The sequence below is a fragment of the Sciurus carolinensis genome, chromosome 13 (assembly GCF_902686445.1).
Source record: "Sciurus carolinensis chromosome 13, mSciCar1.2, whole genome shotgun sequence".
NCBI classification, from domain to species: domain Eukaryota; kingdom Metazoa; phylum Chordata; class Mammalia; order Rodentia; family Sciuridae; genus Sciurus; species Sciurus carolinensis.
In genome coordinates, this window is record NC_062225.1 from 88064281 (window position 1) to 88133553 (window position 69273).

General features: G+C 40.8%; 2 protein-coding genes, 1 non-coding gene and 2 pseudogenes across 3 annotated transcripts; 2 read left to right on the forward strand and 3 right to left on the reverse strand.

Annotated features, from left to right (window-relative positions):
- The first annotated feature begins 12788 nt into the window (after positions 1-12788).
- On the forward strand, positions 12789-12995 carry LOC124963749 (60S ribosomal protein L38-like). Its single transcript, XM_047523626.1, is given in 1 exon segment — positions 12789-12995. A coding segment is annotated over 1 exon segment (207 nt).
- A 5197-nt stretch (positions 12996-18192) lies between these two features.
- Positions 18193-60638, forward strand: Ywhaq (tyrosine 3-monooxygenase/tryptophan 5-monooxygenase activation protein theta). Its single transcript, XM_047523258.1, has 6 exons — positions 18193-18329; positions 18721-19091; positions 54790-54913; positions 57465-57628; positions 58336-58431; positions 59559-60638. Exons 2-6 carry the CDS (start codon positions 18798-18800, stop codon positions 59616-59618), a joined length of 738 nt encoding a protein of 245 aa, XP_047379214.1. The 5' UTR covers positions 18193-18329; positions 18721-18797; the 3' UTR covers positions 59619-60638.
- On the reverse strand, positions 27129-28003 carry LOC124963505 (purine nucleoside phosphorylase-like; annotated as a pseudogene).
- Positions 36513-38555, reverse strand: LOC124963506 (40S ribosomal protein S7-like; annotated as a pseudogene).
- On the reverse strand, positions 46514-46588 carry Trnaa-cgc (transfer RNA alanine (anticodon CGC)). The gene has a single exon. It is a non-coding gene; the product is annotated as a tRNA-Ala (tRNA).
- Positions 60639-69273: the final 8635 nt, after the last annotated feature.

Sequence of the window (69273 nt, forward strand, 5' to 3'; positions counted from 1 at the left end):
GAGAGAGATTAGAAGGTGCCAGGAACTGAGGGGAAGAGCACTGTAGAATGATTGCCAGAGGTACAGGGTTTGTTCTTGAGGTTATAAAAATGTTCTAGAATTGATTGTACAGTGGTCACACAGTTTTGTGAATATGCTACAAACCATTGGCTTGAACACTTTCAGTGGCTGTACTTCAATAAAGCTGTTATTTAAAAAGAAGATACTAAGCCATGTGCAGTGGCACATACCTGTAATCCCAGTAATTCAGGAGTCTGAGGCAGAAGGATCACAAGTTCAAGGTCAGGCTGGACAACTTAGCAAGACCCTGTCTCAAAATAAAAAATAAAAAGGACTGGGGATATAGCTCAGTGGTAAAGCACTGGACTCAATCTTCGGAACCAAAAAATAAAACAAAATTTAAATACATGCGTGAATGCTTTCCCGAAACTAGTGGGATAATGTCAAGGTCTGGTTCGACTCTAGAATGAGTATCTTCAAGGGCAGCAGAGCTGCAGCTGGTGGGTGGGACCTGGGCCGCGTGTCCAGCCTGCCTGGCTTCTCCCTGCAGCGACCTCTTCCTCTGGGGCCCACACTTCCTAGGCTAGAAAGAAATGACTGCAGGACCATGAAAAGGAAGCCAAAGGCCAAACAGGGCTGCTGTGGGCTCTGCTGCAGGACTGTGGCCAGGCACAGGAGAGTCCCTGCTCCTCCTCTGCTGCCTGAGACTTCTAATCTGGCTCTCATTTCCTCCTGCACTTCCAGTACTGGCGCCCGGAGGGTCTTGGAGCCCACCTGCTGGCACACATGCGCACACACGGCATGCACACTCGGGTGCACACACCCACACTCTCCAGTTACTGGCCCACCACAAGCTTGAGGTGGGTACTTAGGCACCCTCGTCTTAAGACTAGGGGAAGCTGAGGCACAGAGAAGTTAAGGAATCGCCCCAAAGTGACACTGCCAGCGGGTGGCAGAACTGAGATTTGGACCCAGGCATATCCAGAGCCATGGTTCATGCCCTCGATTGCTTTGCTGTACTGGGATCCACATACATTGTGTATGTTCAGACATATCTGAACCTGCAAATTCTTGAATAAATATTTGCTTAATAAATAAATGAAATGCACAAATAGAAATGAAGAAAACTGAAAAACTGATCTTAAAAAGAGCTCCAGATTCTGCAACCAACACCAGTCCTTGGTGAGGTGAACATAGTATATCCCTGAAGGGGGTGGTCAGAGGCCTGGGTCTGCCCAGGATAGAGGGCTTTTTCAGCCCACGGAGTTCTGCAGAGGCTTCTCCTGGGTGTGACTTCACATGGAAGAAAGATTGAGAACCAAAAGCCCAAATGGACTCTTAATTCCATTTCCTGCTCTGAGCACTCATGATTTTTTTTTTAAAACAGGGTCTTTTCTTCTGTTCTCTGGATTCTCTCTCTCTCTCTCTCTCTCTCTCACACTCTCTCTCTTTCTCTGGTTTTCTCAACTTCTTCACATGAAAGAAAACATCCGTGACTTTCTGAGTGTGGCTTATTTCATTTAGCATGAGGTTCGCCACTTGCATCCATTTACCCACAAATGACATAATTGCATTCTTTTTTATGTCTGAGTAAAACTCTGTGGTATATGCACACCATATTTTCCTTATCTATTCATCTGATGATGGGCACCTAAGCTAGTTCCAAAACTTGGCTATTGTGAATTGCATTGCTATAAACATTAATGTGGCTGTGTCACTATAGTAGTATGCTGATTTTAGATCTTTGGTATAAACACCAAGCATTGGGGTAATTGGGTCACATGGTAGTTCCATTCCTACTCCTTTAAGGAATCTCCATACAGCTTTCAAAAGCGGTTGTCCTAATTTACATTCCCACCAGCGATGTATAAGTGTGAGCACCTATAATTTTAGTTGGCATTCATCCATCCTCCACTGAGGTCACGGTCAAAAGTGACTAGTCACTATTACCAGGCCATTTATCTCAAATTTACCTCATCAACACTGACACATCAACCCCAGTTCCTGAAACAACTTTACCCCCAAAATATGTGCAAAGGAGCAGTGTTTTCCAAGTGTATGTAAAAAGAAGCTGTCTGGTGTTGGAGGAGACAGAACAACAATCAGGATATGCAGGAAGTACTTACTGCTGCTCAGGCCTGGGGAGCTGGGTGGGGGAGCTGGGCCTGGGTGAGTAATTGCTAATATTTGTCCAGTGTTTGCCAAGTTCCAGGACAATGCTAAACACCTCAAAGGTGTTAGCTCATTTTATCGTGGCAGGAGCCCTGGGAGGCAAGTCTGGTTTCCTGCTGAGTAAGTTTAGGTGTGGAAGGAACAACTGTCAAAGTTACTCAGGGATGTGGATGCAGTTAATGGCAGAGCCAGGCTAGAAACTCCTGTCAGCACAATTCACACTCCATTGCAACCTCTCCCCCAGTCCTGGATACCACTGAAGGGCCCAGACACACCATCAGAGGCTGCCATCTACAGCATCCGCCTGGCTTCCAGATTCTGGTGTCCCCTGCTTATGGAGAGGTGGGAAGACAGCTTCCCAGCAAGGTTTTGCCAAAGCCATGCATGCCTCTAGTGTCTGTTCCAAGGAAATCTGGACATTTAGAATCCGTGTTCAACTTGGGGCACATCTCAGGTGTTAATGGTCACCATATTAGATGGTGCAAGTCTTCACTCATTCTAAAAACAAAGGCTTAGAAAAGGCAAGTAACCTCCTCAAGGTCACAGAAGTAGTAACTGGGATAGTTGAGATGTGAATTTTGTCAGTCTGACATCAAACCTAGGTATCGCCCACTAACCACACAGCTAGGGCCCAGGGCCTGTGTCTGTGTCACATTCCAGGCAGAAGAACGGAGGGGCTGCCTGCTGACTTCCAGCTCGGCTCCAGGCCATAAAGATGGTGTCCTGGAGTGGTTGGGAGTGAAAAGGCAGGAGATGCCAGCACAATATTGCCCTGAAGCTGCACACTGGGGACCCCTTGCCCAGGGGAGGACGTCTCATGGTCTCTGCACAGACATCAGTCTCTTCTACCCCTCACTTCTGTCTCTGCAAACCCCACCTGGTCACAGGACCCAGCACTTTCCAGGAAAGCCAGGAACACACAATTTCTAATCTCCCAATATTTGCTGTCTCTGCAAACCAATAAGGCTGCAGCCTGCAAAGAATGCTGATGGAATCAATGGCATCAGAGGGTGACTTTGAAAAAGAACTGGGGGGGGGGTACTGAAACGATTCACTCAATGACAGTAACATCAGTGAGAGAACCGAGAGGGATCAATACCCTGCAGGTAGATTGTTTGCAAACTGGACACTATTGAGCAAGTGCCAGGCCAACCTCAAGAGTGGGCTTCCACGGGAAGGACGACTGGGTGCTTACAAGCACTTTTTTTTTTCAAACTGAGAATTCTGCTTATGCCTGTACAATGGAAGCCTGCTCAACAGTCGTGGATTCCACTGGTTTTCTGAACATCATGAGAATTCTGGAATCTTTGTACTGACAAATGTCATCTCATGGCCCACCTTGGTTCTATCTAAGTTTGAAACAGTCTCTGCTCCAATGGGCTTGCTTTGCACACAGTGAGAGAACTGGGACGGACCCAGGACTGGGAAATATGGAGATCTGATTTCAACTCTTGGTTCCACTGCTAACTAATTGGGGCCTCTCGGGTACCCATTGGACTAGTCTGAGCTTCAGTTTCCTCTTCTAATGGGTCCAGACTGGTGTCTGACATGGGCCATTAGCAAACAAGGATTGCTGAGAAGATGAGAGGAAAAGTGTTTCACATTTAGAGTTCAATAAATGTGAATAGAATGAATATAACAATTAAATTGTAGCTTTCTAGAATTTGCCCATTTACCATCTTTTCGTATTCTCACTCCTGCCTTCCCTGGGCCATCTCCCTGCCTAGGACTTGCACCACTATCATCATCCTTCCTGATGACTCTAGTCTTTGCATGTGTGGTTCCCCTCCACCTGCACTGGCTTGCCTAACACACTCATTCTTTAAAGCCCAAGTTAGGTGCCATTTCCTCAGTAAGTTCTTCTGTCCTCCCTTCCTCTTAACTGTGTCTGTCCCCAGGCTGCATTAATCCCTTCCTTTGGTGGCTACCTCAGCACTGCAGACAAACTTTTCCTCCTGTATGTGCTGAATTGTACTGTGATAGATTTAATCCTGATCCTACTGACCTAGGAACTTCCCAAGGTCAGGGGATCCTTGTTCCTCTCTGTGACCCCAGCCTGGGTTAGTGCTCAGGAAAGTGGGTCCAGTTCTGACATACCCTATGGCACCTTCTTTCTCCGAGGAGGTGCTGGATACCATTCCTGGGGAGGTTCCTTTCTCTTTCCTTAAACTCTGAGGTTGGTACCCTGAAGGATCAAGCTTCCCTGCATCTGGGCGATTCCCTCCCCAAACTCTCCCTGACTTGTCTCCTCCTTGCACCTGAACTTGAGTTGAGGCTTTGGGGACTGGTTGATGGTGGGACTGATAAGGAGCCCTCCTCTCAGAAGGCTGAGACCACCTGTCAAACCCCACTGTGCCCAAACTTCCACTCCTTCCTCCATTGCTGCCACAGTGTATTTAAGAGCCAGCTTCGGAGGACTGCGGAATGGGGTTTTGTTTCACTAAACCCTCTCTTTCCCTCTAGCTCTTTCTCCTTTAAGCAAACATTTATGGGGACAACTTATCCTGGGGTGTCGGCCACTTGGTTAGGAGCCTGGGATGCAGACACAAACATCACAGGTCCAGCCTGGGGAGAGTTCATGGGCCAGCGGGAGGCAGCACGGAAGGGAAACCATGGTTACATGGGAGGCAGGTCAAACACAGGCTCACCAGTACACAAGTGCACAAGTGCACAAATCCTAGCAATGCAGGAGGCTGAGGCAGGAGGATTGCAAGTTTGAGGACAGTCTCAGCAATTTAGCCAAGTCCTAAAAACCTAACAAGAACTTGTCTCAAAAAAAAAAAAAAAAAAAAAAAAAAAAGTAAATAAAAAGGGCTTGTAGCTCAGTGGTAAAGTGAACCTGGGTTCAATCCCCAGTGGAAAAAGAAAAAAAGTGTATACACACACACACACACACACACACACACACACACCTTCTTCTTAAAGAATGAGTGGATCCTCGTCAGTAACAAAGCAGGTAGGACATCCCAGGAAGAGAGTAGGAGGACCCCCAGAAGGGAAGGGAGAGGTGGGCAAGGGCTTTGAGTAAATCCTGGGGTGAGGGGAGCCAGCAGAGGAGTTTAAGCCTGGGAGTGACCTCCTCTTCTCTCTCTAGAGCTCTCGAGTTATGTCTGCCACCACCTCCCGGTTCTCTCACAAGTAGAGCTGCTGGTCTCATCTCACCACTCAAAAGCCACCCTGAGTTCCTCAACCTCTTGCTGTCAAATCCTAGGATCAGCCAGCGGCAGTAGGCCAGCTCATCCTCCCTAAGTGACAGTCCCTCACCGCTGTCCCTGCACCAATCACAGCAGGGTTTCAGTGCATCAGACCCACAGCCCACTGCCCAGGAGTGACAGTCAAAATGCTTCACCCTCCAAGTGGCAGGGTCAGAGCAGCAGCAGAGCTGAACTCCCACCTCCTTTTGTGGCCGGATCAGGGTGTGGCGAGTCTTCAGCATTCCTGGGAAGGATCTGGAGCAACAGGGGCGGGGCATTTGTGAGGCTGAGGTTCCCACTATTTACTTGTGGGAGCAGGCGTATCCACCTGTTGCCAACACACACAGCCACCTGAGGGCTGGAATAGATGCCCTAGAAAGCTCTTTCCAATAGGAGACAGTGCAGACCCTTCTGAGTGAAGCAGAATTCAAGTGAGACTGAACAGACTCAGAACTGGAAGGAACTTTGGTTGGTCAGAAATATGCTTCCTTGTTAATGAACAGGACTCTATTCAAAATCCTGGCCAGTGATGAAACTCACCTTCACAGAACCTGGGACTGTGTAATGGTTTTCCTGCCTGAACTTTTCCACAAATGCTGTCAGAGGCCAAGAATTTGGCACTCGGAAACCCAGAAAAATACTTGCTGTCATCAGAAACTAGGAACCATGGTCACAAAGTGAAGGGCATGTGTGAGAAGAGACTCTGGTCAAGTGCCTGTCCCTTTGGTGCCTGCTGGACGTGGTCCTCTCCAGCAGCAATTGGCCACACTGGACTCAAGAAAGACACAGGGAACACGAGGCTTATCCGCAGGCATCCCTGGCAATGTCCCACATGCTCAAATCAAGGAATCAGATGTGGCAGTGACCAAGTTGGGGTTTCTGAGATTAATGATCTACAGTGGATCACTTTTGCTACAAAAGATTCCAGAAAGTAGTATTTAGAGAATAACTACTATGTGCTCAACACTCTATCGAGGCAGAGACACAAACACAATCCCTACCCTCAAGTTGGGGAACCCCCATGGCACCTGATAAATGATAAATTACTTTTCAATAGCACTGAAAGATGTAAGGACCTGAACAGTAATCTATATGAGGTCATTTAAAACTTCAAGCCTTACAACAAAAGTACCTTCAGAGTAGATGATGCTTAATGTCAGTGAGTAATTTTTTAAAAGCACCTTAAAGGTTTTTCCATCGACAAATATTTGACTGTAGTCCATCAGTCAATTGGGTATATGCCCAGCCCAGTGAATTTTGCCTACAAAGCAAATGACTTGAAAAAGTCTGTAGGGGCAGGGGAATGACTTCCCTCTGCTCTTCTAGTTTTCTGACTGAGCTACAAATTAAGTTGACATAAGACAGATTAACAAGAGAAAAATCATATTTAATTGCATGCATACATACAGGAATCCCACAAAACGCAAGACTTGAAGAAGGGCCAGATGATTGACATTTATGCCGTGTGGGTGAGCTAAGGCTGAAGACGTAGCTCACTGGTAGAGCACCTGCCTTAAGTACATGAAGTCCTGGCTTTAATTCCCAGAACTGCAAAAATTAATTAACTAATAAAAGCTTCCTGAGTCACACAATGGAATAGGGGTTTGGGACTTCTGGGGGTGACGTGACATCGTTTATAGAATTGCTTGGTGAATAGAGGGAAGCTGCAGAGAAGAGGCGTGTGGTCCTAGAGAGGAGAAAAAGAGGGCTTGGTCCCATCTCCTCCGTCTGTGCCCCAAGCCTAGCAGGAGATGTGGGAATCGTGGGGGTAGGAAAAGAAACAGCTCGGCTGCCTAGGAAGACTGGGCGGGGCAGGGAGATTGGGAGCAGAGCAGGTGAGAAGGGAAGAGATGAGGCTTGCAGGAATAAGGCATTGCAGAAAAGCTGAGGCAGAGTCTTCAGGGATGGGGGAACCCTGCAGAGAGTGTGGGCACCTGCTTCTGAACAACCAGGAATGGATAACTCCGTCTCCCTCTGGAGAACAACTGCAGAGCCTAAGGCGCAGGGCTGGACCAGCCCCCTCCTGCAGTCAGCGCTCTATCCACTGCTCCGGCTTGCATTCAACCAACGCCAGTGGAGAACTTTAAAGACGGCGTGCATTGGTACTGAGCACGTACGGACCTTTTTCTCCTGTCATTCCTTAAACAATGTAACAACCTTTTATACAGTGTTTAACTTGTCTTGGGTACTCTGGAGATGACTTAGTGTCAGGAATCTCCGAGGGAGTGCAGTGTCCAAGGAAATACTTCACCATTTAACGTAAGGAACTTGAGCACCTGAGGATTTTGGTGTCCTTGAGGGGTCCTGAAACCAGTGCCCCCTGGATACCAAAGAAGGACTGTAACGATGATAGTCACTGTTGCCACAACAACAGCAACAAGAGTCAGTGTGAACTAAGCACTTACCAAGGGTTAACTTTACACAAGTCATCTCATTTAATCCTCATAACAACCACTTTGCAAAGAAGAAACAGATGCAGAGAGGTTGAGACTGGCCTAGCGTCCCACAGCTAGTGAATGGCAGACCTGGACTGGCATCCAGTCTTCTGAGATTCACTCCAGAGCCTAGGTATAGTCAATTTTCTTTTGAATGAAAGGTTTGGATTTTTTTTTTTTTTTTTTTTTTTTTTTTTTTTGGTACTGGGGACGATTTAACCCAGGGTACTTAACCACTGAGCCACATCCCCAGCCCTTTTTACTTTTTATTTTGAAACAGGGTCTTACTAAGGTGCTTAGATCCTTGTTAAATTGCTAAGGCTGGCCTCAAACTTGCAGTCCTCCTGCCTTAGCTCCCCTAGTCACCGGGATTACAGGCACATGCCACCGTGCCTGGCTGAATATCTTTACGTAGCACAGAAACTGTTCTAAATTGCTGCTGCACATGAATGACCATGAATTACTCTTGTAAATTACTTCTCTTTTATAAAATTGATCAAAGCACATGATGATCAAATTTGCCCAAAGTCCTCTTGACATCTTATAGTAACGACGTGAGGATGTACTTCACTATCTAAATATCCTATAATTTTGAAATATTTGTGAACAGATAGAGTTAGAAGATTATTTAAAAATCAAGTTTATATGACCATTATCTTCTCTCTTCTTCACACAAGAAATGGTGTGGGGGTCAATACAGCAGAAATTAAATAAAGATGTCTTGGAGTAATCATGGGTGCCCCGACTCCTAGATTCAGTCGACATCTCTGAAATACCTCTCACCCTTACCCTTCCCATCTGCCACTGTCACCTCGCCTCCACAGCCTCCTCACTCTCCAGGAGTCTTCTGCACTCACTTCTGATCCCAGGACCTCCAATCTAGCCTTCCCAATGTAGCCAGAGGAGCCTTCTTTAAAAATGCCATGGAGTTGCTCTCTTGCATTAAAAATATTTAATCATAGAGACAGAAGGTGGCCGTCACCACCCAGAGGGGGGATGGGGGAAGGAAGAGATAGTGTTTAAAGGGGAGAGAAATAAAAGCCAGTTTAGGACAATGAAAAAGTTCTGGTGGTGGTTGGGGGTGACAGGCACAATGTATGTGGGCTTAATACCACTGAACTGCACACTTAAACATGGTCAAAATGGTAAATTATATAAATTGACCACAATAAAAAATAAAAAGGAGCTAGGGAAATAGCTCAGTTGTAAAGAGTTCACCTAGCGTGCATGAGACCCTGAGTTCCATTCCCAGCATGGCAATCCATTAATCAATTGATCAGCAGAATTCAATGATTTCTAATATTTTCAGAATACAGCATCCATCCTCAGGGAGCAAGTCAAGGAGCCTCAGAATGTTATCCCAACCTTCATTAGCAACCTGTCTCCCACTGCCCTCCCTCCCACACACGCACCACATCCTGACCTCTCTGAGTCCAACACACATGATTCCTGACAAATTCTCACCTGTTTTTGCTGTTGCTTCTCTCTGGATACATCTTCCTCTCCTTTCAATGGTTAAGAACATCTTAATGTAAAAACCCACTTAAACCACATCACTCCCCTCTGCAAAACCTCACACCTGCACACATCTGGCACTGGGTGTGACCTTCTTGAGATATGGGTCATGTCTTTGTCCCCTTTGTCCCCAAGGCCTAGCAGATGCTCAGTAAAAGTTAACTATTTAATGAATAAGATTTTGTCTTCATCCCAGCTTGACAAGACCAACCTAAGTGATGGAGTTCATTTCCAAATGGAATGTGATCCGCAGGTGGAGGAGCATCTTCAACGGGGAGATGTTCGAAGGTTTCGGAGGAGCCAAGTCCAAGCTGGCAAAAGGTCTAAAGGTGGGGGATTAATGATGACGAAGCTCTCCCCACTTTTTCCAGAGAGAAAAAGGGGACCCGGGCTAGTTTTCCTAGGCTCCTACTTGGCCCACCCTCCACAAGTTTTTGCTTTTGTTGCTGGGCAGAACGGGAAACCCAAGTATAAAATTGCAGGGCACATGTGCTATTTTGGGGGGGCCCTGCCTCTGGGAGCCCCTTCCTTTGTTAGAGAAATCCCCACTTTCTGCACATTCATGGGAGACAGAACCCAGTTCTTCTTTGGAAGATGTACATTCTATAACTTCCTTTCCCAGCCTATCTTGGAACTATGTATGGCCAATGATTCAGGTGTGGCCAGATATCACACCAGGATTCTGAATCTAGAGTGAGTGACCCCAAGAAGCAGCGATTGTACAGAATTCCTCCTAGGGGTGGTAACAAGGCCAGTGTCATGGGTCTCAATGAGGATGGAGCTTAGGGTAGGTCAAGGGTGCTGTGCCTGGTACCCATGGACGCAGGCAGCATGGTCTAATGTCAGCAGTCCAGTGGCAGAAGCAATAGGGATCTCTCTGGGCAAGGTCATGGGTGATTTTGATCACAATTCTAGGTAAACACCACTGAGATCTGTTCATTCTCTCTCGTTCTATGGATGTAGTTCATCAGCCTTCCTCACATCAGTAAGAAGTAACCCTCTTATATTTAAGTAGAGTAATTTTTGTTACTTGCAAACTGAAGATTCTTTTTTTTTTTTTTTCAGTGCTAAGGATGATGGAACCCAGGACTTTGCCAGTGCTAGGCAAGAACTCTACTGTGGAGCTACACCCACAGCTCTCAAGATTCTCATGGAGTAACTAATGTAGACCAAGCTGGGTCCCTGGTCTACCTGAAGGATGCATTTTGTGAGTACCTCAGGTGCTCTGTCATGTTTTTAAAACTCCAGCCAATGTACTTCAGTGGGGTGATGGCCTCATCTCAGCTGGCCAGGTCTCTGAGAGTGCCAGACCCCAGGCCGAGCTGCCACACCACCCCCTGATCCCCAGCCCTTGAAGGGCTGCCTGTGTAACAGGTACCACTTCCGGTGCCTTGGCATGGTGAGCTGAGTTCTCATTTCACTGACTTTCTGTCTTTTTTTCTCCTTAACCTCTCTCACCTGGTCTCCTGTACTAAATCTATTGGCTCAAGAAGGGACAAGTGTGCTGCCTTTTCCCTTTATTTCAGCAAGTTTGTGTGACAGTTATAGCAGCTGCTGATGCTGGATTCTGTTTGAACACATTCCAGCAATTCGCCTGCTGTATGATCCTTCAAAGTGACACTGGTCTCATCAGTCTGGCGACAGCATCTCTGAGTTTCAGAACCAGGAGTAGGGAGAGTGGCTGGTGATCATTTGCTCATTAGCATTGATTATAGCAATCTCTGACCCCAGGCAGGGAGAGCGGCCCGTGGCATATTAATAACTGAGCGGGGTGGAGACATCTCCTTTCTTTCAGGGGCAGCTTTTGATGGAACAAGTTGTATTTTGTTTGCATGTACAGGGCCCCCAAATGTCTAACCTGCGCTTACTCTGGTTAAAGGAAATTCAGAAATTATCCAAATAAATCAGGGGGACTAGTCACAATCAAAAGGATGCTTTCCTCTGCAACAGGCTTCTTCACTGAGCTTTCTTATTGCCAGACCTCATGGGGCAGTTGGGGAGTTTGTTTTTCAAGTTGAATGTGACTAAGGGGAAGGAGGGAGCTTAGGGGCTGCCTGCATCTTCCGGCCCCTCCCTGCTAGAGTCACGGGTGCCTCCAGCTGTGCGCTGGACCCCAGCCAGAGCCGAGTCATCTGAGCAGCAGCTCAGCTCACCCTGTCCTGTGGGCACTCTGAGCTGGTCCACCACTCCTTCCAGGCTTTGTTAATCCTTCCATTGGGTCATCCCTTTCCTGGCATCCAGGATCCCCACTAAGCACTGTGCTAGGCACAGGGGCGACATGCCGACAAATCGTGTAGATAGATAACTCACCCTATAGTTCCTTGTGCCAGTGGGCAAGTGGACCAGGAGAAGTGATGTCAAGTGACCACCTACTTAGGGAATGCAGGACAGGGTGGTCATGTAGCTGGGAGGGACAAAGAGATCATGGAAATCCCAAGGAGTCTCATTTCTACTGAGACATGAGAGATGAGCAGGTAGCCAGGTGAAGATGTGAGGAAAGAGGGCACCACAGGAACAAGTCCCACAGAGACCAAAGCGCAGGAGGAAAAGAGGAGTTGAGTGAGGTGAGAGGGTTGACCAACCTCGCCTCATTGAACTTTCAGAACAACCCAGGGGGAGGTCCCACTACTGAGACCATCCCCAGCTTACAAATGGGAAAACTGAGGCATAGAGCAATCAGCTAACCTGCCCAAGATCACACCTCTAACTAGCAAGGGGTGCACCCCAGTCATCTGGTTCCTGAGTCTGCAAAACCCTGGGCTACGGCTGAACAACAGGGAAGGGCTTCCAGCAAAGCAATGTGGAGTTTAACAAGGTCTTCCCTGCTCCAGGAACTGGGGGGCAGTGCAACCAGCATCTGCTCATGCTAACATGCTCGACCCTTGGTGGCTGAAGGTGGAGGAGGCAAAGAGGCAGAAGAGGTTCCTCCCCTGGCCCTGGGTGCCTCATTCCCTGGGTGGTCTGCATTTCCGCATTTCACCCAGAGTCACATTTTTGGATAGGGTCAAACTCCACTCCAGCACAAGGAAGAGCACTGTGGCTTCCTCCCCTTCCACAGGTGCTGCTAGGGCAGCAAGAAGGATGCACATGCAGACTCCTGCCAACTCTGCGGCACTCCTGTCTTCCTACAGAGGTCCCCTTCGCTCTGCAGTCTTCTGACGCCTGAAATGTCTGCAGTGGTTCCAGCCCACACTCCAGTCTCCCTTCTCTCATCTCCCATAGCACTTATTGTGAGAAGCACACAATCAATTCCTGTGTGTATTGTTCTCTAGCTGTTTTGTATTCATTCATCCATTCGACTATCCTGAATTGTCTGGAGATGAGTCATAATTTGGAAGATGGTTGAAGGTTTATTGCTTTATATGCCAAAACTTAAAAAAAAAAAAATCCCAGCACTCAGGACATTAAAAAATACATCTTTCTTGCCTTTTGCTGTGTCTGTCCTCGCCTTCTCCCTATGCACGTCCCCACCATGCTTTGCAAAATTGAGGAAATTAAGGACTTTATGCTCACAGCCAGGCAAAAGGACGCTGGATCCGTCAAGATCAAGAAAAATAAGGATAACGGGATGTTTTGAGTTTGATATAGCAGATACATTTAAGCCTTGGTCATCACCAAGGGAAAGGCAGGGAAACTGAGGCGATTCCCCCCAAATTTGGCAGTGGAGGAACCAAAATGAACTGAAACTGATTTGAACTGTTTTAAACTTTTACAAATTAAAAAGAAAGCATATTACCTAGGCCCTGCCTGAGACATATGGGCCATGTGTTCCTATACTAACTGACCCTGTCCTCCTGGGTTTCTTCATTAGCTCTTTGTAGGTTTGTTGCCACCATCCTGTCAACTGACTGCCTTACACAGGCCATCGAAGTGTCTGGATCCTAGGTCAGCCCGTGGAAAAGGCCTAGGTTGGCCCCAAGGCCCCAGCTCTTCCTCTGCTTGGTATCATCTGCCAATGAGGTGGAGTGGATTTCAGAGTGCTCCTCGTAGCTTCCGAGGAGCCACTGCTGGACTGCCGTGGGCTGCACACCAGGTAACTGAGTGTCACAGACTTGCAAAGGACAGCCTTGCTTGCCCTTCCCTGACCTCTGGGTTAGGTGCCCCGTTCTGTCTCTCTGCCAAGTTCCTCCTAGGCACAGACAGTCCTAATCATTATGGAAACCCAGCCCCGGGGACAGCATTTAGCATAAGGTAGATCCTTGTGTATTCTGTTGAATGGATTAATGGGAAATGGAGTCTGAGTTGGGGTTGAGGAGTGCTCAAGTCTACCACGTGTGAGCACCCCCGCATGAACTTCATGACACTTTCAGATGCTGCCTCTGGGATCTTCTGTGCCAGTGTCAAGGTCCTCGGTGTGTTTCCAGAGGAGGCACAATCCTGTGTTTACTCTATCTGGTGCTTCACCGCAGCAGCATCCTGGTGACTTTGGATGTGGTTGTGCTGTAATAAGTGGACATGCCACCCTGGATAGTCTGGACTCACTCTCAGAACAAACCTTTGCTGAATGCCAGTGAGTGACCAGGGAGGTGGAGATGAGAGGTAATTTTGCCTACTGGAAGGACACAGTCCGCTGGGGGAAGGTGGGTGAGGATGGAGAGAAACATGTAAACAGTCAAAGGGAACAGGCAAGGGACAAGGAGGCCCTCTCTAGCTGCAGATACGTTCAGCATGAAAACAGTTTCTATATGAAAATAAAATCAGCTGCTGACTCACCCGTAGATATATACTTAGCCGCCCACTGGCCTCAGATAACTAAACATTGTTCCCAGGCCAGCAAACACTGGAGCGCCTGTCCTTCTGCAGTCAGAGTCCTGCTTGTCATAGCAGAACACTGTAATCAGGCCTGTTTCTGAATCTCAACTCTAAAGTTTACCAGTCGGGTAGTTCATTTAACCTCTTTGAGCTTTGGCTGGGCCAGTCATACCATGGGGTAGTGCTAACTTTATGGAGCCTTTGAGAGGGCTCAGGAAAGACAGGCCAGCAAGAAGAGATCAGAAAAGAAAACCCTGCTTGGGAGATAGCTCAGTCGGTAGAGTGCTTGCCTTGTAAGCACAAGGCCCTGGGTTTGATCCCCAGCACCCAAAAAAGAAAACTCTTGACCTCAAAAAGCACGTGGTCTGGGCAGGGAGAAGAGAGACTGATAGTGTCTGTTCATTTAAAACTACGAAAAGTCACCCATATCATTTGTTAGTGAAAAACATCAGTTATATCAGGGTTTTCCAGAGATATGGAATCAGTAGAACGTGTGTGTGTGTGTGTGTGTGTGTGTGTGTGTGTGTCTTACAGGCAGTTATGGGGGTTGGCAATTCCAAGCCCAAATCCAAAATCTGGGCCAACAGGATGGAGATCCAGGAAAGCCATGTTCTAGTTGGAGTCTGAAGGTCATGGGCTATAGAACCAGGGAGAGCCCATGCTAGGAATGAAGACTGAAGCAGTCTGCGGGAGCATTCCTTCTTCCTCAAAGAAGGCTGGTCTTTTTGTTCTATTCAGGCCTTTAATTGATTGGATGAGGCCCACCCACTTTAGGGAGGTCCATCTGCTTACTCAAAATCCATTGATTTCAATGTCAATCTCATTCAAAAATACCTTCAGAGAAACATCCAGAAAGATGTCTGACCTCCTGTCAGGTACCACGTCACAGCCAAGATGACACAAAAACTGAACCATCACACTGAACAAAGCTGGGAATATGATCAGCTCTCTCCATTTCCCCACTTGTCTCTGACCTTGTGAGATCCGCTTCAGCACCTCCAGGGGAGAGGGGAGTGGAAGCAGCCCTGCCTGCCCACTGCACAGAGGCACTGCTAGTAATTATACGGGGAAATTTGGGTGAAAAGCCCCATAGAATGTTTGTCAGTGAAGAGCTGCCACATAGAAGAGGAGGAAGAAATTTCTCTCTGATGATGCTGAGCAAATAAACCACTGAATTTTATGAGTAAATTCAACCAGGAGGACCCATCCATTCCGAAACGTACACTGCCTGTAGTCCTTCTGCAGACCATTGACTGTGCTAATTACAACAATGATTCAAGAGATGAGCTTTCGCTAACGTTTTATAAACTGGAAGACTCCTAGCAGCAGGATGGGCATCTCCCTCAGTCTCAAGCAGAAGGACAGGTGGGGAAACTCACTATGACTGGACACTCGCTATGCACTTGGCATTCTCTTATGATAGCTCATTCACCCTCTACAATGACCCTTTGAGCTAGTGATTCTTTTCACAGGCTACAGGTAGGAAATTGTCAGAGACAACTGGGGTGTCCAAGATCAATTCACAATAAATACAAAACCTGGGATTTAGAATCCTCTAGCTCCAAGTTTAATGTGCTCCCCCTTGTCTGGTAGCTTCTTCTTACCAGGTACTTTCGAAAAAATAACAAACACTTCAAATAAATAAGGCAGTAACTTCTTAGTACTTTCTTCCTTAGCTGTCTGTTCCTGAGTTCTTCCTACTCGTTGGGTGTGATGCTTAACACACTTCATATTTATTAGGATGCAAATCCCAGAGGACAGAATCTAGTTTGATTCTTTCTAGAACTCCTAGAAAGAGACTCCATCAGGCAAACACAATGGTAGTTCAGGGATGGGATTTGGAACCTAGATCTCAAGCGTTCAATTACACCAAGGTCTGCTACTCACTAGTTGTGTGACTCTGTATGATTCTTGACGATCCTGTGCCTCACTTTCCTTATCTGTGAAATGTAGATGGTGATCTTAATAGTACCTACTCTGTTTTGGCATTAAGTAGATTGAATGAATTAATCCTTGAGATAAGACTTAAAATAGTGCATGACACATGTAATTGATTACTTCATAAATGTTAGTTTTTTGTGTCCAGGGAATTCAAGAGCTTTATTTTTCTTTAACCTGACTTCTTTCAAGCACAAAGGGCTTTAGATATGGTGAGGGTCCTTTGGGCCCTCAGAGATGCAATTTCACAGTATGTCATTGTTTCAAAGCCTTTTCACCCAAGATTCCAGATGATCATAATTTATATAAATTGGTGTTCAATGACTATTTGATTGAATGAAAGCAGAAATTGTATTGATGGGTACAGAGAGAAGCAAAAATCTTGACCAATTTCACCTGGGAAAATGCCAGCAGAGCCCAGGCTTTCTGAGAAGAAATTTAGTGCGTGACCCTTCTGGATAGCCCCTCATTACTGGCCACGGAGGTTCAACCCCTAAAAACCTCCTTAAGAATCTCCCCATTCATCTCCACTAGTGTCTCCCCTTGACTGGGACTGTCTTTAATTTCGGGAATCTTGAAATTCATTTTATCTGACCTTCCACATGCAAATTCTTTCCATTGGGATTTCTCTGTGTCCAGCTCCACCCCAGCCCACAGGGCCATAAATGCTCAAGTGTCTACAGCCCAGCCCCAAGGATTCCAGAAATAACAGCAGGCCCTCCATTAGAATGCTGGAACATAGTAAGGCATTTCTGCCTTAAGACTCCAGCCCTTTCCAACCAGGCTTCTCCTGTCCGTCAAAGCACAAAGCAACCTTTACAAGTGGACAGGGAGGGGCAGCTGGGAAGGAGTCTGAATTTCTGGAAAGTCTGTACCTTTCCCTCCCATCTGTCTGTACTCTCAGAGCTTCCATTCTAGAAAGTCTCCAGATCTGTTCCTCTCCACTTGGAATTCAAATTCTTTCTTGTCAGTCACATTCATTGCCTTCCTATGATCCATTCTTCCTTGGACCTGCTGGAATTGGAAATCATAGCAGCGTGAGCCCAAATGGCAAATTTCATCCTACGACCAGCAGGATAGCCACCTTACTTGGGAGTTGGGGGACTGGGGAAGTGCCAGAAGAGAAAGGAGTGGCTTAAAAGGAAAGGAAAATGCTAGCGATGACCCTGAATAGGAGTCATCTGGGGTGAGCATTCTCACTTCAGAAAGAAAATCACAAGTCAACATCCAGGGAGAGAGTATTAGCTTCACAAGTGTCCTCTCAAAAACAGTATCAGTGGAAACCCAAACCAAAACAAAAACCGTGTACGCACGGTTCGCAAGACGTGTGAAAACACACACACACACACATATGTATGTATGTATAGATCGATGGATAGATGCACAACCTCAAAAGGTAAGAAAGAAATATAAAAATTACTTTTGAGGACGGATAGTTGTGGTTGTTTTCCTTCGAATTGTGCTTATTGTTATTTCCCATTTAATAGAAAATCACAATACCTGGCAAGTGCCAGCCGCAGAAACCTACCTGGATCTTTTTGCATCTACCTTTCTACAAGGGAATTTCTGGTTTCCGGTACCTGTCTGAAAACTTCTCATGTAAAAGCCATACTTAAGCCACTTTCTCCAGGGTTTATTCCTCTTTAATGGGGATGGGATTATTTCTAATTTGCAGCTCTAACAACAACGTCATTAAAGACTGGTTTTAGCCTATTGAGCTCCAAACCATTGTCACGTATACAAAGGTGGAGGAAAGAAAGGCGCTTGTGCAACAAAACGGCCGATTATGTCACCCTCCGGGTCCAGCCGCGGCCGGGGCCCACCGGCGCCGCAGCTGCAGAAGCCATCGAGCTGCTGTGCACTATCTGCAGTTGCCTCCACAGCAGCATACGGCGACCTCCGCCGAGGTCCTGCGCGCCTCTGGGTCTCGTGCCGCACCCAGAAGTGCCGGGGTGGCGGGAGGATGAGGGGAGTTGGTAACAGCATCGCCATGGCAACAGTGACGTCCTTTTACCCTGGATCTAATTGGAGGAAACCCCGTGGCCGAAGCCGCAGCCTGCCGGCCAACCGAACTTGCCCAGGCCGACCCACCCTCCTAGCCTCCGCTTCCCCTCCCGCCCCGCCCCCGGCGCCCCCTTCCGCGCGCTCGGTCCTCATTGGCTAGGGGCGGGGCTGGAGGCGGGACTCCAGGGGAGTCGCGGCACGCCATTGGGCGGTAGCCGGAGCCTCGGCTCCGAGCTAGGCTGAGACGGGAGGGTCCTCTGCTAAAGCCAAAAGCAGATCAAAGTGGTGGGACTCGCATCGCGGCCGCGGAGACGAGAAGGTGAGCGTTAGGGGTGGCCCCGGGCGTCCTCCGGCCGCACAGGGCCTGAGGACTGGGCGGGGGCGTAGCACTCGGGAGCGGCCGGCAGTCGCCGCCGCTCGCCTCGGGGTCCGCTCCCGGCGGGAAGGTGCGGGGCCAACGGCCGCTTCCATTTTGGGCCGGCCGGGCGGGGGTGGCGGCCGCGGCTCGCGCCGGGCCCGCGCGCCGTCCTCCGCCTCCTCCCGCGCGGCCCTCGGCCTCCCGGACGCCGGGCGCGGGCGGGCGGGGGCGAGGGAAATTCAAGCGGGCCGCGTGTGCGGGAGACAAAGCGGGCGGCGGCGGCGGGCCGCATTGTCTGACGCGCTCCCCTCCCTCCTTTTTGTCCCCGCCGGCGCCGCCCCGCCCCTCGCAGCTCTCGAGGAGGAGGACTCCCGATCCGGGTCGGCGCTCGCCCTCGCTCGCCTCGCCCTCGGCCCCGGCCCCCGCGCCATGGAGAAGACCGAGCTGATCCAGAAGGCCAAGCTGGCCGAGCAGGCCGAGCGCTACGACGACATGGCCACCTGCATGAAGGCCGTGACCGAGCAGGGCGCCGAGCTGTCCAACGAGGAGCGCAACCTGCTCTCGGTGGCCTACAAGAACGTGGTCGGGGGCCGCAGGTCCGCCTGGAGGGTCATCTCGAGCATCGAGCAGAAGACCGACACCTCCGACAAGAAGTTGCAGCTGATTAAGGACTATCGGGAGAAAGTGGAGTCGGAGCTGAGGTCCATCTGCACCACGGTCCTGGTGAGTCGGCCTCGGCGGGAGCAGGGGCGGCCGGAGCCGGGACACCTTTGTGTGGGGCTCTGGGTGGAGGGTTTCGTGGGCACCGGCTGTCGCGGGCTTGCAGAAGGTGAGCCCTGGCTACCCTGATAGGTTATTTCAGTGCTGGCGACCCAGGAAGCCGCTTTTCCAGGGTAAGTCTTTTCCCAGATGCGAGGTTGCCAAAACTTTGAAACATCCGAGTAGATTTGCACCAGACTGAAAATCATCTTTAACCTTTGGTTGGGAGACTGCTTGTGGCATCTGTTGGACTTGAGATAGTCGAACGAAGGCCCGGGATCTTTTCGATAAAGACTCCAGTAGGTTTTCCTAGTGATGGAAAATCTAAGCAGATAGTTCATTTTCCCAGTAAGAGTATCTGTTGAGCTTTTCTCCTAATAATAACGGAGTGGTGGGGGGAGTGTAAATGTGGAAAGTGTACAGCCACATCTAAAGAGCAAGATGTCCTGGTCAATTTCAGTATTTAATGACATTTCCCTAATTTATTGAAATGAATTCATTTCTGGTGTGGAGTAAGCAAAGAAAGCTTTCCAGGTTTTGGACCGACCAGTCTTAGCCAGGGTGACTGTTGGGTGGGGTAGGTGACTGCTGTGAATCACCCTTATTAGAATATTTTTAGCTTTGTCATTGCACAGATCTTTTGATCAATAATTTAAGTTTTTAAAATTTACCAGCACTCCATTCTGGAATATAAATTAAATGTTTTAATCTTTAAGAGTTACTTCTATGAACATAGTATGAAATACCTGATACTAAACTTTCCCTTCTTTGAATGCCACCTTTGCAAGAGGCCTACTGATTTTCAAATGTTTATTCCAATTTTATTTTAGGTGGACTTTGAAAGACAAGCATGCTAGATTGGTGTTTTTTCAAAGGGAATAGAAGAAAAATTTCCCTCACCTTTATCATATCAGTTTGGTACTTTTCTTCACCTTGTAAAAATCTCCGTTAACCTACCCGTTTTTTTAATACATATATAGGTGATCCGAACCTAATCGTGGCTGATGGAAATAGCTGGTAAAGGGGCAAAAAAAAGCAATGCAGAGAGTATGTACTAAAGTGGAGGAAACTATTGAGATTATTTGCTATGTGAAGACAAGACTTAGCTTCAGTTCTGGTGTGGCATAGGGGAGGCACTTTTAAAAGCTCTTTGATCCAAAATTCAAGAAAGTAGTCATCTTGAAGATGAAGAGACTTTAATTTCGTATAGTTATTGACAGCATTATCTATTGTCAAGAGAAGTCTCAAGAATTCCATATGCTGAAAAGGTTTTCTAGATATGTTGCTTTTGAGCATTCTCATAGCATAGTTCAATTGCTTTTCTATTATTAGTTTGCGGTTCGTTAGTTACTATATGCAATGCAGAATTACAGTTTTCCTGTTTGCTAGCAACTTTACTCTGAGCCAAAGGAGTATTCCTTTTATTTTGTGGCTCTTATAAATTTTGGTTTTTATGATGGCATAAGTTAGTGGTGGAGAGTTGTGCCTTATTATGTGGTTTGAGGGACCAGGTGTATTAGAATAGACCTTTCATGCAGATCATTTTAATAAGAGAACCCCTGAAATTAGGACAGTCTTTTTTTTTTTTTTTTAATACCAAGTGGAAATAGAAGAGGTTTACTTGATTAATCTGAGGCATTGATGCATAAATTAATCACATTTTTAGTAAAATGACTTATGAAACTAATTCTGGCCTGATGACCAATCTATTAAAAATATCACAGGAAAGCACATCTTCAGGTTGGCAACTGTATGTGAGAGCTCTCTGTGTGGAAGGCATTGCACTAGGCAGTGTAGGGAAGAACAAAGCGGAGAACCATAGATTTTGCATATGAAAAATGCATGAACATGAATTATACAAGATAATTCCCACAAAGTGGTTCTAAACAAAATGCTATATAGTTTAAAGAAAACAGAAACCTCAGAAAAGGCTTCATAGAGATAGTGGCTTCAGGTAAGCATTGAGGGAAGAGGTTTGGGAGGGGCTGTCAATATTCCAGGCAGAAGCATATTCAAGATGGTGCTTGTTCAAGGGAAAGCTTTCATTCTAACTGGAGTAGGGTCTGAAGAACTGTGGCAGGAGAAAAGCTGGGAGAGGAGGGTAGGAACCATAATTTATAAGAGAAAGTCAAAGTGAGGAGGTTTTCTTCTTTTGCCTGGCAGGGTACAGATATTAAAGATTTCTTGAATGGTGTGCATATGGCAGTATCAAGAATTAATGGCTTGTGCTAACTAACCAGCCTATAATTGGGTCTCACAGACAAGGAACTGATAGACAAATGAACTAAGATCTGATGATTGATAGTAATTTATGTATTTATTTGTTTGCAGTGCTGGGGAACAGACCAGGCCTCGCTTACACTAGGCAAATGCCGTACCACTGAGCTATATCTCCAACCTTACTGCTTTTTTAAAAAATTTGACAGATTAGTAATTTAATAAGGAGTCTTTTGAAATAATGAGGGAAGAAGAATGAAGCCTAAAGTTTCTGAACGTGCATGCTAAAATGAGATATTTTTTCCTTTGGTGAATGGTAAGGAGAATTTGATGTGAAGGAAGGTGAGACTGACTTGGTTATAGAAAACCAGTTAGAGTAACAAGAAAAAGAGCTACATTTTTGATCAGAATAGCAGAGATTCTCAGCCTCTTTCCCTTTCATAGAGTAATTTGGAGGTGGAAATTCTTTTGATTTTTAATTCAAAATGTACAATGTGTACAACCCTCAGCCCATTTAATAATCATTATATTGAGAAAGGTTTTTAATGAACTGTGAAATCAGAAAAAATACTAAAAAACAAATGAGTACTGTAAAGAGCAGAGGAAATTAAGAGGGCCAGAATGACCAAAACCAAACTCAGTGGAGATCTGAGAGAAGTTGAAACATCACAGGTTGTCTCTGTTAATGTCATTTGTACAAGCAGAGAGTTGGGATAGAATTTCTAGATCTTTTCCAGATCTCTTTTTAAAATATTTTTTAGTTGTAGATGGACACAGTACCTTTATTTAAATAATTTATTTATTTTTATGTGGTGCTGAGGATCAAACCCAGTGCCTCACACGACAGGCAAGCATTCTACTACTAAGCCACAACCCCAGCCCCAGGACTTTTCCAATTCTTGTATTTGGGGACTAGGTAAAGTTAAATCAACTCAGACCTCTGCTCTGACTTCCTTCTACCTATAGAGTGAATAGTTTTTAAAGTCCTATGTTGAACATGTCAAAAATAAATGAAATATTGAAAAACTTGTGACTAGTGAAATGATTTCAGAAAGAAGTAATGCAGAAGTCATTGGTAATCTTAATGTTGGGAATTACTAAGAACTTGGATGTGAAATAAGGGCAGATCAAAGAAATCAAAGGGATCCATAAAGCTCCTCTGGAATAAAATTTGACATTTACAAAGTTGATGACCTGAGAATAAGAACCAGACTTTTAGAGTATATGCAAGATATAATCTGTCTCAAACACCACTGTATTATCCTCTCCTACAGACTAATTTCAGTAGTCTACTTCAGTATAATGCAGTTTCAAAAACTGAAGTGTATATATATATTTTTTTTTTTTTTTTTATTAGAATCACTTAAAATAGTACATAGAGAATCTCTTAAAAGTCTGTGTGGTTGTGTAACAGCTCTATAACCTTATTTCAGTAATTCATTTAAATTTAGTTGTGTTCTAAATTAAATTAATCTCTTAATGAAAATGTGACTCCTATACTCTCATCATTTCGGAGTAAGATTGATGTGTTGTTCTTGATAGTTAATAAATTTTAATGCAATTTTCTTGGCATAATGGGAAAAGTATGAGGTCTGGAATCAGTTTTTTAATTATTTCTCTATTACCTTACAGTTTGGTGAATACTGGCAAGTTTCTTCATCTCTCGACCTATTTTTTGGGGGTTTTTTTCATCTATAAATTGGTGATAGTGATGCCTGCCTTTATAGGGTTGTAGTTAGAATAATAGCTAATAACTGATGTATATGGGACATTTACTATACACTACACACTGTTTTAAGCATTTTACATACTTACTCTGTTTCCAAAATTTAGATTGGTAGTATTATTTTAAAATTGAGGGAACTCTGAGGCATAAGGAAGTGGGTACCTTGGTCAAGATTTCAAGGCTAATAAGTAGTAGAGTATTTGAACCTAAGTTGTATGATCCCAAATGAAATGAAATAAAACAAAGGAGTCCTTTAAGGTACATGGTAGCTGGCTTAAGACCACAGTATGAGTCTTCAGGGGAATTTATGTATTTCAATAAACATGAAGTAAGGTTTATAACTTAGAAAGGAAGGAAGATAGATCTTTGGACTAACCTCCCAGAGTCTATATAATACTGAGGACTTCCTTATTTATAAGGATATTGCAATAAGATCTAAAATATTTAGGGGTTTTGCCCTTAGATTGTAAGCTTATTGAAGCTAAGAGTCATGTGCGGTTTTGTTTGTTTTTTAATAAAAAGTAAAGTGAACTGAGTGTGGTGAAATCCCAGCTACTTGGGACAGTGAGGCAGAAGAGTTGTAAGGTCAAGAACAGCCTGGGCAGGGCAACTCTGAGACCCTGTCTCAAAATCAAAAGGTCTGGGCAGTTAACTTTGGTAGAGTGCTTGCTTAACATGATGGAGGACCTGGCACCAAAACTAAAACAGAAAGTAAAATAGAATGGAATATTCTAAGTGTAAGCTTAGCGCAGTGTTTCTCAACCATATTTTGCCCACTCTCCATCCCCTAGGAAACTTTTGGCCACATCTGGAGGCATTTTTTGGTTGTCAAGACTAGGAAGTGAAAAGAATGCTGAGCATGTGTGCTACTGACATGTTGTGGGTAGAGGCCTGAATGCTGCTGAGCATCATAAAACGTACAAGACTGCCCCCAACCACTGTCCAAGAGTTACCTACCCCCAAATGCCAGTAAATACCAAAATTGAGAACCCCTGGATTAAAATGAACTCTATTAAAGTTGTACTGAATGCATGCCTGTCCTTTGGGTTCTTGGTAATATGTTGGCATCTTATCTGAACCATTTGTCTAGACTTACTACTTTCTCCCTTGTCAATATTGTGTGTATGGCTATTTAACTCTACAGTTCACCTTACTGAAATATACTTAGTGGGTCCTGTATTTTCCAAGTGCCACTTCATGATTACCTCTGAAAGCCCTGAAATGTAGTATTTTAAAAACTTGGCCCAGTGGCTCGGGAGGCTGAGGCAGGAGGATGGAGAGTTCAAAGCCCGCCTAAGCAACTCAGTGAGACCCTGTCTCTAAATAAAATACAAGAAACGGTTAGGATGTGGCCTAGAGGTTAAGGTCCCATGGGTTCAATCCCCGGTACCAAAAAATAAACTTGGCACAGATTAAAAAAGACTAACTGAAATTATACTGAGATCTTTTAGGAAAATTGATGAACTACAAATATTCTGCTTCCTTCATAACTCCCACTAATAGGGTGGCATATGTGGTCTACAGTTTTAACCCTGTGGTCTGTTTATTTGCATGTTCTATAATTTTACTAATATCCTGTTGAAATTCAGGTTTTAAACAACTTTTCTCCATTATAAGCAACATTGGGAATAACATCCTTTTTTGCATGTTTTATGCTAGGATTTATTTATAAAGTTCTCAGGAGTGAAATTTCCAAATCAAAAGGTTTGCATTTTCCCTATAAAAGCCCTCTGAAAAGATTGTGAATTACATTGTCAGCCCCTGGGTTGAGAATGGTCATTTCTCTTTACCCTCTCTAGCACAGGTAGGTTTGAAAGGATAACAAAAATCTAGCTACCAGAAGGATCTAACTGTTACCTCCATGTTTAGTATTGGATGTAATGAGGACTTTACTGCCTTGGTTTTCCCAAAGGGATAATTATCACAACTAATTTTTGTCTCATATGTAGTTCCACTTATAAAGTGATACCATAATTTTGTAGCAGAAATAAAGTGACGTTTGATTTTTTTTTTTTTTTTTTTTTTTAATGATACCATAGCATGGGATTTGTTTGTTGAGTGCTTAACAGTTGGGAAATCTTAATTATATATAATGTTCTTTTATGATATTTATTATTAAGAGCAGCTTGTATACTTAGCAAAGTGAGCACAGAAAATATCTTTTGAGTTGGCACTGTTGACTTCCTGGGTATCAAAAGAGTAGTATAGAAATGCATCATGTACATACTATAGAGAGAAAAATCTTACAGTTCATATTTCATAGGTAAATCAGTGATGGATAGTTCTTGAAAGCATTGTTTGCATATTGAGTATTTAAAGTTAAAATGATGATAATATTGATCACTTCAGACTAATGAGAGTTATAGATGAAACGAGTGTCAATGAACTAATGTAGTTGCATCTGACTTTAGTGGGAATTCTTTGTACTGTTCTCTCTTCCTGTATGTTTAAAGTTTTCCATAATAAAAAAAGGTGTGTTCCCTCACCTCTACAAATTCTACTCCTAGGTGTTTACATAGGACCAGTGAACACACAGGTCTAGAAAAAAGGCCTGTTTGGGTGTTGTAGTCCATGCCTGTAATCTCAGCTGCTCAGGAGGCTGAAGCAGGAGGATCACAAGTTCAAAACCAGCCTCAGCAACTTAGCAAGGCACTTAACAACTCAGTGAGACACTGTCTCTAATTAAATATTTAAAAAGTGCTGGGAATTTCCTTTTATTTAAAAATATATAAATTATAGGCTGCTGACTTCCATAGTGGACCATATTCTAGGGTGGTTCACAAACTTCTTGGTCTCAGGATCCCTTTGCACAGCTTAAAAATATGGCCCTCAAAAGTTTTGTTTGTATAGATTAAATCTATGTATATTTTACATAATTAGAAATTAAAAGTTTCTATAAGTCATTTGAGATAATTACTGACTTGTTTAGAATAATAAACCCATTAGAAGTTAACATGTTTTTAAATTGTAAAACATGCAAAACAAAGTTTACCATTTTTTGGCTGGGTGAGGTGGCACATGCTTGTAATCCCAGTGGTTCTGGAGGCTGAGGCAGGAGGATTGTGAGTTCAAAGCCAGCCTCAGCAAAAGCGAGGCTGAGTAATTCAGTGAGACCCTGTCTCTAATTAAAATATAAAATAAGATGGGGTGTGGCTCAATGGTCAGGTGCCCCTGAGTTCAATCCTTGGTACCCCCCAGAACTTTACCATTTTAAGTGTACTGTTCTGTGGCATTAACCACATTCATACTGTGTGCAACCCATCCATCCCTAAACGTCTCCATCTCCTTAAACACTAACTCTGTTCTTCATCCTCAACCTCTGCCGACCTCTATTCTACTTTTTGATTTATGAACGTGACTGCTGTAGGTACCTTGCATGAATAGAATAACTTTTTTGAAGAAGAATAACAAAATCGAATAAGAATAGTAGCGTTGCTTTACGTTGGATCTGTTGTAGCTCCATCATGTCTTTTGGAGCTTCTGGAAAACTGCTCTTCTGAGAATGACAGTGGGATAAAAGCAGATAGCTTCCAGTGCTTTGTGCCTCTGTCCTTTTCCACACAGAGAGGGTGTGGGGGAGACCTCAGGAGGTCCACTGACTACACACCATTTTTTAAAAAAATTGCATCTCTTCTTATTCTCACAACATGATGCTATTAAATAAAGTCCAGGAGGTATTGGGCTGGGGTTTCCATTGCTTTAATAAAGTGAGGCAGAACTGAGCCCTGGGGGTGTGAGAAAATCATCTCACAAAGCTAGCAGCAACTCCAGTGCGAAGGTAAAGGACTTACATCATATCACAAGCATATCCCCCATGCGATAGAGCATGGGTTCCAGCTTTTACAGAATAGAAGTGAAAGTAAACTACTTTGAGCAGACAACTGAGCAAGAAGACCTAATACTTGGAAGGGTCTGGTGGGAGGAAGTGGGGAAGGTAAAAAATAGGGATCTTCTCCTTTCCTTTCTGTTACTACTTAAGAGGAGAGGCACATGACCCAGCATAGGGCCAAAGTAGGTAGTAACTAGTTGGATCCCATTAGGAGCCAGACCAGAGTTGGTCAGCTGGCATGGCCAGGGGATAGAATGCTGGTCGTAAGAATGGAGACAAACTCTTTCCATTTCTGTGCAGTTTGTTTCCCAGCCTCTACTACTCCTCATGACTGACCTTCTCTGGGTTTTCATGATCCATGATAACCTTATTAGTGATGAGTGAGAAACCAAGACCACTATAACTTCTGGTACTGTGCTCATGCCAGCAGCATCTGCTCACACCACTTCTGCAGCAGGTGACATTCTGCCATAGTCCCAAAGTTGGGGCCTGCCACCAATACATAGGTACCTTCATGTAGCTCTTGCTGAATCCCCTATTTGTTTCTAGGTACTGAGAACCTTCTGCCTCCTATTCCAGTTGTAAGCCTCAGACATAGCTGGAAAATAAATTCCAAATCTTTCATCACTAGGCCCTTTTGAGAGGGTTCTGGCCACAGAAGCCAGGTAGTTTAATGAGATCCCAGATCAGCATATCTCCAACCTCAAACTTGAGGTTGAGCCCTCCAGCCACATTGGTGACTGCCAAGGTGTCCACACCCAGAAGCCCAAAGACCTCACAGGGAGTATCACCTTCCAAAGCGGGTGGCCTTTATACATGTGGAACTGCCCTGTTTCATTACACATCTTGTCATCCAGGAACCCAAACACTAGTCTGCCAACATGACCTGACACTGTGCTTCAGGAAAAGTTGGGTATCTCACTGTTGTCAAAGACCTGGGCCTGAGTTAATTTATCTGTCAACTTCTAACCCAGAACCACAGATCACTGCCGCTGGAGCTCAGAGCTCAGAGAAAGTCATTCTGATAATCTTCATATGTGAATTTGTTCTCCACACCCTCCCAGTGATCCCACTTTTGCTCCGATCAGCTCCTTTGAGCTGCATGGTGGTGGTCACGAGGTCTCATCTGCACAGTTCCTTGACTGCACCTTGAAAGCTGCTTGCTGCTCTAGGGAAATTTCGTTACTGTGGTGGTTGCTTGAGTAGTCATTATATGGTGGTGTTGATATATTTTTTTCCCACATTCAACTAAGTTTAATTGTTTACCCGCCTCTCTGAATCCAATACTTATACAATATCTTTACAAATATTCTGCAAAGTATTTGTGTCTTGGTAATAAATAGTGAATTTACATACAGAATTTGTCAAGTCAACTAGATCTGTATATTAAGAAATAGAATAAAAAGTTTCACATGCTTTAATAGTTTGTTTTCACTAAACTGGTCTAATGCAGTCGTTCTGAATTGTGTGCAGTTTAGCACCTGGTGTTGATTTTTTTTTTTTTTTTTTTTTAGTCTAATTTATTTATTTATTTTTTTAATTTATTTTTATTGTAAACAAATGGGATATATGTTGTTTCTGTTTGTACATGGAGTAACAGCATACCATTTGTGTACTCATATACTTACATAGGGTATGATGTTTGATTCATTCTGTTATTTTTTCCTTCCCCCCCACCCCTCCCACCCCTCTTTTCCCTCTATACAGTCCTTCCTTCCTCCATTCTTGCCCCCCCTCACCCCCATTATGTGTCATCATCCGCTTATCAGTGAGATCATTCGTTCTTTGGATTTTTTTTTTTTTTTTTTTTTTTTTTTTTTTTTTGCGGTACTGGGGATCGAACTCAGGGCCTTGTGCTTGCAAGGCAAGCACTCTACCAACTGAGCTATCTCCCCAACCCCCGTTCTTTGGATTTTTGAGATTGGCTTATCTCCCTTAGCATGATGTTCTCCAATTTCATCCATTTTCCTGCAAATACCATAATTTTATTATTATTTATAGCTGAGTAATATTCCATTGTATATACATACCACAGTTTCTTTATCCATTCATCAATTGAAGGACATCTAGGTTGGTTCCACCATCTGGCTATTGTGAATTGAGCAGCTATGAACATTGATGTGGCTATATCTCTGAAGTATGCTGATTTTAAGTCCTTTGGGTATAGGCCGAGGAGTGGGATAGCTGGGTCAAATGGTGGGTCCATTCCAGGTTTTCTAAGAAATCTCCACACTGCTTTCCAGAGTAGCTGCACTAATTTGCAGCCCCACCAGCAATGTATGAGTGTACCTTTTTCCCCACATCCTCTCCAACACCTATTGTTGCTTGTATTCTTGATAATCGCCATTCTAATTGGGGTGAGATGGAATTTTAGTGTAGTTTTGATTTGCATTTCTCTTATTACTAAAGATGGAGAACATTTTTTCATATGTTTGTTGATTGCTTGTAGATCTTCTGTGAAGTGTCTGTTCATATCCTTAGCCCATTTGTTGATTGGGTTATTTGTATTCTTTTTTTTGGGGGGGGGGGGTGTTGGGGATCGAACCCAGGGCCTTGTGCTTGCAAGGCAAGCACTCTACTGACTGAGCTATCTTCCCAGCCCCTATTTGTATTCTTGTTGTAGAGTTTTTTGAGTTCTTTATATATTCTGTAAATTAGTGCTCTATCTGAAGTATGAGTGGCAAAGATATTCTCCCACTCTGTAGGCTCTCTCTTCACATTGCTGTTTCCTTTGCTGAGAGAAAGCTATTTAGTTTGAATCTGTCCCAGTTATTGATTCTTGCTTTTATTTCTTGTGCTATGGGAGTCCTGTTAAGGAAGTCTGATCCTAAGCCAACAAGGTGAAGATTTGGACCTACTTTTTCTTCTATAAGATGCAGGGTCTCTGGTCTGATTTCAAGGTCTTTGATCTATTGTGAGTTGATTTTTGTGCAGGTGAGACAGGGGTTTAGTTTCATTCTGTTGCATATGGATTTCCAGTTTTCCAGCACCTTTTGTTGAAGAGGCTATCTTTTCTCCATTGCATATTTTTGGCACCTTTGTCTAGTATGAGAAAATTGTATTTATTTGGGTTTTTGTCCGTGTCCTCTATTCTGTACCATTGATCTACCTGTCTATTTTGGTGCCAATACCATGCTGTTTTTGTTACTACTGCTTTGTAGCGTAGTTGAAGTTCTGATATTGCGATACCCCCTGTTTCATTCTTCCTGCTAAGGATTGCTTTAGCTATTCTGGGTTTCTTATTCTTCCAGATGAATTTCACGATTGCTTACTCTATTTCTGTAAGGTACGTCATTGGGATTTTAATTGGAATTGCATTGAATCTGTATAGCACTTTTGGTAGTATGGCCATTTTGACAATATTAATTCTGCCTCTCCAAGAACATGGGAGATCTTTCCATCTTCTGAGTCTTCCTCAATTTCTTTCTTCAATGTTTTGTAGTTTTCATTGTAGAGATCTTTTACCTCTTTGGTTAGATTGATGCCCAAGTATTTTATTTTTTTTGAGGCTATTGCAAATGGAGTTGTTTTCCTCATTTCCCTTTCAGCTGTTTCGTCGCTTGGGTATAAAAATGCTTTAGATTTATGTGTGTTGTTTTATAGCCTGCTATTTTGCTGAATTCATTGATGAGGTCTAGAAGTTTTCTGGAGGAGGTTTTTGGATCCTCTAAATATAGAATCATGTCATCCGCAAATAGTGACAGCTTAAGTTCCTCTTTTCCTATTCGTATCCCTTTAATTTCTTTGTTCTGCCTAAATTGCTCTAGCTAGAGTTTCGAGGACAGTGTTGAATGGAAGTGGTGAAAGAGGACATCCCTGACTTGTTCCTGTTTTTAAAGGGAATGGTTTCAGTTTTTCTCCATTAAGAATGATGTTGGCCATGGGCTTAGCATAAATAGCCTTTACAATGTTCAGGTATGTTCCTACTTTCCCTATTTTTTCTAGTGTTTTGAGCATGAAAGGGGTGTTGTATTTTGTCACTTTTTCTGCATCAATTGAAATGACCGTATGATTCTTATCCTAAAGTCTATTGACAGGATGAATTACATTTATTGATTTACGGATGTTAAACCATCCTTGCATTCCAGGGATGAACCCCACTTGATCGTGGTGCACAATTTTCTTAATATGTTTTTGGATACGGTTTGCCAGTATTTGTTAAGGATCTTTGCATCTATATTCATCAAGGATATTGATCTAAAATTTTCTTTCCTTGATGTGTCTTTGCCTGGTTTGGGTATGAGGGTGATATTAGCTTCATAGAATGAGTTCGGTAGGGTACCCTCCTTTTCTATTTCCTGGAATACTTTGTGAAGTATTGGAATGATTTCTTCTTTGAAGGTCTTGTAGAACTCGACTGAGAATCCGTCTGGTCCTGGGCTTTTCTTGGATGGTAGATTTTTAATGCCTTCTTCTATTTCATTGCTTGATATTGATCTGTTTAAATTGTGTATGTCCTCCTGGTTCAGTTTGGGAGGAGCATATATCTCTAGAAATTTGTCGATGTCTTCGGTAGTTTCTATTTTGTTGGAATACAGATTTTCAAAGTAGCTTCTCATTATGTTCTATATCTCAGTGGTGTCTGTCATGATATTTCCTTTTTCATCACAAATTTTAGTAATTTGAATCTTCTCTCTCCTTCTCTTTGTTAGTGTGGCTAAGGGTTTGCTATTTTGTTTACTTTCTCAAAGAAACAACTTTTTGTTTTGTCAGTTTTTTAAATTGTTTCTTTTGTTTCAATTGCATTGATTTCAGCTCTGATTTTAATTATTTCCTGTATTCTACTACTTTTGCTGTTATTCTGTTCTTCTTTTTCTAGGGCTTTGAGCTGTAGTGTTAGGTCACTCAGTTGTTGACTTTTCATTCTTTTCTGGAATGCGCTCCATGCAATGAATTTTCCTCTTAGTACCGCTTTCATAGTGTCCCAGAGATTTTGATATGTTGTATCGTCGTTCTCATTGACCTCTAAGAATTTTTTAATCTCCTCCCTGATGTTTTTTGTTATCCATGTTTCATTCAATAGCATATTATTTAGTCTCCAACTGTTGGAGTAATTTCCCTTTTTTATTTTGTCATCGATTTCTACTCTCAGTCCATTATGATCTGATAGAACACAAGGCAGTATCTCTCTTTTTTTGCATTTCCTAAGGGCTGCTTTGTGGCATAACATATGGTCTATTTTTGAGAAGGTTCCATGTGCTGCTGAGAAGAAAGTGAATCCGCTCGTTGATGGATGGAATATTCTATATATGTCTATTAAGTCTAGGTTATTGATTGTGTTATTGAGTCCTATGGTTTCTTTGTTTGGTTTTTGTTTGGATGATCTATCTAGTGGTGACAGTGGTGCATTAAAGTCACCCAGAATTATTGTGTTGTGGTCTATTTGATTCCTGAAATTGAGAAGGATTTGTTTGATGTACAGGGATGCACCATTGTTTGGGGCATAAAGATTTACTATCGTTATGTCTTCCTGATTTATGGTTCCCTTAAGCACTATGAAATGTCCTTCTTTATCCCTTCTGACTAACTTTGGCTTGAAGTCCATTTTACCTGATATGAGGATGGAAACCCCGCTTTTTTTACTGAGTCCATGTGTGTGGTAGATTTTTTCCCATCCTTTCACCTTTAGCCTATGGATGTCTTTTTCTATGAGATGAATATCTTGCAGGCAGCATATTGTTGGGTCTTTCTTTTTAATCCATTCTGCCAGTCTATGTCTTTTGATTGATGAGTTTAGGCTGTTAACGTTCAGGGTTTTTATTGAGATATGATTTGTATTCCCAGTCATTTGGTTTATTTTTGGTTTTTAAGTTGGCTTGGTTTCTCCTTTGAGTGGTTTTTCTCTAAGGTAGTTCCTCCTTTTGCTGACCTCCATTGTTGTTTTTCATTTCCTCCTCATGGAATATTTTGTTGAGAACATTCTGTAGTGCAGGCTTTCTATTTGTAAATTCTTTTAACTTTTGTTTATCATGGAAGGATTTTATTTCATCTTCAAATCTGAAGGTTAGTTTTGCTGGGTATAGGATTCTTGGTTGGCAGCCATGTGCTTTCAGAGCTTGAAATACGTTGTTCCAGGCCCTTCTAGCTTTTAGAGTCTGGGTTGAGAAGTCGGCTGCTATCCGTATTGGTCTCCCCTATATGTAATCTGATGCTTTTCTCTCGCGACCTTCAAAATCCTATCTTTATTTTGAATGTTAGGCATTTTCATTATAATGTGCCTTGGTATGAACCTGCTGTGATTTTGTGCATTTGCTGTTCTGTAAGCCTCTTGTATTTGGTTTTCCATTTCATTCTTCAGGTTTGGGAAATTTTCTGATATTATTTCATTGACTAGGTTGTTCATTCCTTTGGTTTGTATCTCTGTGCCTTCCTCAATTCCAATAATTCTTAAATTTGGTCTTTTCATGATGTCCCATAGTTCTTGGAGATTCTGTTCATGATTTCTTACCATCTTCTCTGTTTGGGCGACTTTATTTTCCAGATTAAATATTTTGTCTTCATTGTCTGAGGTTCTGACTTCCAAGTGGAGTCTTTTTCTGACATTTCTTCTAACATACTGTCATTGGATTCTATTACTATAGAATCTAGATTTGTTTGGATCATTTTCTTCCCTTGTTTTTTCATATTGTTCATGTATCTTCCCCTCTAACAGTGCAGATCTGGGGTATTGCAGATTTCCCCCTATAGGCTTATAGTGGCTCTATAGGTTTCCAAAACCCTTTCTTTAAGGGGAGATCAATATTAGCAGTGCCCAATTCAGACACTATGCAATCCTAGACCAAATAGCCCCTATGAGGACAATAACAAAATTGTCATAATAAACAGAATGAGTTCAAATATTATCTTTGGTAAAACAAACAGGTTTGCAATAAGGTCTGCAGTTTCTAATGGAGGATAAAAAGGATGCAGAGGGATGTAGAATGTGGCTGTTAATGGGATAAGAAAAAAATACACAGAACTTCTAGAAAATAGAAAGGGTGAGAGAGTAATCAAAAGAAATTGGATGTTAGCATGCAAAAAAGGGAGAAAGAGACTCTGAGGGAACAGGTAAACAAAAGGAAAAGAAAACAAGAAAAGTAAAGAAATAAAAACTTAAACTTTTTCAATGAGGGGAAAAAAGAAAATCTACAGTTTAACAGTCATATAGTAATAAAACCTCTCAGAGTTCAGTAGCCTGATGCATGAGAGGTACCTGACAAGGAGCTTCAAGCCTCCAGCAGGGGTCTCAGGATGGGTTTTGCCCCACCTAAAGATCAGAGCTATGGCTTCCAGGATTATCCAAGATGGCCGCTCTGGCTTCGAAATGTGTTGGCAAATGGGGAACTGCAGCTCAGGGTGTGGCTGTGGTCAGCAGGAGGTCCTAGAGGCGGAATGCGGTTGGTCAGGCAGGGGTCCTGGAGGTTGGGTGTGTTTGGTGTGGTTGCGGGATCCTGGAGACCAGTTGCAATCAGTCGGTCTGGGGTCCCGGTGATAGGACGCAGTCAGTTGGTCTGGGGGTCCTGGCGGCAGGGAGCAGTCAGTCGACGAGGGCCCCAGAGACAGGGAGTGATCAGTCGGGCTGAGGGATCCTGGAGATGGGGCTCAGTCAGTCTGGTGTTGATATTTTTAAAACATTCCCCTCCTCAGTTTCCTGCCTCTTTGCCCACCAAATTTTCCTAGGAATATAGGTTTGGAAACCAGAAAAATCACAGGTGTGCTAATGAAGAAAAGAGGAAAACTTGATTTTAGAGATCAGGGAATAAGTATCCTTGATAATTCCTAAAAAACTAACCAGAGACCTGATACAATGGAATACCTCTACTTCCTTATATTGAAAATGGTATACAGTTAATAGTTTCTTCATTCTCTTCCCCCAGTACTCATCTACGAAGCAGAGTTAGCATGCTTGAAATTCATGGATGGTAGTCCTTTAGAGCTGGTTGTATTTAGTTTTGAAAAAGAAACAGTACACCTGGTTAACTGTAAGCCAACATGGTCAAAGAATTCATCGGTGAAACTTGTCTTTTACACCAGTCTTGACTGTCCATCTGTTTTTTTGTTTTGTTTAATTTCAGATGAGCCGTATTCCATGATTTCTTTGTCATATGTACCTTTTGTTCCAATTGGTTTAGCATAGTGTAGTACTAGGTGTTCTGTAAGGTATATTTAGTTAGTTTACTTTGACTTTTTAACATACGTTCTTTGTTTGCTGCAGGCCTTATTTTAGCAAATGGAGAAACAGTGGTGCAAGTGGTGAGATTTTATGATAAACTATAAATTGAATATAAATGCTTCCTTCTAAAGGACAGTTGTGGGTTGCTGTTTATAAGTGTCAGGGTGATTGTGACAAATAAATTGTGGGAAAGTGTATAAAAATGCTTTAAAATCTTAAATGATAGTGATCTTCAGATTTCTTTCTGCCCTGTGAACTAATTGATGTTACTCATCTAGAGTTAACACTGCCATTTCCCCTCTTGTTTTGCTCGTTCCACCAAACAGACATTATATAGCTCACAATTTTTGTTCTTTTAAAATTTTTAAAAATTTTGCTCTGTAGTATTAAGATACATAATTAAACTAGGTGTTCTGACTTTCAGTTATTTGGGACTATGCATGGTTTTTTAAAAAATATCTTTTTAGTTGTCAATGGACCTTTATTTATATGTGGTACTGAGAATTGAACCCAGTGCCTCTCACATGCTAGCGTGCTACTAGTGAGTCACAACCCCAGCCCAAGAGTTCAAACTTCTTCTATTTAGCAAATATTGTTGATAATTTGGGGCCTGAGTGCAGAGTCCAGGTATTTGGTTCTTAGTGATGTCAAAAGCAAAAAGTTTATAGCCGTGGGATGGCTAAGTGGTAGAATTTTCTTGCCTAGCATGCATAGGGCCCTATGTATGAGCCCCAGTACGGCAAAAAACAAAAACCTTAAAGAATGCTTATAATCCCAGCTACTTAAGAGGCTGAGGCAGGATTGCAAGTTCAAGACCAGCCTGGGTAATTTAACAAAACCCTGTGTCAAAATAAAAAGCAATTGGACTGTGGATGTAGCAACTTCATTGTCTAAGGACTGATATTGAAAGAGGGAAATTATATGGAAATAACTATGTTCTTGAACAAATTAAGATGAGAGAGGGGATTCAAAACTCCAAGTAACCTGGTACATTTAGAATAACAGTAGTTGGGAATTAAGGCTTTACTTTCTTTTAATGATTAACTCTACATCTCTTAGAGACGTGGGTGATTTTTTTAATAGAGGTCTTTTTTGTACATGTGTAGTACTAGGGATTGAATAATTGAATATCATTTACAGTGGGGTTTGTTTGTTTGTTTTGCACGTGTGTTTTTGGATTTTTTTTTTTTTTTTTTTGTACCAGGGATTGAACTATCAGGGGTGCTTAACCACTGAGCAACATCCCCAGTCCTTTTTTGTATTTTATTTGGAGATGGGGTCTTGCTGAGTTGCTTAGGGCCTCACTAAGTTGCAGAGACTGACTTTGAACTCACAATCTTCCTGCCTCATCCTCTGGAGCTGCTGAGATAACAGGTGTGCACCACCATGCCTGGCCATTATTTACTTTTAAATTTGTGTTGTTTCTACTGTGAATGATACTTTATTTCACGTTCTTTTTGTTTACAACTGAAATTCTGGGAATTGAAGGTTAATATCCTTGTCTTTGAGCTTCTTATAGATACCAGAAAAGGTCTCAGCTTGTTTTCACGTTGTTATGCTGTGCCTTGTGCAAATGAACCTTCATGAGCAGCTACCATCCAGTTTGCTGCAGACCCTCTTGCACACAGTTTCACTTGGAAAGACCAGTTTCTCAAGGATCAGGTCGTGTACAGCTGTCAGTTCCTGGGATGCTTTTGCTTATTTTTGGTGTGACTTTCTCTAGTTGGCTTAGGCAAAACTCTGAGCAAAAGACCACATGCTTCCCACTGAACTTTTTCTCCAGTTCATGCACTAGCTGGACTTGAATTTTCTGGAAAGATTTCATTTGAGTACCTGTAACAAAAATTACATCTTTCTGGCTATCTCCAACTTAACTTTACTTGGCTGCTATAGCTGGGCCTCAAGGTCTGAGTTTAGCTCTAGCTCTGGCTTCTTGCCATCGGGCTTAACCAAAAATAATGGTGCTGAAACCGAACATGTCTTGGTCCTGGGAGAGCACAGAGGTTCAATAGGCAGTGCCTGCTGTCCAAAGGACCTCAGGGCCTTCCTCGCTAAGTTGCCCAGCAGCGATTTTATTGCTCAAGGCAGGTTTCTGAACTCTGCTTTTAATCTAAATGGTCTAGTAAATGTTTATAAAACAATATTTCAGCCAGATTACGACTAGTTTCCTTTTAGTTCTTTAGCAGCATATCAGAGCAGCATTATTCAGCTGCCAAATCTGTTGAGTCTGATGGACCTACTAGGATTGTTATTACAGGCCCTCCAATATTTTTCAGTAAGATATGGTACTCTTTCCTGTAGTGGTAGAATTTATGATGAGAGAGTTTATGGAGAAAATAGAATTAAGGGGATGAGTGGAGGTCACAAATTATCCATAAAAGCCCTGAATTTTTCATAAGTACTGTTGAATCATTTTTATTTTGTGTGATTTTTTTTTTGTTAGTGGTTTTTTAATATTCCAAAAATAATACTAAATACTAAAAATAATAATAAAAATAATACTAAAAATTGTAGCGACTTTTTAAATTCTTTGTAATGATTATAGCACACAAAGAATTTCTCTTAAGGATATTGATTCCTCTAAGGAGTTTAATGATTGATTCACGTTTCTCTGCAGTTTCAAAGAAAAGTTCATAAAATAGTTTGACTTAATTGTCTTCATTTAGCTTCTTGTTTATGGTTTTTTGTTTGGTTTTGTTTGTTTTGGGGGATTAAACCCAGGGGTGCTTAACCACAAAGCCACATCTCCAGCCCTTTTTAAATTTTTTAATGTTTGAGACAGGGTCTCACTAAGTTGCTGAGGTTGGCTTTTTGCCCCGGGGGATGGGTTGGGGAGGGGCACGGTACTGGGGGTTGAACTCGGGCACTCAACCACTGAGCCACATCCCCAGCTCTCTTGTATTTTATTTAGAGACAGGGTCTCACTGAGTTACTTAGGGCCTCACTAAGTTGCTGAGCCTGACTTTGAACTCTCTGTCCTCCTACCTCAGCCTCCTGAGCCGCTGGGATTACAGGTGTGCACCACTGCTCTGGGCCTGAGGTTGGCTTTGAACTTTTGATCCTCATGTCACTATGCTAGTACCATAAAATTTACCTTTTTAAGGTGTTAAATGATTTTTAATTTATTCTTAAAGTTTTGCAGCCACCTCTGTGAATTCCAGAACATTTTCATTATCACAAAAAGAATCTTGTACCCATTAGTCAGTCATTCCTCATCCTCCCTTCCCCAAGACTAACAATCAACTAGTGAGCTTTTCTAGAATAGAAAAGGTGCCTTTCATTGTAGAGCCTTCATTTATAGACCCCATTCCTCCAAGATCATCTTGCCTTTCTGAATTCTCTTGGGTGGCGGTAGGGAAGGACCTGCACTCCAGTCATACATGCTCTTCAACTGGAGCGTCTCCCTTAGTCTGCTTTCGCATGTGCTAGTATTGCTTATAAGTCCTGTGGGGGCGGTAACAGCACAACCCTTACCAATAGAGGGAAGTCCAGGTTCTTTAACATGACCTAAAGTCTGACAGCCTTTTCCTTCAACTTACTTTCTCTTTATTGACCTGTGCTCCAGCCATATGGAACCACCTGTGGTTCTTATATAATATGATGCCCTTTATCCTTTTTTTTTTTTTTTTGGAAGGGGTCAGTACTGAGGATTACTTAAGGTACATCCCCAAACCTTCTCAAGTTTTTATTTTGAAACAGGGTTCCTCTGAGTTTCCCAGACTGACCTTGAACTTGGCAATCCTCCTGCCTCAACCTCCAAATTGCTGGGATTACAGGAGTGCATCAGCATGCCTGGTACATTTTCTTATCTTTGCTGTAATTCTCTCCCTTCCATAAGGCTGGATGAATACATTTATGTAGTATTTTCCTTTTCACCAAGTCTATAATGAGACCCAGCTGTATATTATCTGAAGTTTACCAGTGTTCTACATGCCTCTTACAGACTTTCTCCAAAATAAATTGCACTCAGTTCAGATTAGTGTTTGTGGTAAACTGTAAAGGTATATAAGAATAAGGACTTCATCTTTTTTCCCCCTCTATGTACTAGTATGCATTGTTTATTTTTCCAAGATTATATTTTTTACATTGTACCCAGTAGTTAGTTGAAGATAATCAGTAATCCATTAAGTTTAATTGCAAATGCGGAATAACTTTTCCTCATAGGCTCTCAATTTCTCTTGATCCTTTTGTGCCTTGTAAGAAAGAGCTGATAGATAGAGGCAGTAAAGAATCAAATACAGTATAGTGGCTTGATTCAGTTTGTCTTGTTTTGGTTTGCCTGTGGTTTTTTTGTTGTTTTGGTTTTGCTTTTGGCATGGGGGATTGAACCCAGGGGCACTTAACCTCTGAGCCATACCTCCAAGTCCTTTTTATTTTCGTTTATTTTAAGACGAGGTCTTGTTAAGTTGCTGAGGTTGGCCTCGAACTTGGAATACTTCTTCCTCAACCTCCTAAGTCACTGGGATCACAGTGCACCACCATGCCCATCTTCAGTTTCTCATAGATTTGCAAAAGAAGCTTGAAGTGCACTGGTGTCCTTGCTAGTAGTCAGTTTTCTATCTTTAGTAGTCTTCTCAGGACATAGCAAAACTTGACCCATATATTGTAGGGTAGCCAGGCAATTTTGACCTATTTTTAATTAATAGAGCATCCTTTTTGTTAGGTATCAGCATGTCTGTCCATTTTATTACTGTGACCTAACCAGGATTTGACTTCCTATTCCTTCTTTCCTCCCCTTTTAAGGAAAACTTACATGTTTACCATCATTCATTCATTCTTTCCTTGGAAAAATCAATGGCTAAAGTAGCCTCTGGAAATAAATTGAAAGTTCTCTCTAAGGGGAAGAAAGTATAGGTATTGGTATTTGCCTTGGTTCTTTTTTTTTTAATTTTTTAGTTGTTGATAGGCCTTTATTTTATTCATTTATTTATATGCAGTTCTGAAACTCGAACCCAGTGCCTCACACATGCTAGGTGAACGCTCTGCCACTGAGCCACGACCCCAGCCCCTGCCTTGGTTCTTTAGGCAGCACTGATCTGGAAATGTTGGTAAATGGTGGTTGTGTATATGTAAGAGTTTTTCATGCAGGTTGACAAATTTGTAAGATATTAGTGTCACCAATGGATGTCTTTTCAAACTTGCATATCCCAGGAGTCTTTGAGCAGAAGGCATAATGTTTTATATTGCAGTTGTGACTACTAATTATGCAGCTGCTAAAATGGGAATACAGCAGACAGAGGTCAGAAAATGGACATTGGTTTCTTATACCTTGTGAAACTGGTTCAACTGCTTTGAAGAGACAAGAACCCCGCCTTTCTTTACTGCTGGCACATTGCAGTTTACCTGTGTCTTCATCACCCCATTCTTTGTCAGAGGCTATATTCTATTATGGCTGGATCTTAAACACACCGTTAAGACCTTGCCCCTACAGTCGGAACAGCTTGGTGTACTCAAGGTGAAAGACAGGATGAACATTTTTAATACCTTTGCATTTTTATTGTTTTCTTGCCTTTTCTTTTTTTAAGGTGGCTCTTTGTATTTGGGTAGTAGAATGCATTGAGCTCATAAAAGGCTGTTCCGTCCTTTATAAGACACCACTGTGCTGTAGCAGATGCTAATGGCAATATTATCATAAATTTTGCCTGTGTCATGAAATAGAGGTGACTAGAGATCTTACGGACCAGGGAAAAGGATTTAGGAATTTTATTTGGGGTAGGGAAGTAAATTCTTTGTTGTTTTTTGTTTTTTCTTTTTGTTGTTGTTGTTTTGTTTGTTTTTTTAAACTGAGCTACAACCCCAGCCCAGTTCTTTATTTTTATAGAAAGTGTTTGATTTTCTTTACTTTCTTCTTCTTCCTCCTCCTTTGTCTCTTTAGCCTGAGGTTTTTAGCTCTTATTTGCCCACAGAAATAACCAGTTGATTGCATAGACTATTTGGCTTATTTTTACTTTAACTGTAACTTTAGTGGTATATACTCAGGTCTAAAGAGTATATAAATTCCCTGACATCATGACAACTCATCATATTGATTTATGACTCTTTTTTGGTTTTTTGGTACTGGGACTTGAACCCAGGGGCGCTTAACCACTGATCCACATCCCCCACCCTTTTATTTTTTATTTTGAGATGGGATCTCAACATTGCTTAGGGCCTCACTAAGTTGCTGAGGCTGACCTTGAACTTGGCAATCCTCCTGCGCCAGCCTCCCTAGTTGCTACTATTATAGGCATGCGCCACTACACCTAGCTTCATTACATTATTTTAACAAGTATTCTAGCTAACGTCGGGTTTTAAGTCTTTTTTGTTACTACTAGAATCAAATCCCAAATCATACATCATGTGGTGCACACCTGTAATCCTAGAAACTCAGGAAACTGATGCAGGAGTATTGCAAGTTCAAGACCAGCCTCAGCAATTTAGTAAAGGTCTGGGGATGTAGCTCATTGGTAAAGTGCCCCTAGGTTAAAGCCCTAATACCAAAAAAAAAATTTTTTAAATTAAAATTAAAAGGACTGGGTATATGCTCCTGGGTTCAATCCCCAGTACCACACCAAAAAAAAAAAAAAAAAAAAAAGTAGTCTGAATACCTTTTTTTATACAGTGTGATTTTTTTTTTTTTAACTGATCTTATTCAACTTTCTCCCAGAAAGGCATTTTTACATTAATGATGCTCTGGAGTTGCATTAATTTTAATAACTATAAATTAGAGATTATAACCCAATGATACTTTTTTCAGGAATTTACTTAGGATAAGAAAGAAATGTTTGTAGGGTAGGAGTGCTGAACAGGTTATTATACTAGTGTATGGTTATGTTCTAGGGTTTGTCTCCTCAACCTTTTGACCTCTTAAATCAGTTAATGTCTAGAGGTGGGCTGCAAGCTTTAGAAGTTGTTCAGAGAGTGAGTCAAACATTTAAGCATTCTTATTGCTTGTAGGCATTTTTTTTTAAAAATTTGCAGTACTTGGTATTGAACCATACACTGAACTACATCTCCAGAACTCCTGTCCACCCCCACATTTTTTTCCTGTGGTACTAGGTATTGAACACAGGAGCGGTCTACCTCTGAGCTACATCCCTAGCCCTTTTTAATATTTTATTTTTAGACAGGGTCTTACTAAGTTGTTAAGGTTAGCCTTGCATTTGCAGTCCTCCTATCTCAGCCTCTCTGGTTGTGGAATTACAGGCATGTGTCACTGGGCCCAACACTTACAAGGAAATTGGCAGGAAGATCCAAGTTAGTGTCAGAAGATTGGTGGGCATGAGAAGCTACAGTTTGATCATAAAGACTGGGTACTCCAGCATTACTGCATGCAGCTTCAGCGTAACTCTTTCACTATGGAAGACTGTTCACCGACCCAAGTAGCCTCTTCTCTGGTTAGTGCTGGAGATACTGCCAGTATTTTGCTTTTTCTTTTCACTTTTTTTCTTTTTTTTTTAAACCCAATACTTGGTGTATTCTTGGTATACAACATAAAGAATGCTTGTGTGTTCAGCTTCTTGGAAGGCCAGATCAGTATTTGGGAGGTGCCTTATTGTAACTCCAGGCTCCTTCTGTTAGTACAGGAATGATAATAATAGAAACAAGGTTGATGTCAATTAGGACAGTACTTTCCAATTCCTTTTATATAACCCCTTTTGTGTAACAAATAGAATAACCATATTCGTATAGTACATTGGGGAAAATGGATTTCTAACCCTGTTTCTATGATGATTGAATCAATATCTCTTACTATTTAAATTACTTAGAAGCTCTAGGTTAGATCTGATTCTGTGGGACTTGAATGCCAAGCTGTTTGTTTGTTTGTTTGTTTGTTTGTTTTGATAGACCTTCAGAGTTTTTGAGTCTCTACTCAAAACATGCCCAAAGTGGAATTTAAGGTTAACCTACCAGCCGAGTACAAAGTGGATTAAAGAAAGGACAACCCTAAAACCTGGTAGGTCAGTTAGGTTATTGGATTAGTTGAGGTGAAATGATACGATTAACTTGAGTAATAGTGGTGGGAATGCAGACTCGGGGTGTAGCTCAGGGCTCAGTGGAGAGTGCATGCTTTATGTGTACAAGGCCCTGGGCTCTATCCCCAGCACCAGGGTGTGAGAGAGGAGGAATGTCACTGAAAAGGTGCGGGGGAAATACTGTTAGGGAAACAGAATCAGTAGGACTTGACAGCTAGTGGTGGAATGTGAAACGGAGAGTGAAAAGTCCAAGACAGGGCTCACGAGCCTGGCTGCCTGCAAGATTAGATGGTGGTAGGATAATTAAGAGAAGTACAGAAGTGGTTTGGAGATAGATTTATTTCTGCTTAGGGCATATTGAAATCTAGTAGATATACATATTTCAAAACATGTAAGGATACTCAGCCATGTAGCACTGCAGAAAAACCAGAAGCGTGGATGGCAGTTGGGTTTGCTGCAATTCATGGTGTGACTGTTAGCCTTAACCAGGGTGGAGCCATTTTTCAAGGATAGATGCACAGTAATGAAGCTCATGTGACTGTTGTATAAAACCTAGAGTTAGTTTATGTACATTTTGAGGAATAACTAGCACAAGGATTTCATTACTTGTGTTAGCATGACTGGTGTATTCTCTTCCAGGAGGGAGATAAATAGGAATCAAGTCATAATCAGAAAGTTAGCTTAATGAACGTGGCATGATAACAAGAGCAATTGGACTACTGCTCAGACGTGTAATGATGGACATCGCCAGAGTAGGGGTGGATTTGTTGGTGCATTGACCATGATTCACACTCTCCTAGACTGTGTATTACATCTCTCCCCTAGTAGGTTTCTGTCCCTTTTCTGTTTCCATGACTCTTACTGTTTTGTGTGATCTACTCATCTGTATTTTTTTTTTAAATTACAGCATTATAACTGTACATAGTATTTGGGTTCATTTTTACAATATAATATATGCAAGGAATTTGATTTCAATCCCCTTTCCCGCCTCTCCTCCTTTACCATATTCTCTCTCCTCTCCCGTATTGATCTTCCTTTCACTCCTCTATTTACTTATTTTTTATTGGTATTTTCTACATGTAAATAAAGGTGAGATTCTTTTTAGTACACTTATATGTATATAACATGATTTTGTTAGATTCATTCCACATTTCTTCCCCTTTCGCTTTTTTCCTCTCCCCTTGTTCTTCTGCTCCACTGATCTTACCTATGTGTTTATGATATCCTATCCCCCGCCATGCATGCCTTCTTTCCCTTGTTTTGCTCTCGCTTCCACATATGAGAGAAAATGGTTGGCTCTTGATTTTCTGACTCTGGCTTATTTCACTTAGCATGATTTTATCCATTTACCGGCAAATCCATTATTTCATTCTTCTTTATGCCTGAGTAAAATGTCATTGTGTGTGTATATATATATGTGTGTGTGTGTATATATACCACATTTTCTTGATCCATTCACCTATTGATGGACATCTGGGTTGATTCCATAATTTGACTGTTATGAATTGCACGGCTGTAAATACTGAAATGCCTGTATCACTATTGTATGCTGATTTTAGTTCTTTTGGAGAAATACCAGTGAGTGGGAGAGCAGGGTCACATGGTGCGTCCATTCCTAGTTTTTTGCAGAATCTTCACACTGCTTTCCAAAGTGGTTGTACTAATTTGCAGTTCCATCAGCAATGTATGATTGTACCTTTTTCCCCACATCTTCACCAGGAGATATTATTGTTTGTGTTCTTGGTAATTGCCATTCTAACTGGAGTGAGTGGGATCTCAGTGTAGTTTTGATTTGTTTCCCTGATTCCTAGAAATGATGAAAACATTGTTTCCATATATTTGTTGGCCATTGGTATTTCCTTTGAGAAATTCTTTTGCCCATTTATTGATTGGGCTATTTGGGGTTTGGGGCGGATATTTTTTTTTTTTTTTTAATTTTTTTTAATGTATTCTGGATATTAATCCCCTGTCAGAGGCCAAGATTTTTTTGCCATTCTGTAGGCTCTCTCTTCACTCTCTTAATCATTTCCTTTGCTGTGCAGAAGCTTTTCAATTTGATGGCATCCCACTTATTGATTCTTGGTTTTATTTCTTGAGCTTTAGAGGTCTTGTTAGAGGAAGTCGGTGATGGAATGTTGACCCTATTTTTCTTCTAACAGTTGCATGGTTTCTGGTCCTACTTCAACATACATTTTTGACACATTTGTCAAGTATCAGGTGACTCTAACAACGTGGATTTGTCTCTGTGTCTTCTACTCTATTCCATTGGTCTTCATGTCTCTTTTGATGCTGGTACCATGCTGTTTTTGTTACTATAGCTCTGTAGTATAATTTGAGATCAGGTATTGTGATGCCTCCTGCATCACTTTTCTTGTTTAGAATTACTTTGGCTATTCTGGGTCATTTATTCTTCCAAACAAATTTAGGGATTGATTTTTCTAGTTCTGTTAAGAATGGTCATTAGTATTTTGAACTTATCTGTGTTCTTAAAATATATTTACTTCATATGCTGTCAAATTGTTGTCAAATCTTGTTCTTATTAATCTATACTAATGTGTATATGTTATATATACTGTGTGTTTTTTCACACATACTCACTATGCACATGTGTATATATAAAATATAGATAAGATTTAAGTCTTTTCCCTCAGTGGTATATATTTAAGAGAGGGGGGAATATATGTTCACAGTGTACTGATTCTTTTGAGTTTTCTAAGTGCAGTCTTGACTTCCTGAAGAAAATTACTTCCTGGGACTTGTGTGGCTATTTTACATTTGGAAGACAAGGGGGAATGAGGCCAAAAGAGGCAGTAGAATGACACTTGGGTTTCTACCAGGGCTAGTGAGTGCTTTTCCTAAGACAGCAAATTGATTAGGAGAAGAGAACCAGTGGTAGATTATGTTAGGAAGACAAAAGTAATTTTAACGTGAATAAGTAAAGCTTGAATAAGTAACGCTTAAAGTTCCAGTGATCCATGTGGATGTCAGTAAATATAGGAGGCTCTCACCCTGGTGTGTAAGAAAAAAATCTGTGTTGTGGTGCATGATGATTGAGGTTTCTGTACCAAGTGGTAGGTTTTATTTATTTATTTATTTATTTATACGCCATGCTGAGGATTGAACGCAGGACCTCACATATGCTAAGCAAGTGCTCTACCACTGAGCCACAACTCCAGCCCCCCAAGTGATGTTTATTAACTCATTTAATTTTCACAACAACCCCATGAAGTAAGGACCATCAGTAACTCTATTGTATAAATGAGAAAACTGAGGTACAGAACTGTAAAAGTAAATTGCCCAACTAGGTAAGGAACAGATTCATGAGTTACTAACATATAAGTTGTTTAGTCATGTCGACGAATGTATGTTGTTGTCTTGTTGGTTATCTTAAGCACAGTGGGCATTTGAAATGTTTGGGAAATGAAACATTTCCTATTGGAGCAAATTGTCATAATTTGGTTATCATATTTTAGCAAGTGTAGTCTTTTTTTTTTTTTTTTTTTTTTTTCTCGGTACTGGGGATTGAACCCAGGGCCTTGTGCTTGCGAGGCAAACACTCTACCAGCTGAGCTATATCCCCAGCCCAGCAAGTGTAGTCTTAAAGGCAGATACCTGTCAAGCTCAAGGAGAAAACAACTGCCCTTCAAAATTTACCTAGTCTTTTAAAAGAGTTGAGGAACACTGTCCTTTTAATGATTTTGATTTAATAGCCATGCAGTCCTTGGCACCTGAGGTACTACCACCTTTTGCAAACATGAATTGTCACATTCAGCATTTTGTAATAATTCTGTGTTTCTCAGTTTGGGGAGAGTGAGAATTCTTCAAAGATTATGACTTGGAAGTTTTTGGTTACTTGGTATTTTAATATTCCAATTGGTAACTTCCCTTTACGCCATTTCTTTTTCCTTCCCACTCTAAAAAGATTCCTTCAGTAATGGCTTGAGTGGGAAAATCTGTCTTTTGTCTGGAAGTGCCTTTGTTTTTATATGGTACTTTAATTGGTTATGGAATTCTAGCTGACAGTTGTTTTTCCCAGCATTTTGAATATTCTTGATTGTTTTATGAAAAATCAACTGTCAGTCATATTGTTATTTCTTCCTTTATAGGTAACCTGTCATTTCTCTGGTTGCTTTTAAGAATTTTCTTGTCTTTGGCATTCTGCAATTTTACCATGATGGTCTAGGTACGCAATTTATTTTTATTTTATCTTGTTTGAGATTAGTGTCTTTACCAATCTGAAGATGATTATACTCTTACAGAGTCTTATCTGTTACCTCTGATTAACATTTCTTCCTCATTCTTTCTATTCTCCCCTGAAATTCCTGTTGGATATTATCTTTAGACTTGTATTTGTGTCGTCTTCACCTTTCTTCGTCTTACTGTTAGTTCATTATTCTGTGTTCTATGTAGTTTCTTCAGGTATGCCTTCCATATTATTAATTTTCCCTTGATCCATCTCTATTTTAGTTGTTTTCGTTTTCATAATAAAAACCCTTTCCTTCCTCTCACCTCCAAGCAGCCCTTTCTTAATTATTTATAATCTGTCCTTTTTCATTTTTTAATCTTCTTGATTATTTTAATCAGGAAAAATTTCAAATTTATACAGAAATGAAGACAATAATTTATACCCATGCCCAACTTCAGCAGTTAGGGATTCTTTTTAGCCCTGCCTCCAAACCCCAGTTATTTTGAAGAGTCTTTGCCATCATCTGTTACAATTCATAAATATTTAAATATATATCTAAATGTATCTCTCTAAAGCATTCTTTAATCATTCAACATAACTTATTATTTTTATTAACACTTATTTTTTTTAAGTACTTGAGAGTTCTTATTTGTCTTCTGATTCTGTCATTGGTTTTATGATGCCCTTCAATAGTTTGTTTTTAGTAGCATCCGTATAGCTTTCTCTGTGGAACTTACATGTATATCTTGAAGTGTGGAAATCTACCCAGTGGTTTTTGTTGGTAGTACTGAGGATGGAGCACTGCGGTGCTGTACCATTGAGTTACATCTCCAGTCCTTTCTTTTTTTTTTTTGAGACTAGGTTTTGTTTTTTAATAGTTGTAGAAAGACACAGTACCTTTATTTATTTGTATGTGGTGCTGAGGATGGAACCCAGTGCCTCACACATGCTAAGCAAGCACTCTACCCACTAAGCCACACCCCAGCCCAAGACTAGGTTTTGTTAAGTTGCGAGGCTGCCCTGGAATTTATGATAATCCTGCTTTAACCTCTGGAGTTGGTAGGCCTGTTTGCTCCTTTCCTTAAACAGTTTTATCTTATGGTTTTTAATAACACCAAATTAAACAGGAATGCAACTACTATGTAAAAATCAAGAGAAGATTGTACTTTGTTTTGCTTGTTATTGACTGGTGGATAGGCCATTCATGATATTTGAACAGACTGTGTAAATTTGTAATTGAAGATTGTTGTATTGGTGATTCTTAGAGGCAGACATCCAACTACATTGTATTTACACGGTGGATATGTAAACATTACATATTGGAATGTGTATTGTTTTATTATAATTACTTTATTTGTCCCTTATACCTTAGTTAGGACTTTAACAAATGTTTTAAATTGTCTGTAAGTGTATTATGCACTAATTTTATTTTAATGTAGTTAAAAGAGCATTAAACATTAGTTGTAAAAGGGAGTATTATATGAAGGGATGATTGGGTAGGGGAAGTGTGGCCATATTAAAAAAGTAAGTTCAAGGTATCATTACCAAAGTTCTTTTGAGTCTTTTGGGACATGATGAAGTTAGTATTTACAGTTGGGTTGTTTAATATCTGTTCATTTGATAAATAGGGTAATTGGTGTTTTAAAAAAGTCTTAGCAATTAGATGTCATCACATGTGGTTCTCAGTGCATATCTAAAGAAGTATCTTTTATGTGAACATGAAATGTGTAGCAAGAAGTTTAATTCCTTACCTTGAAAGTATTGAAAAGAATGCTTTGGGAATGTAAGTCAGTGGTAGAGCAGGTGCTTAGCATACTTAAGGCCCTGAAGTGGGGGGAAGCAAACTAGAAAGCTTTGAATGTGTGTTACATCTTTTCTGCAGGATGATCGTGTAATATGTTACAAAAGTGGGATTCTTCTGGGAATGAAAAAAAAAATAGCATTAATAATTACACTGGGACAGCAGCTTAAACTGAGATGGTCCTGGGCAGGCCAGCACATATGGTCAGTGTTCTCCTCCAGCTCCACCACCTCATTAAGTTGGTTTGTAGAGGTTTGGGATTTGGTGTAGCCTAAGTGAAAATTTTTAATGGCATTTAAGGCAGGAAGAAATTGATTAGGCTTTGCACCTTGAGTGTGAGTTCTAAATGATAAGCTGTGCCCTGCTGTCAGCTGATCATACAGCCTGTGTCATAGGCTTGCTTGATCTCTATGGAAAGGAGTTTGTTGGGTGCCAGAGAGGGTTCAGAATTCATCATTCTTGGATTCTTGTCTTAGCATTTCTAAATCCAGGGATTTTTTTTTGTTTTTGTTTTTGTTTTTTGAGACATTGTGTCACTAAGTTGCTGAAGCCTCAACTTGGAATCCTTTTGTCTCAGCCTTGTCTCCAAGTTTCTGGAATTATTGTCATGTGGCACAATAATTTTTAACACAGGATAATTAAAATTAAATGTGTTCCGTTAATTAATGATAGAAAAACATTTCCACAGATGGTGCTATTTCGATCTTAGGTGTTTCATTGCTTTCTTGGTTAAGGCAGCAAATCCTTTATGAAATTTAACCCTAGTGGGTATAGAATGGGGATTGAGGTTAGAAGGTTTTTAGATCATAATACCCACAATTATATAGTTAAAAAAAAAAAAAAAAAAAAAAAAAGACTTAGGAACCAGTTTGGCACAAGAGTTCGTAGAGCTATTGACAGTACACAAGTCATTTGTGCAAATGATAATCTCATTTCTAAAGCTCTACTTGGTTTCTGTTACTGATTAAATATTCCAGCTGGGTGTGGTGGCACACACCTCTAATACAAGCAACTCTGGAGGCTACAACAGGAGGATCACAAGTTTGAGATCAGCCTCTGCAAGTTAATAAGACCTGGTCTCAAAACAACAACAGGAAAAGGGGAAGAGGTGTGACTGAGTGGTAGAGCACCCCTGGGTTTAGTCCCTAGTAGTAAAACCCCCACCCACCCACACACACACATCTCTTAATTTGAGTTTGGCCTTATGCTCCATTTTAAGGTTTTTGTTTTTAGTGACTCATATATCCTAAAATTAAAGCTGGAACATGTTAATACTGTATGTTAATGAACTTTAGTAAGCTGATAGAAAATTTAAAAACCTTAGAACATTTGTTCCTTGTAGATTATTTTGCTCCTGTTTTAAAACTCATCTTTGGTTACCTATTTCTTAAATCAGATCTGTATAAAGAGAAAGCTCTATGAGAGAGGAGAAGCTTATTTTATTTGTAAATCAGAAATTACTTATAAATTAGTTTAGTATAAAAATATAAATTTGTAGAATGCTATGTAATAGCACCACTGAGGACAAATGAATTATTTTGGAAAAACTGTTGAAGCGATGGTAGAATTTATTATGCTCTCTCACGTTCTCAAAAAGGAGGTTCTCAAAAAGGAGCATGCTGCTGCCTGCCTTCTGCCGCTCGCGCAGGCGCTCCAGTGTCTCTCCTCCAAAGCTCCCAGAGCATTGAAGTTGCCAGTTAGAGTTTATAAGGGGAAGCTCCTGCTTCATTGACAAAAATATTTTACCCCTAAAGTTAGTAAAGGAACTTTTAACTACATAAATGTTAGTAACATCAGTTCCCTGCTTCTCCCCTGACATCTTACCGGGTACCCCTCCTCCCCCAGTGCTGAGCCTCAAGCATTGTAGGCAAGGGTTCTACCACTGAGCCACATCCACAGTCCTTTAATTAATAACTTATTTGGAAAGATTTTCAGGGAGCCAGTTTTAAGTTTGGGTTTGTTGGTTGGTTGTTTTTTTGCTTTTTACTCCCTGTGATCTGTATTGAGTTTTTAAAAGATAATTTTAAAAATACTACAAATTAAATTATACAGCCAGGCTATATGCCTCAAGTTTTATAGCCTATGTTCTGTCTTGTATTAATAGCTAATGTTTGGTACTGATAACTAGATAGAACCATGATCATTTTGGTAAGACTGAAGCAGCATCCGTTGTCTTTTAATTGGACTAAAATACACATCTCTACTATTAATATCATATGGGAAGACAGAATTATTCTGTGCTGTTGTTTCCTTCACAGAGAGCTAGTGGCATCTGAAAAAGAATCCATGATACCTGGCTGAAACTCCAGGATGGAAGTAATGTCCAAGTCACTTTATAAAAGCCCAACACTGTAAATCGTACGTAATGGCTATGTGCAAACTAGTTGTTAAAATTAATAATTTTAGAAAGGAGAAGTTAGCTCCTAAGTGGCTGTGTTCTAACTATTGCAGTAGATGGTAGCAGCTTCCTGAATCCTCAGAAGGCAAGTGTGCTTGTAATTGTAATACAGTCCATGTTAACAGATCCTTATGAGCAGCCCAAACCTGACAAAAGTGACTTAGGAGAGACTAGTGCTAGAATGGAAATTTATCTCTTCTGTGCTCCTCACCTCAAGCCCTCATTTAGTCAGACTTTCCTCAAACTCTGCTGTTGTACTTAAAACATTTAATCCCAAAGTACTAGGGCTTAAAGGCTATCTTTTCTTTGTGACTTCAAGTAAGGTCTCCACCAGACCTGACACCTTTACAGAGATCCTCTGAAATTTCATTGTAACTAACTAATTGATTTAGAGGAACAAGAAAACGGAGAGGCACCTTCCCCTGCCCCTTTACATTAGAGTTCCTTGGTAGGGGGACAGAGACCACATTTCCCTCAGTAGAAATACTATTTGCTTTATTCAATGATACGTCTCAGAATCTCCTCTTGTTTTGTTTTTTTTTTTCCTTTTCTTTCTTTTTTTTTTTTTTTTTTTAAGAAGAAGAAGAAAAAGGAAAAGCCAGGCGTGGTGACTCATGCCTGTAATTCCAGTGACTCTGGAGGCTGAGGCAGGAGGATCACTAGTTCAAAGCCAGTGTCAGCAACTTATCGAGACCCTGTCTCAAAATAAAAAGGACTGGGGATGTGATTCAGTCATTAAGCACCCCTGGGTTCAATCCCCAGTACCAGAAAGAAAAAGGTTTTTAAAAACAGCAGTGAGCGAGTCAGTTTAAGCTTTAGAACTTTTTTAATGCCTATCTCACTATTGCCTCCCCCATTTAAAAAAAAAAATCCTAAATTCAGTTCATAAAAAGTTTTAAACTTTGGATTTTAAAATTGAAAGTCAGACATGGTAGTAGAGGGGAAAAAGTAGAATGACTTTCTAAGAGTCTGGGGAAGAGTTTTGAGTTTATTAAAAAATATTAAAATTATGTTGGTAATGTTGAACAGAAGAAATTCTTAAACAGGACTCTCATTCCCTTTTCCCCTCTGACTGGTGAAGCTGGGGCAGCCCTAGCCTTCACCTGGGCGTGGCCCTTGAGGACCTGTTGCCACGTTCCCTGCCAATTGCTTGCTGGCTTTGGCCAGGGTATCTGTTCCTGCCACTTTCATAATGTAGGAACTTCTGGGAGTTTATTGTGTAATTCCACTAATTTTATTTCTGTGGGATGTAACTTCCCCTGACCTCAGGCCTTTTAAAATGTTCTTTTATTGGACTGGGGATGTGACACAGTAAAATGTAACTTTTTTTTTTTTTTAATTTAAAGATATTACATGTTTTTCTGTTTATTTTCATTAAAATAACTTTTGGATACAGTGGTTGATTTTTATTTGGGTCATTTTTAAATTAGGTAAACAAGGTTTCTTGGATTAAAGCTGTGTTTCCTAAACTTGTTATTTGAGATCTGTAAACAGTCTTCATTTTCTTTAGTAATGAATTTATCTGGATTTGAAGCAGACTTACTGGGTTATTCTACAAACTCCCCAACTTTGTATCATTGTTGGTACTTTTATATCTTCTTAACTAATAGTACATGACTACTTTTCCAAAGTGCAAACATAATTTTCTCTGTTCTTTGCTTTGAAATTTTCACTAGTTTAACTTAGCCTGAAACAGTTCTGCTCAAACTGTGCACCTAGGTAGGGGAACTGTCCAGTAACAGCTAATGGGTTTTTTTGTTTTGTTTTGTTTATTTTTGCAGGGGGTGGGAGGGTTATTGGGGATTGAACTCAGGGGCATTCAATCACTGAGCCACATCCCCGGCCCTGTTTTGTATTTTATTTAGGGACAGGGTCTCACTGAGTTGCTTAGCACCTTGCTGTTGCTGAGGCTATCTTTGAACTCTTGATTCTCCTGCCTCAGCCTCCCAAGCCACTGGGATCACAGGACTGAGCCACTGTGCCCAGCTTACAGCTAATGTTTACTGAGCGCTTAAGTGACATGGTTATAAGTTTTGATATCTGTGTGTTGGATTTATTACTAAAACAAATATATGCAGTGGGTGTTAATACCCTAACATTTCTAAGAGAATTTTACTATATTCCATAATATTTTAGTACTTTTTTTTTTTTTTTTTTTTTTTTGGTACTGGGGATTGAATCCAAGGGTGCTGTACTGCAGAACTGCATTCCCAGTTCTTTTATTTTTTTATTTTGAGACAGTGTATCACTATGTTGCTGAGACTGGCTTTGAACTTGTGACCTCCTGCCTCAGTCCCCCAGTCACTGGGGATTACAGGTATGCACCACTGTACCTGGCCAAAAAGATTTTTAAATTACTTAACATCAAGTAAAATTGGTAGTCTTAAAATACTATATTTCTCTTGTGACTTTTTTTTTTGTTTTAAATACTCCCGGTCATACCTTGCATCTTTGCAAGTACAAATACTTCTGTTTGAACAGCACTGGTTTGTTGGATCAAGTGCAGATATCTTGATGTGAAATCAGGGATAAAAGAGATACCCAATTTTTAAAATATTTAGATTCAGGTTGGAGATGTAACTTAGGGATAGAGCACTTGCTTAGCATGCCCAAGGACCTGGGTTCTATCCCTGGCACTGCTTTAAAAAAATTCAGATTCACTTGGCATAAAATTGCTGTTTAAGTTTCTAAAGCTCATATGTAGTTCCTGTGCTTGCCTTATGCTTGACAGATGCTTGTCTATAGAGGGTGCTGGGCATGCTGCTTGAGGCCATGATGAGTTACTTATTCCCTGGTTGTACTCTTCTCCTTAGTACTTAATGTCTTAAATGTTTTGTTTCCCCTCTCTAAAATGATTGCAGATCCCTGTTTTCTTCCTGGTTCATTCTTCTTCCTTCTTGACAAGTCAAGTATTCCTTCCCCAGGAAGTTTGTCTAACCTCTGGGGTCTCTGTCAGAGCCAGCTACTTAATCTCTGCTTCCATAGCATGTTATTCCCATATCTCTTGACATTTGGTGTATAGACTAGGCACTTTCTAGGAGCAGGGACCTATCTTCAATCTTGTATGTATTCATTCTAGTCAAATACTTGGCATCTATGCAAGGATCAATAAATGTTGAATGAATGACTGGATAAAAGGACAGGTTATTTCTAATAATGTTTGGGGTAATCTAGCTTTACTGTCAGAAACTGTAGGCCACAGGATTTAAAGCCTGCCAGGGAAACTAGTGGCAAGAACCTGTTATAAGAACATGCTTCAAGAATGGCTAGAATGGTATAATGTTACTTTAATAGTAGGCAGTTCAAATGCATGATAGGCAGAAGCATGTCATTGTAAGTTCTTGTCTGTAATTAAGTAGATTTTACTAGTACTTACTGTTTTTTCTTCTTTCTTTCAGGAATTGTTGGATAAGTATTTAATAGCCAATGCAACTAATCCAGAGAGTAAGGTCTTCTATCTGAAAATGAAGGGAGATTACTTCCGGTACCTTGCTGAAGTTGCATGTGGTGATGATCGGAAACGTAAGTATATTTGATTTACAGGTAAAGTCAATATATAAAAGGGTGTTGGAGATAAGGTAACATGATGATAGTCTATGCCTCCAGACCCTTTGTAACTTCAAAGAAAATTGTGCAACTCATATGTCAGGAAAGTGAATGTTGCTTTATGTTTTCAAAAATGAAAATGTAGCCAGGTGCTGTGGCACACATGACTTGGGAGGCTAAGGCAGGAGGATCACAAGTTAGAGGCTAGGTTCAGCAATTTAGTGAGACCCTCTATTATTATTATTATTATTATTATTATTTATTTTTTTTAATATAAAAAGGACTGAGGAAGTAGCTCAGTAGTAAAAGCACCCTGGGTTCAATCCCTAGTATCAAAACAAAAAGAAAATATAGTCATTAATTTAATGTGTCCTTAAAAAAATTGAACACGTGAATTCTAATTATAATCTGTTATTAAAAATGGACTTGATCTCTTAATTCTTTGAGATTTTAGTTCACCATATTTTTAGCTCTGAGTGATTCTGTATTTCTCATGGAAATTATATATAGAACATAGAAACAGATGTTTCTTTGTTATATTAGTTCACTACTACCTATTTTAAAGGGTCACAACATTGCTAATTACTCTATAATCAGATTTCTGAGGGTAGGTAAGATAAGTGTATTGTTGGTGTATGATTTTTTCCAACTTCTCAGTAATTTCAAATGACCTTATGTCTAGGTTTTATTTGATTGAATACATAGAAACTGTTGGCTGAAAGTTATAGTCATAAAAATAGATTTGAATATTAAATACCTATTTTTTTAAGCCGTAGACGATCATAAAAAAAAACTATGGGAAAAAGTAATAATCAGATACCCTATTTTGATTATGAAAAAGTCAAAATAGGGAGCTGGGGTTGTGACTCAGTGATAGGGCACTTGGGTTCAATTCTTAGCACCACATATAAATAAATGAATAAATAAAGGTCCAGCAACAACTAAAACCAAAAAATTTTTTTAAAAAGTCAAAATAAACTTATTACAATGATCTCAGTCTCCTGGAGTATTATTAGTATTATATTAACCGTACTGAGTTTTATATATATGCCTGCTGACAAATTTATCAATTTGCAGGTAGAAAAGTATTGCTGAGTTAGTCACTGAAAATGAGTTTTGCCATTCTAAGTATCAGCATGATTGAAGATATAAAGAAAAAGTAGTTACATTTTGCTGTAGTAAAATCTGTCTACTAAACCAACACTGTGTGCTGATGTATAATTTCTGTTGCCATACAGATAAGCAGAATTGGACCTGAAAACATTGTCACAGAACTGAAAATGTAAACACCAACAAGTCAAAGGAATGTCCTTGGGAGATTGGGACATAGCTCTGACTTTAATTTGAATAGCCCCTGGTAGCTCACTGGCACTCCTGAGTTCCACACATAGTCCTACATGCATTCTGGTCGTCGGGATTTGTAAGTGGGCTGTCCCTATAACTGAAGAGCTAAAGCACTTTGTTACTGCTACTCTCCATTGTGGGGTTTTCTTATGTGCCAAACAGTATTTGCTTCTCACTACATGAGGGCTGTTCCAGCCATAATTAGACCCATCATAGGCCATTTCAGAAGAAGAAAAATGCACACATTCAGGCCATAAAAGGGTAGCTTAATTTGTATTGTTAGTCTCTAAGGCTGATGTGGGCCAGTGGCCTCACAAGGGAAAACTACCCCTTTCAAAACAAGGGTAATATGATTATAAAGGCAGAAACTTTGTAGATTTTGGTGGTAAGGTAAAGTGTTCTTACTGTTTAGGAAAGGAACATTCCAGTCAAAAGTTTCTTTTCATTGACTTTTTTTTTTTTTTTTTTTTTTTTTAAGTTGTAGATAGGCACCTTTATTTATCTATTTTTATGTGGTGCTGAGGATCTAACCCAGTACCTCTCATGTGCCAGGCAAGCACTCCACCACTGAGCTGCAACCCCAGCTCCATGGGTCTGTTTTTATTGACAGACTTGGTCTTATAATTCAGGAAAGGGCTGGGCACAGTGGTACATGCCTGTAATCTCAGCTACTCGAGTCTGGGGCAGGAGGATTACGAGTTCAAAGCCAGCCTCAGCAAATTAGTGAGACCCTAAGCAACTCAGCAAGATCCTGTTGCTAAATAAAATATAAAAAAGGGCTGGGGATGTGACCCAGTGGTTAAGTGCCCCTGGTTTCAATCCCCAGTACCAAAAAGGAAAAAAAAAAAAAAAAAGGAAAACCATCTTAACTCCAGAGATGGGAAAATGTGATATAATATCTCATGCATTTTTATAAATTAGTTATAAGCAAGCAGCATTAAAAAGAGTTGAGTAATAAGACAGTTTACTAATAACTGATTATTAGTAGTACAAGTTTCATATAATGACTGTGCCCTACTTTCTTGAATTAATAAATTCTTTTGTAAATATCTAGTACTAGTTTGCAGTGGTTTAAAAATGCTACAGAGAAAAATCTCATTCTACCAAGAACTAGCAGCATGCATTAATTAATGTACTGTTTATTGGATATTTTTGGTATAGTGTTTTTTTCTTTTCTTCTCAGAAACGATAGATAATTCCCAAGGAGCTTACCAAGAGGCATTTGATATAAGCAAGAAAGAGATGCAACCCACACACCCAATCCGCCTGGGGCTGGCTCTTAACTTTTCTGTATTTTACTATGAGATCCTTAATAACCCAGAGCTTGCCTGCACACTGGCTAAAACGGTAAGATGCCTGTCCAGGAAATGCCCTCTTTGTCTAATAAGGTTGTTCTGAATATCAAGTGTGTTAATTTCTAGGTGTTTCACTTGGTTGCTTAGGGAGGATTTCTTTAGTATTTATGTTAATATTTTCTTTTTATTATCATCTTGCCCACCTGTCCCTACCCCTCAATGCCATAATCTCCTCTAACTGTGATTATAGCATTAATCTGGCTGAAGAGCATGGGCAGAGTGGTCAAAGAAGTGTAAATTAGACAGGAAACAAGGACTGGGGAATAATACCTGCCAGGGTGAGGGGCTTTTGCAAATAAATACTAGTTCTTTTAGGGTTATCTTAATCCTTGTTATTATACTGTGTGTCCTATGAAAGAACCAAGAAATGCTTGTGTGTTTAAGAACACGACTTTTTACTTTTTTTTTTTTTTTTTTTTGCGGTGCTGGGGATTTGAACCCAGGGCCTTGTGCTTGTGAGGCAAGCACTCTACCAACTGAGCTATATCCCCAGCCCAAGAACACGACTTTTTAAAGTTTCAGATTATACACCTAAGTTCTTAAATTGGAAATCTAAAGAAATAATGCCATTTAGTTTGTTATTAACTAGTAGAATGTAACATTGATGTTCACCTGTTTTATAAAAATGGTTTGTAATTGTAAACTAACCAGTTTCTATGAGTGCAAATGTTGCTTACCATGGGTATTAACATTTATCAGGCTTTTGATGAGGCCATTGCAGAACTTGATACACTGAATGAAGATTCATACAAGGACAGCACCCTCATCATGCAATTGCTTAGAGACAACTTAACAGTGAGTTGTTTGCTCTTACTTTAATTTCCTTTCAGGAACAAAAGTAGTAGTTTATATTTTATTTAGGGCAATTATTATAAAAGCTGTACTCTCTCAGAAAATGGACCTCAAATACTTAAAATTTGTAGGCAGGTTTTCCCAGTGAATAGGCATTTTATCAGACCTTCCTGAGAAGGTACTAAAATCAAAGGAATTGGGTATTAACATAACCATTCTGTTAGGTTGAAGGTATTGATGGTTAGCATAGAGTTATATAGTTATGGTATTCTCTTTATTTGGGTAAATTTACAATAGCTTATTAGGGACTATATAGGTGTAGAAGCTTTCCTAAAATCTGGTGAAGCACCTTTCCTCTATTAAAAGTTAACTTTGGAGCCAGGCATGGTGGCCTACACTTGTAATCCTTGGAGGCTGACACAGGGGTATCACAAGTTCAAGGCTAGCTTCAGCAACTTAATGAGACCCTCCCTATCCTAAAAAATAAAAAGAACTGGGGATATCACTCAGTGGTGGAGCACTCCTTCCATTTTTTGAAGTGATTACAGTGAGTATTAACTAACAACTTTTCACTTCATCTTTTTATCCTAAAATTAAAGAGATTCTTAGAAATAATACTTGTGGTTTTTTGGTTTGTTTGTTTCACGACACTGGGTGTAGAACCCAGGACTTTGTGCATGCTAGACATTTACTCTACCACTGAGCCATAACCCCCGCCCTACCCTACTTTTTAAATAAAAAATGAACTCAAACAGCATGTGTGTATCATTTTGTAAGTGAAAGGTTTGTGGGGGATACACTTTGGAGGGGTGGCAGGTGGTTTAGAGTTTTAAGGCAGAGAACATCCAGTCTTGGTCAGCCTCTATTATTTGAGGAATTTACTGCTCTCACAATTACCTTTTGAGAGCTGGACATGGTGGCGCACACCTGTGATCCCAGCCACTCAGGAGGCTGAGGTGGTAGGATCACAAGTTCAGAGCCAGCCTCAGCAGTTTAGCAAGGCTCTAAGCAACTTTTGTAAGATTCTGTGTCAAAAAAAAAGAATTAAACTTTGATGTAGCAGTAGGACTTGATAGAATGGTCTGCTCTGGAAATAGTAACAATGATGATTGTTTTTTAATTTTTTTCAGTTATGGACATCAGACAGTGCAGGAGAAGAATGTGATGCAGCAGAAGGGGCTGAAAACTAAATGCAAACAGGGTGTCATCCTTCTTCCCTCAAGAAACCTTTTTACACATCTCCATTCCTTATTCCACTTGGATTTCCTATAGCAAAGAACCCCATTCATGTGTATGGAATCAACTGTTTATAGTCTTTTCACACTGCAGCTTTGGGAAAACTCCATTCCTTGATTTGTGTTTGTCTTGGCCTTCCTGGTGTGCAGTTACTGCTGTAGAAAAGTATTAATAGCTTCATTTCATATAAACATAAGTAACTTCCAAACACTTAGTAGAGGACTAAAAATGTATCTGGTATTTAAGTAATCTGAACCAGTTCTACAAGTGACTGTGTTTTGTATTACTGTGAAGATAAGAAAATGTAGTTAATTGCAATTTAAAGAGTGTTCTACATAACCTCTTAATTTCTACATTCCCTTCCTTATTCTTTGAGGGTTTCCTTTCAGTAAGCAACCTTTCCATACTCTTACTGTATTCCTTTTTAGTAGGAATCCAGAAGTATTAGATTGAATGGGAAAGCACTTGACATTTCCTGGCCAGGGGTCACAAATTGAAATGCCTCCTGTGTATCACATGTTGTGGAGGTCTTACCTATCTGTGATAACAGGGAGTTTCCTTATTCACTCATCATTTGCTGCTGTTTAAGTTGACAACTTCCCTTCCCAATAAAAATTCACTTACACCTCCTGCCTTTGTAGTTCTGGTATTCACTTTACTATGTAATAGAAGTAGCATGTTGCTGCCAGAATACAAGCATTGCTTTTGGCAAATTAAAGTGCATGTCATTTCTTAATACACTAGAAGGGGAAATAAAAGTACACAAGTCCAAGTCTAAAACTTTAGTACTTTTCCATGCAGATTTGTGCACATGTGAGAGGGTGTCCAGTTTGTCTAGTGATTGTTCTTTAGAGAGTTGGACCACTATTGTGTGTTGCTAATCATTGACTGTAGTCCCAAAAAAGCCTTGTGAAAATGTTATGCCCTATGTAACAGCAGAGTAACATAAAATAAAATTACATTTTATAAAACCATTTACTATGGCTTTGTAACAATTGCACACCCATATTTTAAGGGACAGATGAATTTACTACTTTCTGAAGTTGATTGATACTTCCCTTTTATGTAAACTATAGTAGTGATACCTATATTTCTGCATTGTGGTACACTTGTCTGGGGAGTCCTGGAAATGTATAAAATTAGACTACAATTTCTTAGTGTTTTACCATAAATCAGTCTCGTGGTCCTTCTCTTCCTCAGATGTAAATGATATCTGGCTAAGTGTTATGGAATAAAGTGGACATTTTAAAACTAGAAAAGCTAGTTATGTGGTTGTGAGTGCCTTCGATGGTTTTAGAATTGTACTTCAGTGGATATTCAACTAGCATTAAGAGGTAAAGATACCTTGTTTTAGTTTTTCAAATAATTATTTTTGTGAACTTTGATTACTAACCTGTCTTAAGTATTGGTTTGAGAATTGATATTTTTAAGTCAGCAGATAATCTGAAAAATTAGCACTACAGGACTTGTCCTTTATTTCCTAAAATGTCAATATGAAATAAGGCTTCATTTACACTTAATTTTTTTTTCTGAGGGGAAATGGAAAGGCAGAATTGATCAGCACTTGGTAGCGCCATTTAAATGTGGTTGGGTTAGAAGAATAGCTCAGTCGTAGGGCATTTGCTCAGCATCCAAAATGCCCTGGGTTTGAGTCTCAAAGAAAGGTTAATAGAACTTTGTTACCAAAAATTTAAGTCAGTATGACACTACTTTTAAACAAAAAGATGGGAAGAACATTGGGAATCAGGGAGACTGTCCCAAACAAGGTGGTAAGTGAAGTGGCAGTGCCTTGCCACGGGGCACCTCGCATTAAGAGGCCTTCGGCCTCTGAGCCGCGTTTTGTCTTACTGTAGGACGCTGTCTTAAAGCTGTGGTGTCTCCTTTTTGACCTTCTGCTTTGTGGGCCTCTGCAGTAGGTGAAGAGTGTATCTATACCATACCACAAAGAATTTGGCAGGGAGAGGACACTTTTCCTTAGGACAAAGAGTATAAGTAAATAAAATTTGGAGTGAGGTCCCCCAGCTACCCCAATCTCTAGAAACCATTGATCTTTTTTATTATTATCTCTCTAGTTTTGTCTTTTTTGGAACAATAAATAGTGGAGTAACAAAATATATCTTTTTTCAGACTGGCTGTTTTCATTCAATAGTATGCATTTAAGCATCCTTTAGCCGAGTGCAGGGATGTTTGCCTGTAATCCCAGTGGCTCTGGAGGCTGAGGCAGGATGATTGCAAGTTCAAGACCAGCCTTAGCAATTTAGTGAGGCCCTGGGCAACTTGGTGAGACCCTGGGTTCAATCCTCAGTAGCAAGAAAAAAAGTTTGAAAAAAATAATCAGGAGTAAGGGAGTATTTTTGAACTTTGTCTTTTGATGAAATTTCTGAAATAGAAAACTTAAAGGTTGCACCTATTTTGTGGTTAGAACTCAAAATTGGGAGTTTTTCCATACTACACATTGCCCTATGATTTGTTCACCTTAGGTTGATAATGAGCTATGTTTCCTTTTGATAGAATGGTAGATTATATTCATGTTTAGAACTTAAATATTTATCAGTGGAGATCTATTTTTTTATTTTAATAGAGTGAGAAATATTAGGAAGGCCATTTAAGTAAGTATTCTCTGGACAGGGTGGTACACACCTATATGATCCCAGAGACTCAGGAGCTGAGAGGCAGGAGAATTACAAGTTCAAGGCCAACCTCAGCAATATAGCAAGACCCTGTCTCAAAAGACAAATAAAGGCTACAGATGTAGCTCAGTGGTTAAGCACCCCAGGTTTAATCCCCAGAACCAAAGAATAAAAGAATTCTAATGGAAGTATAAAATAATTTGAGAAGAAATTTAGTTGCACTGGTTTTTAAAGGAGTTGAACCAATTTTTCAAAATACTGGAAGAGAGTCCATTATAGGCACAGACTTTTTTTTTTTTTTTTTTTTTTTAATTCATTCTGGTTGTAGGTATTATCTGAGATAGATACAGATACAAGTTTGGGGGAGCACTGGGGACTGAACCCAGGGGCACTTTACCACTGGGTTACATCCCTAGCCCTTTTTATTTTTTATTTTGAGACAGATATTCCTGAATTGCTGAGTCTGGCCTCAAACTTGACATCCTCCAGCCTCAACCTCCCAGGTCACTGGGATTATACACTGTGCTGTTGTGCCCATCTGATACATTTTTAAATAATAGAAGGCAGTTATTTTGTATGTTCTGCCATGTGTATCTTCCCATCCATAACGTGTATTTGATCTACTCTGTCTTCTCTGGAATTAATATTTGCTAAAGGAGAATTTGAGTATTATGTATATTATAATTAAAGACGTTACAATTAAACATAAGCTACTTACTGCAATAACCATTTTTGATCCATTTAGTAGGTGCTTAAGAATGTATTCCTGGACTGGGGAGATAGCTCATCTGGTAGAGTGCTTGTCTGGCAAGCGCAAGGCCCTGAGTTCGATCCCCAGTACCACACACACAAAAAAAAGAATGTATTCCTGAAGGTGTGAGGATAGATGATAATTATGAAATCCATTTTGGAAGAAATTTACCATTTACTGTTTAACCACTTTAAAATCACTATAACTTCAGAGCTAATGCTTTAAGGACCATAGATAATAAGTACCCAGGGGAAAATCTGGAGATTGCTCCTCCGGTTAAAGATTATAGCACCTTAGACATGTATGTAAATGGTCCAGCACTTTTATTTTAAGTATAGGGAACCAATTTTAATTCCTTCTGGTGCCTGGTTGTGTACCTTCATACCTCAGCCTCTCAAATGCCCTCAGTTGGTAGTATGTCTGATAAAGAAAGAAACCATTTGCACAGTTTGTGTGTGTGTGAAGGGGCAGGCCTAGAAATTGAACTTTGATAGCACATCCGATTTATGTATCCCACCGTGGGGCCTTAGCTTCCTCATTAAGGCACACAGTCGAATTATTTATCCTTTGTTTTTCATTGCTATCATATTTGGAGGTGGTTTTGTCTTGTTCTTCTTCCTGGACTTTCTCCTTTGTCAGTTTTTTCCTTTGGGGAAAATCTCAAAAGAAACTCAGAATAGTAGGCTGTGTGGTTCCTGACTCTTGTAATTATGAAAGCAAGTCCAAGGAGATCAACATACTCTCCTGAGTTCCCAGCAATTAGCTAATTTCCACTTGAAACTGGACAAGAGAACCAGAAGCAAATGACTCCAAGTCCTAGTTCTCTACTGGCTAAGTTGAAAGAATTTTTCAATGAAAATTATTTTACTTTGAGCTATTTAGATTTAGAAAATGAAGTCCTCGGTTCATGGTTATTTACTTATTGGGGGTGGAGTGGTACCGGGGACTGAACTCGGGCACTTGACCACTGAGCCACATCCCCAGCTTTGAACTCGATATCCTCCTGCCTCAGCCTCCCGAGCCACTGGGATTTCAGGCTTGTACCCCATGCCCAGCAGTTCTAGTTTGTATTTCTCTGGTGTTTTTTTAAGGGTGTAAGCTCTAATAGTCTTCTGAAAATAATGAAATAATTTATTGGCCAGCATTATTGATTGAACTTACATTGTATGCTCTACCTCAAAGGCCTCTCTGTACACGCTCAGTTCTTCAGTGTGCTCAAGAGTCTGTTGGCCAGAGTTCTATACCAAGCTTCATACAACAGGCTAGGTCCGTACAATCTTCGGGCAGCATCTTAATTCTTTAATTGGCACTGTTTTCAAGCATCTTCACAGAGCTCTGATACATAACGAAGAGGTTATTGTTTTTCTTTTAATGGAACTGAGAATTGAACCCAGGGATGCTTTACCAATGAGCCACATCCCCAGCCCTTTTTATTTTTTATTTTGAGACAGCCTCGCCAAGTTGCTTAGAGTCTTGCTAAATTGCTGAGGTTGGCCTTGAACTTGGTGATCCTCCTGCCTCAGCCTCCTGAGCCTCTGGGAATACAGTTGTGTACCACCACGTCTAGCCATAACAAAAGTTTTTGAAGAAACTTTCTCCTGATTTATTACTGAGTAAATTGGAGCACAGAAGTTACTAGCATTGTTCTTGGACTTGCTTCAGAGATGAGTAGTGATGTTAGGATTTGAACCTGGGCAGGCTGTTAAGTTGGTACTTGGCTACAGTGCTATCTGTGTTCCTCCCTTTTGTTTTGTTCTATTTTATTATGTTCGAAATTGACACAGTGATAGTAGATAAGTGTGCTTTTTTTTTTTTCCCCCCAGTCCTGGGGATTGAACCCAGGGCCTTGCACCTGTGAGGCAACTACTCTACCAGCTGAGCTATATCCCCAGCCCATAAGTATGCTTTTTTGAAACTGGGACATGACCAGAGTTAGTGGGTAATAGAAACTTAATAGATCACTGCTTTTTTTTTTTTTTTTTTTTTTTTTAAATGAAATAGAAGGAAATACTTAGCATGTGGTAGGGTAATACTTTGTAGCACCAGTTCCAGTTTATACATGTATGTGGACAGTAAGTTGTGGTATAAAAATTGATTTCAAATGAATTTAAAAGCCATTTCTTTTAGATGGTCTTAAAGATTTTTTTTTTTAAGTCCGTGTCCTAGCTGGTCATAACTTTATTGTTGTGAATGATTCCAGGTTTTTCATGATGGGAATGTGGGGTCCCTTCCGCTTTGTGTTGTGACATAGTATTACTTGGTACTTTAGAATGTGCTGAGCAATTGGGTGTGGAGGCACACAGCTGTAATCACAGCCACTCAGGAGACTGAGGCAGGAGGATCACAAGTTCAGGGATAGCCTCAGCAACTCAGATGCTAAAATAAAAGGACTGGAGCAGTGGCAAAGCACCCCTGGGCTCAATCCCCAGTACCAAAATGAAAAATAAGTTATTTAAGCTGAAATACTGCTCTCAAGAATTTTGGAGGTCTTACTCAAATGCTTTTCAAAATTTGATCACTGTGATTCAAGGCAAAGATATCGAGAATTGTTACTAATTCAGACAAGCGAAGGTGTACTCGACTCCTTTGCAATACTGGCTGTGGCGAGCTGGCTTACTTCATTTCACTGGGGCACTTGCTAACCCCCATTGGTAGTATGTGCTACCAGGGATGGCTTACCACCAGCTAGGCTACTTAGATTGCCCTGTCATGTTTATTCATAATAGTAGAAATTTGCTCCTGTGTTTAAAAATCATGCATTTTACTTTCTGGGACAGCACTGTAGCTTTCTGGAGAGATGACAGTGTTGGAAACTAGAAAAGATCAGTTTAAGGAAATTTGTAGCTTGGTTTCCTTCCTACTCTGGGGGTTCAGAGGAGTTAAATTGCTTAACTAGACTCAGCTTAATCTTCCCATATCTGTGGATGTGTATACTGGAAGTTTGTATCCCTTGCAAAAATCCCTGTTATTTATTCACTGATAAATAGCTTGAATGACTTGAATAACTCAGGCCCTCAAAGGGGGCCAGGCTACTTATTTCCCATTTTCTACAGGCATGACCAGGTTTGTTTTGTTTTGTTTTGTTTTTTTAACCCTCCTGGAATGGGTACTGTGTGCTCTTTCTCCGTTTTAGCCCTGTGGGTCTTTAGACATAATGGTCCTGTGTTTGACACATTTTCCCTGATGTATGGTATTCTTGCAGGTTTTCTGGAATTTGGTAAGGACCTTGGAAGATTACTGGAAGGATTTCTGAAGACATTATGTTCTGAGACAGGTGGCGACTCCACAGCTTTGGAGCTAGGAAAGTAAATGAGACAAGATTATTAATGCCTTTTGGAACTAGACTTGTCTGTTCCCACGACTACCTAATAAGAGAGATGGTATGATCTAATGGTGGAAAGAGGACCAGCCTAGAAGTCAAAGATCTGGCTCCTGTGTTCATTTATCCACTTCTTGTCAAATAGATTGAGTGCCTGTTGGTTATCAGCAACATACTAAGTATTAGAATTTTCAGCTTCACTGTCATAGCTGTGGCCTTAATCTCACAGTGTCCTCAGGTGCACAACCTATCCTACTTGTGAGCCAAGTATAGAGGTTGTGGATATAAACGTAAAATGTTCAGGTGGGAAAGAAGTGAGTAGCAGGACAGCCTAATTTTGGAACTGGAAAGTTCTGATAAAGTGGAACCAGTTTTGTGGATTAAAAAAAAATCAGCCACATTGAGCAGACCTATTGCCCTAGATTTTCAAGGACATAGACGCAAAAAGAAAATGACAGTGTAACTTGGGAATGCAAAGTTAAAAAAAAAAAAAAACTATTAAGCAATAATTTTTCTGCTAATTAGCATTCTCTGATGGAATACAGTGGGGAAAAGTCATTCTGTTGAAATAAGTGAAGGAAGATCAGGACCCAGAGAACCAGTACCAAAAGGAAATGCATGTTTCTCTTTGGTCAAGAGTTAACATGGGGCTGGGTTGTGGCTCAGTGGTAGAGCGCTTGCCTAGCATGTGTGAGGCACTGGGTTTGATCCTCAGCACAGCATATAAATACATGAGTAAAGTAAAGGTCCATCAACAACCCCCCCTCCCCCCCAAAAAAAAGTTGGCCAGGTACAGTGACACATGCTTGTAATCCCAGCAACTCAGGAAGCAGAGGTAGGAGGATGTCAAGTTCAAGGACAGCCTCAGCAACTTAGCAAGACCCTATCTCAGTAAAAAATGAAAAGGACTGGTGATATAGTTTAGTCGTAGGGCACCCAAGGGTTCAATCCCTAGTACCACCCCACCACCAAAAAAAAAAAAAAAAAAAAGTTAATGGTTGTCAGCTTAAGGATTTGCTGACACCTCCTTTTCCCATTAACCCACACATACACACCCCAAGTTTTTGATTCAGTAGGTCTGAGGTAGGGTCCAAATTATCTAAATTTGAATTTCTGGACTTCAACCCAGTCACTGGTGAAAATCTAGACTTTCCTCATATTAGTAAAAGAGGGGGCTTTCCTCTTGCTACGTGAAACTAAATGGTATATATACGTGTGCAAAACTGCACAGGAGCTCATGTTAACTAGGTTGATCCATTAGTCATTGCACATGTTAAATGTTTTTTGTTAAAACTAGTTTTATTCCAGTCCCGACCAGGTAGATTTAATGCTGTGTGAGATACCAAGGATCTTACAAGATCCTTGAGTTAAAAAGAATTGATTTTTTTTTTTTTTGTACTGGGAACTAAACCCAGAGACACTTAAACACCGATCCACATCCCCAGCCCTTTTAAATATTTTATTTAGGGACAAGTTCTCGCTAAGCTGCTTAAAACCTTGCTAAGTTGCTGAGGCTGGCTTTGAACTTTAAATCCTCCTGCCTCAGCCTCCAGAGTTGCTAGGATTATAGGTGTGTCCCACTGCGCCTGGCAAAAGAGTTGATTATTAAGGTCTTTGGAATGATGGCTGAGGATCTAGCTGGTGGATGGATATGTGGTCAGAGTTCTGGAGTTCAGTATCCCTTAATACAAGATAAGGGTTGACGGGATTGGCCTCAAGTTTGAGGTGGGGAGTAGGGATGTATCCCAATGATAGACAGGAGGCCCAGAGCCACTGTTCTGACATCACGTGGCCTGACCAATGACTGTAAAGGTCACATGAGTTGAACAAGGGACTGAGTAGAGCTATTGCAAGTTAGAGAATTGGATTCATTCTCTATTCCCATTCACCAGTCTCTCTGGTTTCTAAATTGATGATGTAAGGCAACATAAAATAGAAACAAGTCTCCCTTTTTTAAAAAGACATGATAGAAATATGTAGGTATTTTGTATTGTGTTGTGTTGACATATTTTGTTTGCTTTCAAAAGGTTCAGGGCTATGGGAAAAAGATTAGCTGAAAACTATTTCAGGCCAAAACACACATGTTTCTTAGTGCTTCTTTAGGGTGACAGATAATCTAAAGTTATCTATACAAGTTCCTTAAAAGAGAAGTAACATTCAAATCTTTATTGGCCACCTAGAATACTTTCAATCCAATTTGGTAAGGAAGGATTTGAATATATAAAAGAGTTGGCCTCACCTTTCAAATTTATGGTCTGGGGAAGAGAATAAATAATTGAAACAACTGCATATAGAAACAGTGCCTGAGACATAGTAGCAACCAAGATTCAATCAGCAAATGAAAGTGCAATACGTATACAGAAATGACAGAAATGTCAGTTTAGGAATAGGAAAAGAGTAGCCTAGAGAAATGTGGAAGAAGTAGGTTGACCCAAATATCATAGTATTTTTTTTATCATCTGCTAATAAGGAGAGTTCCTGAAGTTATGCAACTTTTTTTTTTTTTTTTTGGCACTGGGAATTGAACTCGGGGCACTTTACCACTGAGCCGCATCCCCAGCCCTTTTTATTTTTTTATTTTGGGACAGGGCCTGCCCGAGTTGCTTAAGGCCTACCCTAAATTGCCAAGGCTGTCCTTGAACTTGTGATCCTCCTGCCTCAGCCTCCCATGTCACTAGGATCACCACATGCCTGACTCAAATATATGTCTAGTGGTTTGGAATCAGGATTCACACAAGGCCCACGGGTCGCTTTTAGTTGTGTTGGAGCATCTTGCTCTCCTTTTGGGTGGAGGCTTTGTGTTGTTGCAGAAGCCAGATTCCTTTAGAATGCTTCCCATTCTGGATTTGCCTGTTGCTTCATCGTGGTTTTGGTTAGTAGTTCTCTCCCTGAGGCCTCCTGTAAGTTAA

Coding starts and splice junctions, on each gene's coding strand:
- Ywhaq (XM_047523258.1), top strand. CDS start 18,798: ATGGAGAAGACCGAGCTGATCCAGAAGGCCAAGCTGGCCGAGCAGGCC. Junction 19,092..54,789: donor CCATCTGCACCACGGTCCTG/GTGAGTCGGCCT, acceptor TCTTTCTTTCAG/GAATTGTTGGATAAGTATTT. Junction 57,629..58,335: donor CCTGCACACTGGCTAAAACG/GTAAGATGCCTG, acceptor AACATTTATCAG/GCTTTTGATGAGGCCATTGC.